Source organism: Rattus norvegicus, chromosome 1 (assembly GCF_021556685.1).
Source record: "Rattus norvegicus strain SHRSP/BbbUtx chromosome 1, alternate assembly SHRSP_T2T, whole genome shotgun sequence".
NCBI classification, from domain to species: Eukaryota; Metazoa; Chordata; class Mammalia; order Rodentia; family Muridae; genus Rattus; species Rattus norvegicus.
This window is the reverse complement of record NC_141534.1, coordinates 55,923,303-55,995,391: the sequence shown is the minus strand read 5'-3', so window position 1 is coordinate 55,995,391 and position 72,089 is coordinate 55,923,303. Positions and strand designations below refer to the sequence as shown.

Genomic DNA, 72,089 nt, shown 5'->3' with positions numbered 1-72,089 from the left:
ACGAAGATCTAATACTTCAGAGACTCACCAGAGATATTAACAAAATTTCATGCATGTTTCTTTCTCACAGAGGAGGTAAGAAAACTGAGGAATGGGTGTATAACCAGACCTGACACTGCTTTATGGCTCACTCTCCAAGTAACCAACTGTACCTGTGTGTACAAAGGAATAAAAAGATTTTTCTATACACTGATGCATGCTGTTTGTGGCATTGTCACTCCTGCAATTTAGCTCCTAGCTTCAGGACTACGTAGAGGGGTCTGTTCTTGTGAAATGTAAAGAAATAAACAATGAGATTCATAAAACTGCATAAAAGGTGAACTTTGTCCTCGGGGATCTGTTTTACAATCTTTAAAAAAGCAATCATGGGGGTTGACACCCCAAAAGGAGCTTTACCATCTCAGGAAGAGGTGATAGACGGGTTTGTATGAGGGGTTATTGGCAAGACAGGAAGGGCTAATATTGGATTATAAAATAAATAAATAAATAAATAAATAAATAAATAAATAAATGGTTTTTTAAAGAATATATTTTAAAAGCCATGATAAAAAATGTAATTTTGACCCTATGCTTTCAATAAAAAAAATCTTAAATTTTCTTATTTACTCATTTACACTAATTCTCATGTTCCCCGATTCATTAATTTATTTGACTAGTGTAATAGAAATAAACTTAAATGACCAAAATTCAGGAATGATAGTTAATGTAATTTGTTGAGAACTGTATCAAAGAAGTCAGATATTTCACAAGTAAGAAAGTGTTCCAGCTCATCTTAGACCTCAGTGCAGAGTTCTCCAGTGAAGACAGATGTTAGCTGCTGTTGTAGTGGTATATGCACACTTCTCTCCAGGGATAGGAGGCTGATCTATTAGAAATAGTGTTAAAAACCCAAGTGTCACATTAAATAACAAGTAAAATAAACATAACAACATTCCTTTAAATGCAGGAGCCATGGCATACCCATCATACACTGAGGGCAGGATGTTTAGCACTGAGCCAGAGACAAAGATGTACCAGAAGTCGGCTTCACGCACCCCTACAAGTCTCCTGACGCCACAGACCAGGAGAAGGACTTTCTCCAGGACCAGATGAGATCTGGGCTAGAGACATGAGAGTAAACACGTGAAGCCTTTTGGAGGTTGAAGCCTTTTGGACGTTGGGGTCTCTATTCAGTATACTCCATCCTCACTACTTTGTTAGCAACTCTTTTAAGTGTAAAAATGATCTCCACTAACTTGGAAACCCGATCCATTTTGAAGACACATTTACAGTGCATTTTGATCTATAAGGTCAAGGGTTTTCCAAATAAAATCCTAATTTTGGACTAATATGAGACCTCTATGAAAACTGTATTCTAGCTGGCCAAGGGACACAAAAAACAATGATCAAAGTATAAACAATGATCTGGGTGACAAGGTGACTTAGAGAATGCCTCTTCTTACTTGTCACATTGGGGCTGAAAGGGTGATCTGCTCTGTTTTTCATCAGACTGTCTTTACCAGGCAGCTTCGTTGGATGACTGTGCTCTGTCCAAGGCTCTTGAGGACTCTCTGGGGAGCCGTTTTGAGCTGAATTATTATAGAGCTCAAAACCTTTACTCTTCCACCTATCAATGTTGGATAATGCCATCCTCTGCTACATAAGTGGCTGGAGCCATGGATCCCTCCTTGTGTTCTCATGAGTTCATGGTTTCCTACCTGGTAGCTGTGGGGTCTGGTTGGTTGATATTGTTGTTCTTCCTATGGGATTGCAGACCCCTTCAGCTCCTTCAGTTCTTTCTCTAACTCCTCCATTGGGGTCCCCATATTCAGTGTAATGTTCAGCTGCAAGCATCTTCATGCCAGGGCACTGAGATGGGAATGGGTGGGTGGGAGCGGGATCATACTCATAGAAGCAGAGGGAGCGGGTTGGGAGAGCATTGGGAGGGGGTAACATTTGAAATGTAAATACATAAAATATCCAAGAAAAATTAAACTTATAAAAACTTCACTCTGTGCTCTGGGTTTACCTGAGCTATAACGATCTGAAACTGAAACCAAAGCCAATTCACTCATTCTCTCTCCCTCATTCTTTCTAAGATAAAGAGCTTCAAAGGATGCATCTAAAATTCTTATATTTAATAACTGCTCTTGGTATAATAGGGTGATCTTTTATATACATTCTTTGACCAGCCTAGAAAAGAAAACAACCAAGCAATCAGAAGAAACCATAGCCCAGGGTCTCACTAAGTATTTGAGGCTGGTCTGGAATTCAGTACACAGGCAGGAGGACCCCAAACTCACAGAAATCTGCCTCTTTCTGCATCCTTAGAGCTGGCATTAAAGGCACATGCCACCACAAATAGCTTTATATGAACATTTTCAAAAGCTTTTACATATATTGTCTAGAAAAGCTTTTCATTTACATAGTATGTATCTATGGGAGAAATTGACCTTTTTTATTTTCTCAAATATGACTTATAATTTGTAAATAACAAAGTAACCATTTTAGAGTATTTTTTAAAAAGCACTCAACTTCTCTTCTCTCACTTGATAACACACATATTATTATCCATCAGAATGACAGCATCACATGGTGCTGTCCCCTGGTGTGATTATCCACACCTGTTCACAGTTTAGTCTTCCTGTCTGCTCACCTGGGACTCATTTGTTACCCACGTCCCTCTTTGAGTTTGTAAATGGTGTTCTGCTTTAACATGCCAACACATGGTCTAGCCAGGATTGGTTCCTGTTCTACGCTTTAGTATACAGGATTCTAGACTGTCAGACACTGATATTGTTGTTGATACTGTAGCTAGAAAGGTCAGGGCTAGGGTGTTCAGGTTCCAAAGCCGAGGCAGGGTCAGAAGAGGGTTCACAATACTGCACTTAACAGACTGTGAATATATCTAGGAAACCGTACCATTAGATCTGATCTGAATCATGATCCAGAAGTATTTCTCAGCATCATTCACTCTGTCTCAACTGACTTCTTCCTTGAAGAGCTGAGCAAGAGCTGTGGTAGGAGCTACTACATGGGAATTTTAGGGGCTCTCTTTATAAAAATAATTTATGTGTATGAGTGTTTGCTCAGCATGTGTGCACACGAATCCAGAGAACTTAGAAGAGTGCTTTAAATCCCATGAAATTAGAGTTTCGGGCAGTTTTGGGCTAACACTGGTGTTGTAAAATACTGAACAATCTTTCCAGCCCCAGATTTTGATAACTTTTAGGAGCAGACATATCTCAGTACAGGATCACTATATGTTGGCTAACCTGGCTTGAGTCACTAGCTCTTACCTCTGTGCACCATGGAGGACAATGGCTGGGTAAGAAAGGTGGACAGGCAGTGAAAGAGGATGCCTTGATTTGCAACTTCCAGTGTAACCATGGGACTGGTACTAGTCATGAGTTCTGCTGCCCTAGGAAGAAAATATAAAGAAACAGCGGTCACTGTCATAGAGGAGTCTATGTTCAGAATACTTGTGCTTAGGTTCCTCAGCCTGGTTGCTGTTTGGGGAAATAAACCAGGCTTTCAGAAGATTATGTCCTGTCCACAGCGCTTATGATAATTAATTATAAAACAGGTAAGTATATTCTATTCTATAACATTAACATTAAGATATTTAAACATTTTACAAGCTCTAAGTATATGTGTACATATTTATATAATTATTTAAGGTAATACTCTATACTAATATACATTCTTAAGAGTGAACACAAAATGAGATTCCTGTGCTCTAAGAACTAGGATTATTGGGGAAGGTGAGTAAACACAAAGATCTTTTACATCACTACTTTTTGAATTCAAATTTCAAAATGCAAAATATCACTTCAGTACATTAAAACTAACCAATCAGTTGAGGCTTTAAAGGAACCAATTAGTCATACCTTTCCTGAGAAAGTCCAACCAGACTAAATCCATCCACAATGAGGAGTTGGTCATGGGCACCTAGTTGTCCAACCTGAGCCACCAGAAGGATGCAGGTGTAGGGAGAAAAGAAAAAAGGCAGCGTCAATGCACAGCAGCATTCCTCACAGCACACAGTCAGTGCACAGCAGCATTCCTCACAGCACACAGTCAGTGCACAGCAGCATTCCTCACACCACACAGTCAGTGCACAGCAGCATTCCTCACACCACACAGCATCCACAGCCATAAGCATCTGCACAGTATTTCACAAAGCTCGAGTGAAGAATGCCTTTCACTGTTTCCTTTAAAACAAATACTGACCACATCTGCAATACCTCCTTGGACAACGACTTAACATAGATTTCCAGTTTATACTGGCCAGCAGCCTATGCAAAAAAATGGTCAGAACAGCACAATTAAATCACACAGCAGGAAATGTGCAAAATCCTGCCCACATACACCCTAGTAGCTTGACTAGTTAGGAAAGTTTCTATTTTATGGTTCCAAACTTGTAAGAAAAATACTCCTGTAAAAATGGACAATTTGGTGAGAAAATGCCCATAGACTTGTAATACTCAAAATGATTATTTATAAAGTCTGAAACAGCTACAAATCCAAAGGAATGAGAAACACCTCAAGTGACCAGCCCTTACCCATATCAGGACAGAAAACCAGCTTGGTACTAAATAATCCAGCATCTGCCTTCTCTAATCTTCTATTTAAACATAAGGTTTAAATTTCAAAACAAGAAATTAACTTCTTGGAGGAAGCAGTTAACAACACTTTGTAAGGAAATATTATCCAGAAAGTGCTCTACTGGAATTCATATCCTGGGACCGAACAGTCAAACACACTTAAATAGCATTTTATGGAGAGAGCTAATGAAGTGTTTTAAAAAAAGTTAGGTATTGTATATAATTTCAGGATCAAAAATATTCTGCTTAGAGATCATAATATGACAACAAAAGAGCTTTGGATCACATAGGGAAGTATTAAACCATACAGTCATGTGCATGAAGCCCTACCCGGATATTACTGGAAGTTGCACAACACTATGTGTATACTTTTGTACCAACAATAAAAATAACTTACCTTAAAAACTATGAGATAGTATTTGATATAGTAATGTATCATAAAAAGTGACTTCAGGAAATGAAGAAAAATTTCTAAAGTAGCAAGCAAGAAGATGTAATTTTATGTGCAAACCATCTGTGTTTCAGCCAATAGTTAACATTTTATTTTACCTTTTTCATTGATGAGAATGGTCCATTTTCTCCCCTGTAGTAGGGAGTAGGGAAAAGACAGCAGTCATCAAGTATGCAGTGTGTTACTGTTTCATAGGCATACAACCTGTGTTTTATTTACATATAAACATAGGGATGAATATAATAATATTATGAATAAAATAATAAATTACATTATCTATCAATAGAAATTATATATTATAAAAGAGAATTGTCTCATACAGGGTTCTTTAGAGACACAGATCTTATGGGAAATCTCTGTACAGTAAGACAATTGGTTGATGACTTGCAGTCTATAGTCCAACTCCCCAACAATGATCAGCAGCAGGTATGAATAGGAGTCCAAGGATCTAGCAGTGGCTCAGTCCTACAAATCAGGCAGGCAGACGAAAGAGAGACTCTTCCTTCTTCCAATGTCCTTATATAAATCTCCAGCAGAAGGTATGTCCCAGATTAAAGGTGTGTACCACCACAGCTGGAACTGGGACTTGCTTTGTCCTAGGTGACCTTGAACTCAGAGATCTCCTTGTCTTAAACTCCTGAGATTCATAGGCACTTTGCCTCATGATCTCCATGCCAAGATTCAGTTCAGAAATTTGTGTCTCCCAGCCTCAAATCAGGATCAAAGGTGAGCTTTCCAATTCTGGATTGAAGTTCATTCCACATATAGTCAAGTTCACAACCAAGAATAGCCATTACAAGTATATACAATGTGTCATTATACATATACAATACATATACATATAAATTTGAAAATACCATAACATTTTATTAGTATATGTTAACCGAGTAAAGTGACAGAGGTGGCTGTGTCATTTGTTTGCACATCGTGCATGGGTGGGAGAAGAACTTATAAGCCCTTGCATCAAATGAGGAGCTGCAGTTAACAACAGCTGATAGAAATTCACTCTTCCTTGGGGACAAGCCACTGGTAGGACTCTGATAATCCAGTGAATGTCTGTACACACAGTATGCATGTATGACTAGCACTAATAGGGCTTACTGGGATACAAAAAATGTGTGTATGTATATTTCCGTACACACACACACACACACACACACACACACACAGAGGAATGGTTTAGTGGTGCTGACTTTTAAGCCCAGGATCAGATTCAGGTGGACCTCTGTGAGTTCTAGACTAATCTGATTTACACAGCAAGTCCCAGACCAACCAGGGCTATAGAGTCAATCGGGGGATTCTCAGAGGGATCTTTTAGAAGTTGGAGGACAGATGTTAGGGTGGATATGACCATATTTTACTGTATACATGTATAGAAATTTAAATAAATGAAAAATACATAAAGTAACTGAGATGAAAAAAGTACACTCAATAATCGCAACTTTTTGAACTGACATTTGTCTAGTTATGTGGCAAAGAAGAAATAAATATGCCTTTTACTGATTTCATCTATGGCAATGCCAGTTTCCTTGAGTCAAAACACTTAACATAGATGATTAGAAATGACCTTGAAATCACAGTTACCTGTGGGGAGCGGGTGTGGCGGTAGTCCCAAGATGGCGCCTGGGACTGCAGCTAAGTCTCGTGACTAGCATCTGACTTCCTCACACACCTGAAACTAGCCACGTCCATTGTGAGAGCTGTGCAGGCGCACCATGATGCAAGATCAGGACATGTGACGTGGACCTATGAACTGAGATTACGCAGTCTGGACTGAGGAGGCGGAGTTGAGGGAGGGTATAAGGGAGTGTGCTCCGGGGGCTGGGCTGGGAGGGAGACAGAAGAAAAGAAGATTCCTGTTTGCATGTTGTAAGGTTCCTGAATAAACCGCTTTGAGAAGAACGCTGTGTAGTCGCTCTTTTCTGCGGGTCGGAAACAGAAGCGACAGTTACCATCAGCATCCATGGGCTAGATTGAAATTTTATAGTTCTGATTAATGAAGCTGGAAGATATTTCATAACTTTATATTATCCACTGCATAGGTTATTTTATAGATCAATAGAATTCCACAACTCAGCTGTTAAATCATTCCATTCTCCCAGTAAACATCCATGATACAATAATGATATTCTAATCTCTTTGAACAGGTGCTCCGGTGCAGAGTTTGCCTGAGATAGCCCAACAGCTGCATCCTGTCTTGTCTCCTTCTAGAGAGCTTCGTGACTTTTCTGAACAGAATACAAGGTGGGTTATTTGTTTGGATTTTAGTTGGGATTTTTGACTTTAGCTTTTTCCCTGATATCTTTTCCATAATTTGTATTCTATTTTCCTAACTTTGACTTTAGTTTATTTCAAGCACTTTTTGTTCCATGTAATTTTAAAATAACCCCACACTAAGTCTGGCTAAACACAGGCATCAGAGTTTCACCCAGTCCCTATGGCTACTTCAATGCACTTGTTACCCTGCATCCTGAGGCTCGATTGCCAAGCCAATTGGGAACCAGTTTAACATAAAATACCTTGACTACTCAAGATGAAATACTGCTCTTTGTTTAAGCATGTGAAAAGATAGTCTTTTTATGAGCCAAATTTAATAATAACTAATCATAAGTCTTCGTTCATGCATTGTGAACAATGGCATAAGGAATCTTTACCTTTCTTGCTTGGTTCTCTTGAATTTTCTAGTTCTTCAGGGGGGCTCACTCTGCCCTTTCTGACCCAGAGAACCCTGGAAGGAGTCCAGTGCCTAATTACTTTTCCTATAAGCAGAAACATAAGGTCTTTCTCCCAAATTAGCATGCGCTTTAGCCAGTAACCAGAAAGATTTTTAGGTTGACATCTTTCCCAGAGGAATAGTAAAATAACCAGAAAATTCAAAATCACATACATTTCGAAAATTAAATACTCATACGAGGGAACTAAACCAAACAAGCAGAGTAGAAACAGTTTTTTCGGGCCTTTTCTAATCTGCCAAGACAGGATATTTAACCCTCTTTTGAGAGAATAGGAGAATCCTGTGATACACTGAGACTTTCCTAGAGGATTTCATCCTTATCCAAATTCTGTTGTCTGCCTTGGAGGCTGTAGTTTTTCTGTTAGCTCAGTTTGTCCCTGCACAGCAGGAGCTCCCAGATAATCTGGGCCCATTTGCCCTGAGTTAGCTCTGAACCTCAGGAGCAATTCCCCAGGTGACTCTGGCCAAAATTGTGTCCTCTTCTATCTTTAAACAAAATTACACCAAATTAGCAACAACTAAACCAAACTTTATTAAAAGTAGGCAGTCTTCAGTCTCCCTCTCTGCCTGGATCCATTTATTATACTGATTCTTTTTACAGGAGGAGAACTCAGAGCCTGATTTGGGTCTGTCTATCACTGTGTTTGATTAAGATTCCCATGTGCTGGAGTCACTTGACTCATCTCTGCTCATTCAGGAATCTAATTCTCTCATCCCTAGGACAAGAATCCTAACTCCCTAGTGGATTGTTGACTACCACACGCAACATCATCTATTGCATGAAGTTTTAAATTAAACCCATGCAAATTCCTGCTATGTTCTGGTATCAGTGGTTATGCTGAACCCACATGGCTAGCTCTATGCAGCCATCTTGTCCTGGTTCCTGCTGGTAGTTTGCTACTCTAAACAAACAACTTTAATCTGAAATGCCTGGACTACTGCTTGCATTTCTCATCCCATCCACCACCTCTGGCTGACCTGCAGAAGGTTGGATAATGCTCCTTTCACAGGACTTGCCTTAGTCTTTTGAAATGAAAACCCAGAAGCTTATACTAGCCAGATTTATAGTGGTAAATCTCAAACTCCAAAAGTCCCAGTCAAAGAACAGAAAACTCAATAATATAAGTACAAGCTGAGTGCTTAGATTAGACAAATCTACCACTACACTACTCTATTGCCCATTTATGAAATCTCTAGCTACTTGTGGCTCCTGCAAGCCACATGGGCCTGCTCCATTTTCCACCTCTTCTCCCCCATCTTCTTCTTCTTGCCCGCATCATCCGTCTCTATTCTTTCTCTCCCTTTGCCAAAACATTCTGCTCTATCTTTTCCTTCCATTGCCCAATGACAGGCTGTAGCCTTTATATGGCTAATTACTATTTCACTTGACATCATCTGAATATGTGATCTATTGCATTACAGGGCCGCCCTCTTGAGAGGAAAAAATTCAAACAGTAATCCACAAGACATTTTGCTCATTTTAGTTAACACATGAAGTGACAATAGCTTCAGTTTCCAAACATCTTTTTCATTATTTTTATTCTACATTTTTAAAGTTATTTCTAGGTATTATTTGTAGTATTTTTAGCTACAATGCTTACACATAGTAAGGAGGATTTCCCACACCCTAGGCCCCAGCAGAGGGAAACTTCCACACTCAGTACAAAGTCTTAAGGACTTAAGGAGCAATGCCAAGGTCCCGATATCACATCATCGCCTCCCTAGCAGTCCCATGGCCATCAAACTGCTTGTAAAGAAGCATTGGTGTAGGCCACACATGGCCAAGGCAGAAACAATGATGATGGTCGACAACCTGAACAGCATCTCACTTCCCCAAGTAAGAGCTTGTTGAAGGACAACAGCTTTACCAAAACACCTGAAAATGGGGCCACCTAGAGGAGGACAAGGGCAGGAAATATTTAGGCAAATAATAGCAACTGTGAGCTAATGCCATGAGCACGGTATAGTACACAGTGAACTGAAACCAGATAAGATTATGTTGGACATAAATGGAAAAGTCAAAATCATTGACTTTTGCCTTAGAACTCAAGTGGAACCAGGGCAATGCTGAACTGGCACTGTGGTGCTTTCTCTTTTGGAGCTCCTGAACTCTTCCTCAGAAAACTTTATGATAGTCCACAGAATGACATATGGACCATAGTTTTACATTTAATGGTAGATAAAAAAGTCAGATTTTACTCTGTCTTCATACTACAGTTTTGAAGACCGGTTGTGGCAAGTATGTATCCTAACCTCTGTGGGGTGTCAGAAGAGATAAATGTAGGACCTCTTGGCCTCTTAATGATAGTCAACACGAAATATAGGTTGACAGTCACAGATGTGATGATGTACCCCTGGTTAAAGGAAGATTGAAAGGCTTTCCCAAATCCCTACAAAGGACTGAGCTCTGTCAGGTAGACCCTGCAATTGTGGAAGAGATAGAACATACTGGGTACAGAGCCTAAGATATCACAACATATAATCAAACCGTGGGATCATGTGGCTTACTGTACAGGCAAGTTCTCCAGGTGCAAGGCTGAACAATGGAGGCTCACACATTGAGTCCAGTTATTCCCTCCCCTTGATGATGATGATGCATTCCTGTTGGGCTGTAGAGGAGTGGTAGCTACCCCGCCCTATATGCACAGGCCTCATCATCATCCAATGGTCTAGTGACTTCCTTTGACCACAATCTGGTCAAAAAGTAGGCAGAAGAGTCACTGGGGCTGCCCTTTGTTTCTTCAGGCCACACCAGATTACACCCACACTGGACAAACATACATCCACGCCAGCAGTGTCGCCTGAATTCACTCAATAATCATCCTCAGAGAGAACACAACAGCAATGAGAACACAGGAATGCAAATTCCTGCTATGCTCTGGTATCAGTGGTAACGCTCAACCCACATGGCCAGCTCTATGCTGCCATCTTGCCTGGTTCCTGCTCCTAGTTTGCTACTCTAACCAAACAACTTTAATCTGAAATGCCTGGACTGCTGCTTGCGTTTCTTATCTCATCCACCCCATCTCCCTGACCTGCAGAAGGCTGGCCAATGCTCCTCTCACAGGATTTGTCTTAGTCTTTTGTAATGAAAACCCAAGAGGCTTATACTAGCCAGATTTATAGGGGTAAATCTCCAATGCCAAAAGGCCCATGCAAGAACAGAAAACTCAATTATATAATTATAAGCTGAGTGCTTAGATTAGACAAATGTACCACTACACTACTCTATTGCCCATTTATAAAATCTCTACCTACTTGTGGCTCCTGCTCCATTTTCAACCTCTTTCTCCCCCATCTTCTTTTTGGCCGATTCTTCCGCCTCTATTCTTCTTTCTCTCCATTCCCCAAAAAGTTCTGCTGTCTTTCCTTCCATTGCCCAAACACAGGCTTTAGCCTTTATGTGGCCAATGACTATTCCACCTGACATCATCTGAATCTGTGATCTATTGCACTACAGGGTTGCCCTCTTGAGAGAGCCAAAAAACAAAGAAACAAACGAAAACAAAAAGTAAAACAGAAACAAATAAAAGAATAAACTGCAATCCCAAAGACATTTTGGTCATTTTTAGTTAACACATGCTGTGATTTTAGCTTCAGTTTCCCTACATCGTTTCCATTATTTTTATTCTATACTTTTAAGTTATTTCTAGGTAATATTTGTAGTATCTTTAGCTACAATGCTTACACATAGTAAAGAGCAGACCCCACACCCTAGCCCTCAGCAGAATTTCTGATGAGGGAAAATTCCACTCTCAATACAAAGTCTTAAGGACCATGGGACACAGGAGCAACACCTTCGACTCAGTGGCAGCCCCAGAGCCATCGAACCGCTTCTAAAGAAGCAATGGTGCCTGACACTCATGACCAAGGCACAGACAATGATGGTCGACCACCTGAACAGCATCTCACTTCTGCAAGTAAGAACTTGTTGAAGGACAACAGCTTTACCAAAGCACCTGAAAATGGGGCCACCTAGGGGAGGACAAAGGCAGGGAAATATTTAGGCAAATAATCATAACTGTGAGCTAATGAAATGACCAGGGTATAGTGCACAGGGAACAGAAACCTGATAAGTTTACCATTGGACATAAATGGAGAAGTCAAAATCATAGACTTTTGCCTTAGAACCCTAGTTGAACCAGGGCAATGCTGAAGTGGCACTGTGGTGCTTTCTCTTTTGGAGCTCCTGAACTCTTCCTCAGCAACTTTATGATAGTCCACAGAACGACAAATGGACCTGAGTTTTACATTTCATGGTAGTTAAAAAAGTCAGATTTTACTCTGTATTCATACTATAATTGAGAAGACCATTGTGGCATGTATGTATCCTAACCCCCGCAGGGTGTCAGAAGAGATGGAGGACCACTTAGCCTCTTCATGATAGTCAGCATGAAATATAGGTTGACAGTCACAGATGGGATGATGTACCCCTGGTTAAAGGAAGACTGAAAGTCTTTCCCAAATCTCCATGAAGGACTGAGCTCTGTCAGGCTAGACCCTGCATTTGTGGAAGAACTGCACCATAATGGATTCTGAGTCTAAGATATTACAATGCATAATCAAACCAGGAGATCATCTTGCTTACTGTGTGCCAAAATATGCCTTCCTAGAGCAAGTCAAGGCTAGGGAAATATTGTGCAAATAATAGCTGTGATGAGCCACTTCTACGGGCAAACAATACTTCACAGGGATGTGAAGCCAAAGAGTGCTGGTTTGTATATCAATTGAAAAGTCAAGATTATGAACTTTGGCCTAGTACCTCATTCTACCCAGGGGAAATGCTGAACCAGCACTGCGATACTTATACTTTTGGTGTCCCTGAACTCTTCGTTGAAAAATTTTCTTATGTTCCAAAGAACAAAATATGGACCTTGGGTGGAATTTTATAATTTTTGGCAGTCAGAAAGTTTCCATTTGATTCTCTCTTAATTTTGGAGCTGAGAAGACACGTTGTAGTAGAGGTATGTGCTGCCTCTGGTGGGGTGTCAGAAGAGCTGGAAGACCTACTTAGCCTCCTAACGATAGTCAACCATAAATATAGGCCAACAGTCATTGTGGTCATGATGCAACCCTAGTTCAACTAAGACTAGAAGCAGTTCCCAAATCCCTATGAGCAACTGATCCCCCTCAGGCCAGACCCTGCTAATGTGAAAAAGCAATGGAATACATTGGATTCCAAGCCCTAGAAACTAAGGACACTTCAACCAGACAATGTGTTAACCAGACCATATCATCCTACTTCCTTCTGCAATGGCAGGAAGTTCAGGGGAAAGGCAACAAAACATAGGCTTGGACAGTCAGTACAGTGGATGTGTTGGGTAAAAGCAGGTGCTAAGACAGTGGATGTTCTGATACAGTGGCCTCCAAGTCCTTGTGAGGAAGAAGCACTTATGCCATCCAGTAATGACCATGGCAATGACAACAATTGTGTTTAACTACCCCAACATCATCTACAAGTAATTGAGACCAAAACAAGTGGATACCTTGTCATGGAGCTGGGTGAGGTTCAACATCTTTACAAATGTATCTCAAAGTATGGCTACATAGTGAAGGACAAGGCCTGGCAAATGTTTATGCAAATATTAACAGCCTAGATCTACTGTCAGGGGCACAGAATAATCACAGGACTTGAAAACAACTAATATGTTGGATAAGAAACAAAAAGCCAAAATCATTGACTTTGACCTTAGTACCCAAGACAATCAGAGCAAATGCTGAACCTGTACAATGGTGCTAACACTTTTGATGCCCATGAACTCTTCCTAGGATAAATTTATGATGGTTCAAAGAACCACATATGAATGCTAGAGTCTTACATTTTAAGGTAGTTGGAAATGTTGCCTCTATTTTCATACACGAGCTGAGAAGACATGTGGCAGGTGTGTATCTTGACCACTGTTGGGTGTCAAGAGAGCTAGATGACCTGCTTAGCAACTTAATGACAGTCAAACCCAGATATATCCATCATAGACATGATAATGCACCCCTGCTTCAAAGAAGAATGGGAGCCATTTCCCAAACCCCTATGAGGAAATGATACCTCTCAAGCCACACCCTGGAATTTTGGAAGTAATGCAATATGTTCCATTCAAAAGACAAGACATAATGTTTCTTTATATCAAAGAAAGTCTAAGCAGATCATGGCATTCAACTGCTTACTGGAAGGACAGGCTATCCAGGTGCCTGGCTTCACAACCAGCCTCAGACAGTTACTCCAGTTATGGCTCCATTCCCTACCCTTGATGAGTATGCTACTTCCGCACTAGGCCTGGACTGCAGAGAAGTGGAAACCAACCCACCATTGGCACATTGGACTTGTCATCTCCCATAACCTTGTTTATGCCTATGTCCATAATTCTAGTCATAGAGGATTCAGAAGAACCACTGAGACTGGCCTTCTCTTCAGGCCACTCCAGAGGACACCTGCACTGGACAAAACATACATGCCAGGGTGTCTTCTGCCTTCAGTCAACAAGCAGCCTTAGGGTGAAAAGAAGCAGCAATGAGAACACAGAAGACAACCTATTATTCCTCTGTGCCTAAGGAGAGGGCAAGACTGTCCCCAGTAGTGGCCATCCAAAAGGCTTTAAGGATGGAACAAGAAATAAAAAAATGTCCTGATGAAAATGTGTTGCTGCTCTCCATCAAGAAAGAAATCTCACCTGAGGCAGAACGCCTTGTCTCTTTTGAGAAATGAAGCACAGGGAGAGCATCCAGAGAACAAGTTGCAGGCCCAACCCAAGTACCTTTGTGCTAGGTCCTACCCAATTTACTCTATGATGGTTCCTCCTGTGTCTCTGATTTCCATTTCTTCAAAATTATTTCCTTTTTAACTTCTGTAAGTACTGAATGATTCTTGGTCCACACCAAGCGCTCTCTCTGTTCTATATTTCTCTACTTCCCAGCAGGCATTCAATATGACCCCACTCATGCCTTCATCTGTACTAGAGCACCCCACAAATACAGCAGCTCCCTCAAGGTCAGGCCTAGAGGCCTATTATAGAGTAATGGAATCTTCCAGCGGCAACTGATCCTAACATATCTGGCAATTAATCACAAGAGCTGAAGAACAAATTCTTAAGTTGTCAGAAGTAACATCACATCCCATTAAGCTTCAAAAGTAATAACCAGCAATTCCTTCAAAACAGTGACAGTGGAGTTAGTGAACAGTGTGGATCCTGTGACAATGTAGGTCCTGCAATACTGGAGGCAATGAGATAGTGCAGGTACTTTTACATTGGAGGTCAGGCAACATTGGAGGACCAGCATGAGTAGAGGTCCTGGGAAAGTGGAGATGGGACTGGTACAGTGGAGGTCCTGACTAAATGCAGGTGCTGCAAGAGTGGAGGTCCTGCAAGAGTGGAGGTCCTGCAAGAGTGGAAGAACGGTGATAGTGGAGGTGCTGGGTCATTACCATACTGGAACAGTGGATGTCCTGCTACAGTGGCTGTCAAAGTGCTGGTAAAGAAGAAGCAAGGGTGACAGCCAGTAATGAAGATGGCACATGTACTGATGATTTTTGACCATTCCAACATCATTTCACTACTCCAAGTAATTGAGTCTGAAACAAGACAATACCTTGTCATGACGCTACTTGAAGGTCACCAGTTTTACAGACACATCTGAACAGCTGGCCAGTTGGTGGAGAACAAAACCAGGGAAACATTTAGGTAAATACTATCAGGCATGAACTACTGCCATAGTCACATAATAGTTCAAAGAAACCTCAAAACACATGATATTTTCTTGGACAAGAAAGGAAAAGTCAAAGTCATGGTCTTTGGCCTTATGAACCAAGTTGATATAGGGCAAATAGAGAACTGACACTATGATGATTACCTTTTGCTGCCGTGGAGCTCTATCTAGGCAAATTTTATGATAGTCCAAAGAATGACACAGGGAAGACATGAGTAGTCTTATATTTCATGGTAGTCAGAGGTTTCATTTGACTAGTCATACAAGGGCTGAGAAGTCAGGTTGTAGCCTGTGTGAATCCTGCCCCCTGTGGGAGATGAGAAGAGCTGGATGACCTGCATAAGTTCTTAATGAGAGTAAACCCCAGATACAGGCTGACAGTCATGGACGCCATCATGCAAATCTAGTTCAAGAGAGACAGAAAAGCATTCCCAAATCCCTATGAGCAACTGATCACACTCAGGACAGAACTTGCAATTGTGGAAGCAATACAATATATTTGGTTCCAAGCCCTAGATACTACAGGTACCAAAAAAAGTATATCAAGACCATGGCATCCTATTGCTTACTGCAAGGGCAGGCTATCAAGGGACATGGCTGCACAACACAGTGTCACCTAGTGAGAACAGTTATGGCACCATTCCCTAACATTGATGCTGATGCTACTTTCCCTCTAGGAATAAAGAAGAGCTTAAGCCAGCACACCATCAGCACATTAGTTTCGTCATCTTCCAATGGTCTAATTTCTGTTTTTATCCAAAATGCTTGTTATAGAGTAGGCAGAAGACCCAGTGGGACTGGCCTTCTCTTCAGGCCACTCCAGATGACACCAACACTGGACAAAAGACACTGTCTCCCACATTTACTGAATGAGCAGCTTCAGGGAGAAGAGCAGCATCAATGAGAACAGAAAAAACAACATATTCTCTGTCTGTGCTTCAGAAGAGTGCAAGATATTCACCAGCTGGTGTCGGAGCAGAGGCTTTAAGAGATGGAGGAAGAAATGGGGGAAGTTCCCTGATGAACCTTTGTCATGGCTTTACATCAAGAAAGAAACTTCACAAGAGGCAGGACAGAGATTCTCCCCAAAAAGAAGGAATAAGGATAGCGTGCAGAGAACAAGGAACAGGTACAGCCCAGGTACCTTGGTGCTTTGTCCTACTCAGTTGGCTCTGTGCTGGTTCTTCCTCTATCATTTCCATTTCCTTAAAATTGGTACCTTCTTACCTTCTGTAAGTACTGTTTGATTCTTCCTCTATGCCAAGGGTTATTCCTGTTCTGGATTTCTCCTCTTCCCATCAGGAACTCAATGTGACTGATGTATACCCCACTCTACAAAGTTATCACTTGCTGATCCTATCCTTTCACCTGAATTGCATTACCCTCTGAAAGGGAACAGCTCCCACAAGGTGAGGAATAGAGGGATATGAGCTCTTGTGATCTTCCAGGGGATAACAGTCCTAGAACATGTGGAAATCAGTCACATGTGCTAAAAAAACAAATTCTTGGGCTTTCAAAAGTAACATCACATTCCAGTAAGGGTCAAATATAATAACTAGCAATGTCAATAAAAATTGAAAGTGAACTTGATGCAGCTGTGCCTATCATGAGTCAGTGTAGGTCCTGGAACAATGTAGGCACAGAGATAGTGGAATTACTGTAACAATGGAAGTCCACCATTATTGGCAATCATAAAATATTGGAGATAATGAGAGAGTGGAGATTAGGCTGGAACAGTGGGTGTCCTATAACAATGGAGGCACTGTATAAGTGGATGTCCTGCAACCAGAGATGTCCTTCAATAATGGAGCTACTTGGACTGAGGAAGTCCGTAATACTGGAGGTCCTGGGACAGTGGAGGTTCTGCAAGAATGGTATTCCTTTCAATGTAAAAGTAATGAAACTGTGGAGAACCCTCAACAATGGAGGTCATGTGCCAGCAGAAATCCTGTAAAAGTCTAAAAGAGTTGATATCCTGTGACAGTGGAGGCCCTGTGACAATGGAGGTCCTGCCCCTGAGGCAGTACAGTTGCTCCAACATTGGAGGTCCTGAAACAGTGAAGGTCCTGAGACAGTGGAGGTTCTTTGATAGTTAAGGTGATTGGAGAGTGAAGGTCCAGTATCAGTTGAGGTCCTGCGACATTGGAGGTCCTAGAGATATAGAAGTCCTGAGACAGTGGAGATGAGCCTGGAAGAGTGGAAGTCCTGTGACAGAGGAGGTCCTGTGACAGTGGTGGACATGCAACAGTGGACATCCTTCTACACTGGAGGTCCTACAAAGGTAGAGGTCCTGAGACAGTAGATTTTCAGTGAGAATGGTGGTCATGCAACAGTGGACTTTCTGTGCCAGTTGACATCCTATAAATTCTAGTTGGTGAGATAATCAATGTGCTTCAACAGTGGAGGTCCTACAATAGTGAAGGTCCTTCAAGAGTGGCGGGGCTGAGACACTGGAAAACCTGCAACAGTGGGCATCCCTTAAGAGTTGAGTTGCTGCAACAGTGAAAGTCCAGCAAATGTGTACATCCTGTGCTAGTAGATGTCCTCAAATTTGGAGTCCTTAGAAAGTGGAGTTGCCTAGACAGCAGAGTATCTATCACAGTGGAGTTGCTGCATAGTGGACATCAAAGTCCTGCTAATGTAGAAGCATTGATGCCAGCCAGTAATGACCATGGCATTGATGATGATGGGTGACCACCTCACCATGATCTCACTTCTTCAAGTCATTGTGAGCAAAACAAAATTATGTCTCATCATGGAGCTTGTTGAAGGTCAACAGCTTTCCAAATTCATCCAAAAGTATGGCTACCTAGAACAGGACAAGGTCAGGAAAATATTTTGCAAAGAACAGCAGTGATGATCTACTGCCATAGGCACACAATGTTTCACAGCTACCTGAAGCCATATAATATAATGTTGGATTTCAATGGAAAAGCCACAATCAGCAACTTTATCCATAGTACCCCAATTGAACAGGGCAAATGCTAAACCGGCACTATGGTGCTTACAATTTTGGTGCCCTTGAACTCTTCTTTGTCAATGTTTATGGTCAACCATCATAATTTTCTATTACTAACAGTAAACCCCAGATGTAAGCTGACAATCACAGATGTAATAACGCAATCCTGCTTCAAAGAATGGGAGGAAAGTAATAAAATATATTCAGTTCTAAGCCCGAGATATAAAGAATCTTTATATTAAAGATAGTATAACCAGACCATGGCCCCCAATTGCTTACTGGAAGGGCAGGCTATCCAAGTGCCTGGCTTCACAACCAGTCTCAGACTGGCTCCATTCCCTACCCTTATGATTATGCTGCTTTCCCACTAGGACTTTAGAGTGGAAACCAACCCACCATTGGCACATTGGACTTGTCATCCCCCCTGGCCTCGTTTCTGCCTATGTCCATAATGCTAGTCATAGAGGATTAAGAACCACTGAGACTGGCCTTCTCCTCCAGGCATTCCAGATGACACCCACGCTAGACAAAGCATACATGCTAGAGTGTCTGCTGCCTTCAGTCAACAAACAATCTCAGGTAGAACAGAAGCAGCAATGAGAACACAGAAGACAATACATGATATTTTCTTGGACAACAAAGGAAAAGTCAAAGTCATGGTCTTTGGCCTTATGAACCAAGTTGATATAGGGCAAATACAGAACCAACACTATGATGATTACCCTTTGCTTTTATCTCTCTGTGCCTCTGGAGTAGGCAAGTCTGTCCCCAGCATGGCCTGGCCCAGAGGATTTCAGAGATGGTCTAAGAAATTAGGAATATCCAAATGAAGCAGTGTTCTTTTGTTCGATCATGCAAGAAAACTCCCCTGGGACAGGACAGTGTCTGTCCTGAGAAATGAGGGATAGACACAGCATCCAAAGAACAAGCAGCAGGCAGGCACAGCCCAGGTACCTTTGTGCCTTGTCCTGCCCAGTTTGCTCTGTGCTGATTCCTCCTGTGTCTCTGGTTTCCATTTCTGCAAATAGTTTCCATTTAACTTCTGTAAGTACTGTCTTTTTCTTCCTCCTCCCCACGCCTTCTCCCTCTTCTGGATTTCTCCTTTTCCCAGCAAGGACTCAATGTGACTGATGTGTACCCCGGACTACAGAGTTGTCCTGCTGACCCCATGCCTTCTGGACTGGAACACCACCGAAACAAAACAGCTGCCACAAGGTGAGGTCTAGAGGGCTGTGGGCTCGTGCACACCTCTAGGGGCAACTGATCCTAGCACATCTGGTAATTAATCACAAGATGTGCAGGAAAAATTGTTATTTTTTCAAAAATACCATCACATTCCATTAAGCCTCAAAACTAATAACCAGCAATGCTTTCAAAAAAGGGACAGGGGAATTAATGAAACAGTGCAGATCCTGTGACAGTTTGGGGCCTGCAACTGTGGAGGCACTGGGATAGTGCAGTTTTGTATTTGAGGTTGTGAACATTGGAGGTCCTGTAAGAGTGGAGGTCCTGAGACATTGGAGATGGGACTGGTACAGTGGAAGTCCAGAGACAATGCAGGTGCTGCAAGAGTGGATGTCCTGGAACAGCGGAATTCCTTAGACAGTGGAGGTCCTGCAATAGTGGATGTGTTTAGACAGGGGAGGTCCTCCAACAGTGGAGGTCTGTTACGGTGGAGGTTCTACAACAGTGGCACTCCTGTGATAGTGGAGGGTTTGAGACAATGTAAGGCTGGCAACAATGGAGATGCTATGCCAGGAGAGGTTCTACAAAAGTCTAGTCGGTGTTAGAGTGGATGCTCTGAGACAGTGGAGATCTGGTGACAGTGGAGGTCCTGCACCATTGGAGGTTCTGGAACAATCGAGGTCCTGAGACAGTGTAGTTGCTCAGGCATTGGAGTTTAGGCAACATTGTAGGCCATGTGAGAGTGGAGGTGCTGGGAGAAATAAAAGTGATGGGACAGTGGAGGACCTGTGACTATTGTGGTCCTGCAACATTGGAAGTCCTCCATCAATTGGGGTCCTGGGATTTTTGAAGACCTGCAATATTGGATGTCCTGCAATATTGGAGGTGCTGATTCAGCAGAGATGAGCCTGGTACAGTTGAGACCTGGCTAAAATGGAGGTGCAACCACACTGCAGGTCCTGCAAGAGTAAATGTCCTATTACAATGCAGTTGCACCAAGTTTATAATTCCTGCAATACTTGGTTTTCTAGGACAGTGAAAATCCTACAAAAGCAGAGGTTGTGTGTCAGTTGAGGTTCTTTGACAGGGAATGTCCTAAAACAATGGACATCCTTCAACATCGGAGGTCTTGCAACAGTGGAGGTCCTAGACAGTGCATTTGCACTCAGTGGAGGTCCAGAACAGAGGAATTTTTTGGGCCAGTAGAGGTCCTGCAAAAGTCTAGCTGCTGAAAATGTGGATGTCCTACCACATCGGAGGTCCTGCAACAACTGAGGTAATGCAACAGTGTAAGTATACCTACTGTGGACATCCTGTGCTAGTAAAGGTCCTGCAAGTTGGCGTTGCTGAGACTGTGAAGGTGCAGGGACACTGAAGGTTCTGCAACAATGGAGGTCCTTATAATAGTTGAGGAACTGCAACTGTGGATGACCTGTGCTAGTAGAGTTCCTGCAATTTGAAAGTCCTGAGTCAGTGGAGGGGCTGAGACACTGGAGGTCTTTTGACAATGCAGGTCCTTGTCACCGTGGAGGTGCTGTGATATAGGAGGTCTTACAACAGTAGAGGTCCTTGTAACAGTTGAAGTGCTGTGACAGTGGAAGTCCAGGGGCAGTACAATTCCTGTGCCAGTAGAGATCTTGCAGTTTGGAGGTAATGAGACTGTGGAGTTTTCTGACAGCTGCGGTACTACCACAGTGGAGGTCCTGTGACAAGGGAGGTCTTAGGATAGTGCAGTGACTGGGACAGTGGAAGTCCTGCTACTGTGGTTATCAAAGTGCATGCAAAGAAGCAGCAAGGGTGCCAGTCAGACAAGAGCATGGCCAATATAATGAAGATATACATCCACCCCAATATCATATTGCTTCACCAAGTAATTGAGTCTGAGACACATCTATACCTTCTCATGGAGCTAGTTGAGATTCTATAGCTTTACAAATTCATCTGAATGTCTTGCCACCTCAAGGAAGACAAGGTCAGGGAAATATTTAGGCAAATATTAGCAGACTCGATATACTGGGATGGGCACAGTGTAGTTCACGGAGACTTGAAATCGAGTGATATTTTGTTACACAAGAACGGAAAAGTCAAAATCATCAACTTTGGCCTTTCCTAGCAAAGTTGAACCTGAGCAAATGATGAGCTGGCACTACGGTGTTTACAATTTTGATGCCTGTTATTACATCCTAGGCAAACATTGTAATGGAACAAAGAACAATATTTGAGTTAAGGAGTAGGCTTATAATTCACTGTTGTAGGATTTGACTCAGTTGTTATAAAAAGGTGAGAAGACATGTTGTGGCCGGTGTGTATCCTGCCCACTGTTGGGTGTCCGAAGAGCTGGAGATCTGTGTAGCATCTTAATGGCAGTCAACCCCAGATATGGGCTGATAGTCATAGAAGTAGTGATGTACCCCTGGTCAATGAAGAGTGGAAGTGGTTCCCAAATCCTTGGAGGAACTGATCCCCCTCACGCCAGACACTGCTAATGTGGAAGCAATTGGATATTTTGGGTTTTGAGCCTAAGATATTATAGATACATCAAAGAAAATTTTACCAGACCGTGGTATCCCATTGCATACTGTAAGGGCAGGCTCTCTATGGGCATTGCTGCAGATCCCAAGGTCAGCAAGTTTGTCCAGTTATGGCAAACATTCCCTACCCCTGGTGATGGCACTGATTTCCCTTTAGGACTAAAGAGAAGTAGAAGTGAGAACACCATAGACACATTGGTCTCCTCATCTTCCAAGGGTCTAATGTCTGCCTATAATAATGAGGCTAGTCAAAAGGAAGCAGAAGAGTCACTGGACTGCCCTTCTCTCCAGGACACTTCCGATGACAGCCACACTGGACAAAGCATACATGCATGACAGAGGTTTGCCCTGCATTTACTCAGCAAGCAGACACACTTACAAGAGCAGCACCAATTAGAACATAAAGGACAACCTATTCTCCAGGTGTTTGTCAGCTGAGAGCAGGCCTTTCCCCAGCTGGGGGCTTCCCAGAGGACTTAAAGGATGTACCAAGAAGATGAGAGAATCCCTGAAGTTGTGTTGCTCCTTTCCATCAAGAAAGAAACCTTACATAAGGCAGAACTGTGTTCTCTCATAAATGAGGCACAGGGAGAGCATCCCGAGAACAAGCAGAAGGCACAACCAAGGTACCTTTGTGCTTTACCCTTCCCACTTTGCTCTGTGGTCATTCTTCCTCTGGCTCTGTTTTCCATTTCCTCACAATTCTTACCTCCTTATATTCTCTAAGTACTTTACGGTTCTTCCTCCACAACAAGCCTTCTCCATCTTGTGGATTTCTCCTTTTCCCAGCTGGGACTCAATACGACTTAATTGTACTCCACTCCACAGAGTTGTCTTGCTGATCCAATCCCTTCACCTGAACTGTATGACCCTCTAAGGACAACAGCTTCAACAAGATGAGGGCTACAGAGCTATCAGATCAGGGAATCTTCCATAGGTTACTGGTCCTAGCACATGTGGCCATTAATCACAAGTGATACAGGACAAATTCTTATGTTTTCAAAAGTAACATTACATTCCATTCATCCTCAAATCTAATAACTGGTAATGCCTTTGAAAAAGTGTAATTAGAGTTGCTGCAACAGTGCAGATCCTGTGAAGAGGTAGGTCCTGTAACAGTGGAGGCACTGAAATAGTGCAGGTTCTGTGACAGTGAAGGTCCTTTGAAAGTGGAGGCACTGCGATAGGGGAGGTCATTCTACCTACAGTGGAGATGCTGCACCATTGAAGGTTTGGCTACAGCGGTGGTCCTGTGACAACTGAGGTCCTGCAAAATTGTAATTGCTGACACAGTGGTATTCCTGTAAATGTAGAGATCCTGTGACAGTGAAGCTGCAGCATCATTAGAGGTCCTGCTTCAGTTGATGTCCTGAAACACTGTAGTTGCTTTGACCCTGGTAGTGCTACAACAGTGGAAGTTCTGGGACAGTGGAGGTTATAGGCTAGTGGAGGGCCTGCCAACAGTGCATATCCTGTGCCAATGCTGGTCCTACAAAAGTGTAGTTGCTGAGTCATTGGAGGTCCTGTGACAGTGGAGGTCCTGCAGCAATGGAGGTCCTGTGACAGTGGAGATTCTTCAACATCTCAGGCTCTGGGACAGTGGAGCTGGTTGATGTATGGACAGTGGAGGTTCTGCAATAGTGGAGGTGTTTAGACAATGGAGGTCCTGTAATAGCATTTTCTCAGTTCTGGATTTCTACTCATCCCAGAGGGGACTCACTATGACTGATATGTAGCCCACTCTACAGAACTGTGTCCTGCTGATCCCATCCCTTAACCTGGATTCAACTTCTCCCAAAACACAACACCTCCGACCAGGTGAAGACTGGTGGACTATGGGCTCATGGAATCTTCCAGGGGATATCAGTCCTAGAATATGTGGTCATCAATCACATGTGATGCAGAAAACATTCCTGTGTTTTCAAAAGTAATATCCCATTCCATTAAGACTCAAATCTAATAACCAGCAATGTCAACAAAATGTGAAAGTAGAATTGGTGCAACAGTGCAGATCCTGCTACGGTGTAGGTCCTGCAACACTGGAGGTACTGCAACAGTAGAAGTCCAGCAACATTGGAGATCCTGCAATAATGTAGGTCCTGAGACAGTGGAGATGAGGTTGGAACAGTGGAGGTGCTACAACAATGGAGGCACTCTAAGAGTGGAGGTCCTGCACCCATGGAGGTCCTTCAAAAATGGAGGTACTTAAGACTGACGTTGTCTGCAATAGTGGACATCCTAGGACAGTGGAGGTGCTTCAACAGTGGAGGTTCTGTGTTAGTTAAGGTACTGAGACAGTGGAGGATCATCAGCAATGGAGGTCCTGGGCCAATATAGGTCCTGCAAATTCTACTAGCTATCCTGCAACTGTGGATATCTTTTAACAGTGGAGGTCATGCAACATTGGAGGTCCCTGAGACAGGAAATTGGTCCGATATTGGAGGTCCTGCAACAGTGTAGGTCCTGCGACAGTGAAGGAGTTGGGACAGTTAATGTGATTGGACAGTGGAGATCCAGTGTCATTTGAGATCCTGTGACATTAGAGGTCCAACAGTTATAGTGTAGGTCCTGAGACAGTTGAGATGAGTCTGCGAGAGTGGAGGTCCTGCAAAAATAAGTGTGCTAAGACATGGGAGATCCTGCAACAGTGAATGTCCCGAGACACTGGAGTTTCTGAGACAGTGGATGTACTTGACCAGTGGAGGTTCTCCAAGAGTGGAGGTCCAAAGCAATGGAGGTCCTGTGATTGCATAAGTGCTGAGAGAGTGGCGATCCTGTGACAGAGAAGTCCTGTGACAGTGGTGGCCCTGAAACAGTGTATGTGATTCAACACTGGAGGTCCTGCAACAGTGAAGGTCCTGATACGGTGGATTTATCATGAAATTGAAGAACCAGCAACTGTGGACTTTCTATGCCAGTTGACATTCTGCAAAATTCTAGATGCTGCGAGAATGGATGTGCTGCAACAGTGGAGGTCCTACAATAGTGGAGGTCCTTCAAGAAGGGCAGTGCTAAGACACTGGAAATCTTGCTAAAGTGGATGTCTTTTAAGAGTTGAGTTGCTACAAGAGTGAAAGTCCTGCAAAAATGTACATTCTATGCCAGGGGAGGTCCTGCAATTTGGAGGTCCTGAGAAAGTGGAGTTGCCCTGAGAGTGGAGGTTCTACCACAGATTAGGTCCTTTGACAGTGGCTGTCAAAGTCCTTGTAATGGAGAAATAATAATGCCAGCCAGTAATGACCATGGCAGTGATGATGATGGGTGACAATCCCAACATCACGTGGTTTCTTCAAATAATTGAGACCAAAACAATATTATATCTTGTCTTGGAGCTTGTTGAAGCTCAACAGTTTTACAAATACATCCAAAAGTATGGCTACCTAAAGCAGGAGAAGTCAGTAAAATATATTGCAAATATTAGCATTGATGAACTACTGCCCTGGGCACACAATATTTCACAGGGACCTGAAACCAAATAGCAATTATCTTGGTTATTAATGGAAAAAAACAAAATCATCGAATTTTGCCTTAGTACCCGAGTTGAACCAGGGCAAATGCTGAAGCACCACTGTGGTGCTTACACTTCTGTTGCCCCTGAACTCCTCTTTGTCAACGTTTATGATGGTCAACCATCATCATTATCTCTTAATCACAGTAAACCCCAGATATAGGCTGACAGTCACAAACCTCATAATGCAACCTCGCTTCAAAGAATGGGAGGGTTTCCCAAATCCCTATGAGGAAATGGTACCTCAGGCCACACCCTACAACTGTGGAAGTAATGCAATATATTCAGTTCTAAGCCCAAGAAATAAAGATTCTTTAAATCAAAAAAAAATTATTAACGGATAATGGCGTCCAATGGCTTACTGAAAGGGCAGGCTATCCAGGTGCCTGGCTTCACAACCAGGCTCCCTCACTGAGTCCAGTTAGGGCTCCATTCCCTACCCTTAAAGATTATGCTGCTTTCCATCTAGGACTTCAGAGGAGTGGAAACCAACCCACCATTGGCACATTGAACTTGTCATTCCCCATGGCCTCGTTTATGCCTATGTCCATAACTCTAGTCATAGAAGATTCAGAAGAATCACTGGGACTGGCCTTTTCTTCAGGCCATTCCAGGTGACACCACACTGGACAAAACATACATGCCAGGGAGTCTTCTGCCTTCAGTCAACAAGCAGCCTCAGGGAGAACGAAAGCAGCAATGAAACCACAGAAGACAACCTATTATCCCTCTGGGCTTCAGGAGAGGGCAAGACTGTCCCAAGCAGGAGCATGCTCAGATGCTTTACAGGGTGGACCAAGAAATTAGGAATATCCAAATCAAGCAGTATTCCTGTGCTCAATCAAGGAAGAAAACTCTCCTTGTACAGCACAGTGTCTCTCCTGAGAAATAAAGGCTAGAGTACATCCAAAGAACAAGCAGCAGGCAGGCTCAGCGCAGGTACCTTTGTGCTTTGTCCTACGCAGTTTGATCTGTGCTGGTTCCTCCTGTGTCTCTGGTTTCCATTTCTGCAAAATTGTTTCTGTTTTACCTATTCTAAGCATTGTATGATTCTTGCTCCACCATAAGCCTTCTTTCAGTTCTGGATTTCTACCCTTCCTAGCAGGAACTCAACACAACTCATGTGTACCCCACACTAGAGTTATCCTTCTGACCGCATGCCTTCACCTGGACTTTAGCATTCCCAAAAGACAACAGAACACCACAAAGTGAGGCTTCGAAGGCTATCGGCTCATTGAGTCTTCCAGGCGCTACTGATCTAGCACATCTGGACATTAATCATAGGAGCTGAAGAAGAAATTCTTAACTTTTCAGACGTAGCATCACACTCCTTGAAGCCTCAACACTAACAACAAGCAATGCTTTCAAAAATGTGACAGTGGAGCTGGTGCCGTAGTGCAGATCCTCTGACAGTGTAGGTCCTGTAACAGTGGAGGCACTGAGATAGTGGAGTTACTTTCACATTGGAGGTCATGCAACATTGGAAGACCTGCACGAGTGGAAGTCATGATACAGTGGAGATTTGACTGATGTAGTGGAGGTCCTGAGACAAGGCACATGCTGCAAGAGTGGATGCCCTGCAACAGTGGAGTTCTTGGACAGTGGAGGCCCTGGGACAGTGAAGGTTCTACAACAGTGGAATTTCTGCGATAGTAGAGGTCTTTAGACAATGTAAGACCAGCAACAATAGAGATCCTGGGCCAGTAGAGGTCCTGCAAAAGTCTAGGTGGTGATAGAGTGGATGTCCTGAAACAGTGGAGGTCCATGACAGTGGAGGTCCTGCATCATTGGAGGTCTGGATCATTGAGGTCCTGAGACAGTGCAGTTGCATAGACATTGGAGTTCCTGCCAACAGTGTAGGTCCTGTGAGAGTGGAGGTGCTAAGAGAGTGAAGGTGATGGACAGTGTAACTATTGTGTTCCTATAATGATGGAGGTCCTGCAACAGTTGAGGTCTTGATACAGTGCAGTTCTTCCAACTTTGGAGGCCCTGCAACAGAACAGTTCCTGGGAAAGTGGAGGTTCTGGGACAGTAAAGGTGATGGGAAAAAGGAGGTGCTGCATCACTTGAGGTCCTGGGACATTTGAGGTCCTGCAATATTGGAGTTCCTTAGAAAAGTAGAGGTCCTGAATCAGTGCATTTGCACTGACAGTGGAGGTCCAGCAACAGTGGACTTTCTCTGCCAATAGAGGTCCTGCCAAAGTGTAGCTGTTGAGAAAGTGGATAATATCCTACAACGTTGGAGGACTGGCATTAGTGAATGCCCTGAGACACTGGAGATCCTGAAATAGTTGGTTTGCTTGGACAGTGAAGCTGCTACAAAAGTGGAGATCCTGCATCAGTGGAGGGGTTTTGAAAAAATGGAGGTGCTGCTACACTATTGGTCCAGCAACAGTGAATATCATGAGACAACGCATTTTCAATGACAGTGGAGCTCCAGCAACAGTGGAATTTCTGTGCCAGTAGAGGTCCTGCAAATTCTAGAAGCTGAGAGGGTCCATGTCCTGCAACATTGGAGGTCCTGCAACAGTTGAGGTACTGCAACAGTGTACGTCCAGCTACAGTGGATATCCTGTCCTAGTAGAGGTCGTGCAAATTGGCCTTGCTGAGACAGTGGATTATCCTGTGAGAGTGGAGGTCCTATGACACTGGAGGGGATGGGACAGTGGAGGTCATGCCAAAATTGCGGTCCTTGTAATGGTTGAGTGGTTATAACAGTGGAAGTCTAGCAACAGTGGACATCTTGTGTCAGCAGAGGTCCTATAACATAAAGGTCCTAGGACAGTGGAGTTACTGAGACATTGGCGGTCCTGTGAGTATGGAAATTCTTTTAACAGTTGAGGTGCTGTGACACTAGAAGTACAGCAAATGTAGATATCCTCTGATAGGAGAGCTCCTGCAAATTGGAGTTGCTGAGAGAGGGGAGGTCCTGCAACAGTAGTGATCCTGAGACAGTAGAGATCCTGCAACAGTGGAGGGGCTGAGACACCGGATGTCCTTTGACAGTGGACTTCTTTGTAATTGTAGAGGTGCTATGACAAGGGGGTTCTGCAATGGTAGGGGTCCTTGTTATAGCTGAGGTATTCCAACAGTGGAAGTTTAGGGACAGTAACTTCCAGTGTCCGTAAAGGTCTTGCAATTTGGAGGGTCTGAGACAGTGGAGTTGCCTGACCGCAGAAGTCCTACTGCAATATTGGTCCGGTGAGAGTGGAGGTCTTGGGATAGTGCAGGTACTGGGACAGTGGAAGTTCTGCTACGGGGGTTATCAAAGTGCATGCAAAGAAGAAGCAATGGTGCCAGCCAAACATGACCATGGCAAATATAATGAAGATTTTCATCAACCCCAACATCATCTTGCTTCTCCAATTGAGTCTGAGACAAGTCTAATAACTTATCATGAAACTGGTTGAAATTTTACAGCTTTACAAATACATTTGAAGGTCTTTCCCCTTAGAGGAGTACAGGGTCAAGGAAATATTTGGGTAAATATTAGCAGGCTTGATCTACGGCTATGGGCACTGTAAAAGTACACAGTGACTTGAAACCAGATTATATTCTGTTAGAGAAGAAAGGAAAAGTCAAAATCATCAACTTTGGCCTTCAAGGCAAGTCAAACTTGGGCAAATGCTGAACTGGCAGCATGGTGCTTATCCTAATGGTGTACCTGATCTCTTCCTAGGAAAACGTTAGGATGTTCCAAAAACAAAACAAAACAAAACAAAAAAAAAACAACCCCCCCAACATATGGACTTAGGAGTAGGGTTACATTTTGTCATACAAGAGCTGAGGAGACAGGTTGTGAGTGGTATTTATCCGGCCCACTGTGGGGTATCAGAAGAGGCAGCTTAGCCTCCTAATGACAGTGAATCACAGATATGGGCTAACAGTCACATAGGTGATGACACATCCATGCTCAATGAAGACTGTAAGTGGTTCCCAAATCCCTATGAGGAAATGATCCCTCTCATGCCAGATACTCCACTTGTGAAAGCAATGTAATATATTGGGTTTTGAGGCCAAGAGATTATAGATTCACTGTATCAGGGAAGGTACAACCAGAGCATGGCATCTTATTACTTAATGTAAGGGGAAGCTATTCACCGGCATGGCTGCATAACCCAGGCTCAGTAAGTTTGTCCAGTTAGGGCCCCATTCCCTACCCTCACTGACGGCACTTATTTCCCTCTAGGACTAAAGAGGAATAGAAGTGAGTACACCGTAGACACATTGGTCTCATCTTCCAATGGTCGAGTGTCTGACTTAGATCATACTCCTAGTCAAAGAGGCAGAGGCGCCTACCCTTCTTTTCAGGATACTCCCAATGCCACCCACACTGAATAAAGCATACATACATGCTAGAAGTGCCCTGTGTCTTCAATCAACAATCAACCACACTTAGAAGAGCAGTCGCAATGAGAACACAGAGGACAACCTACTTTCCTGCTGTTTCTCAGCAGAGAGGACTTTCCCCAGCTAGGGCCTTCCCAGAGGCTTTGAAAGAATGAACAAATTTCAATGGGGAAATTCACTGATGAAGTTGTGTTGCTGCTTTCTTTCAAGAAAGAAACTTTATATGGGGAGAAGAGAGTGTTCTCCCAGAAATGAGGCACAAGGCGATCGTCCAGAGAACATGCAGAAGGCACAACCCAGGTACATTTGTGCTTTGTCCATCCCAGTTTGCTCTGTGCTCATTCTTCCTCTGGCTCTGTTTTCCAGTTCCCCATAATTCTTACCTTCTTATATTCTCTAAATATTTTATGATTCTTCCTCTAACCTAAGCCTCCTCCCTCTTCTGGATTTCTTTTCTTCCCAGCAAGGACTCAATATGACTGCTGTGTATCCCACTCTAGAGCGTGGTCTTGCTGACTGCATCCCTTCACCTGAAGTTTATCACACTCTAAAAACACCAGTTTCCACAAGGTGAGGTGGAGAGTGCTATGACCTCATGGAATCTTTCCATAAGTTACTGGTCCTAGCACAAGTGGCCATTAATCACAAGACGCACAGAACAAATTCTTATGTTTACGAATGTAACATCACATTCCATTCAGCCTCAAATCTAATAACCAGTAATGCCTTTGTAAAAGTGCAATTAGAGTTGTTGCAACAGTGCAGATCCTGTGAAAAGGTAGGTCCTGCAACAGCGGAGGCACTGAAATTGTGCAGGTTCTGTGACAGTGAAGGTCCTTTGAAAGTGGAGGCACTGTGATAGGGGAGGTCATTCTACCTCTAGTGGAGGTGCTGCAAAATTGAAGGTTCGGCTACAGTGGAGGTCATGTGACAACTGAGGTCCAGCAATTGGAATTGCTGATACAGGAGTATTCCTGTAACTGTAGAGATCCTGTGACAGAGAAGTTGGAGCATCATTGGAGGTCCAGCTTCACTTGATGTCCTGAAACAGTGTAGTTGCTGTGACCATGGTAATGCTACAACAGTGGAAGTCCTGGGATAGAGCAGGTTATAAGACACTGGAGATCCTGCGACAGTTGTAGTGCTCCTACAGTGGAGGTCCTGTGACAGTGGAGGTCTGCAGTAATGGGGGATCTGCGACAGTGGAGTTGATGTATGGACAGTGGAGGCCCTGCAATAGTGGAGGTGTTTCCACAGTGAATGTCCTGCAATCATAGTGTTGTTTGGACTGTGCAGTTCCTTGGACAGAGGAGTTCTTGTGACATTGATGGTCCTATGACATTGGACGTTGTAAGACACTTGAGCTCCTGCACAGTAGAAATCCTGTGATAGTTGAGATGCTGAGAAACTTGAAGTCCTGTAACAGTGGAGTTGACACACAGACAGTGGACTTCCTGAGGTAGTGGTGGTGCTTAAACAGTGGATGTCCTGTGACAGAGGAGGTCCTGCAATATAGGAAGAACAACATATGCTGGCTGGACCACACAGTGCTTCCAGTAAATAGACCACCAACCAAGGGGTGTACAGGGATGTGATATATATCTATATCTATATCTATATCTATATATCTCTCTATATCTATATCTCAGAGGATGGCATTATCTGAAACCAATAGGATGAAAATCCCTTGGTCCTGTGGAGATGTGATGCCCCAATATAGGAGGATGCTGGAATGGTGGGTTTGGAAATGGTGGTGGGTTTAGGAGCACCATCATAGTGGCAAGATGGACTGATGAGATTGAAGATGTAGGAGTGGGAGTTTGTGGAGTGGCACCTGGAAAGTGGGCTATCATTTGAGATGTTAAAAAAAGTGAAAATGATAAGGTTTACATTGTCTGACCAAAACCCAAGGGACACTACATAAGGAACACAAAAACCCACAGGTGCTCACCAACAATCAGATAAAATTTGGCCTTCGGTGGTCTACTCCAAAGAAACTATTCCAAGAATACTGTTTAATTTTTTCAAACACAGTTTAAAACTCTTAAGTGTGCTCTCAAATCTGCCCCAATTCACATAAATCAATCAAAACTGTTGGCTTTGTAAATAGTTCTCTCGTGTCCCAATGTTTATATGCTGGTCACACCAACAACATTATACTTGTCTTCATGTGAGTCAAACAATGTGGGATCCTTGTCCCAAGTGGGCCATGCAGACCCTGAGCTCACCTTCAGGTTCTCACATACACATAAAAGCACACACACACACACACACACACACACACACACACACACACACACAGAGAGAGAAAGAGAGAGAGAGAGAGAGAGAGAGAGAGAGAGAGAGTGCTTATCATCTATTTCTAAGGCATAATGTGTGCTCTTGGAGTTGGGCACTAGGACTTGCACATGTAAACAAGTGCTGTACACCTAGGAACACTTTCTGATCTGTATTTTCTCTTTTATATGCAGTTCCTTGGATATCTTCAAAAGCAAGTAGGGCATTGACATATCATGAATTCTTGGGCCTAAAGGTAAATTTTAATACAAAGCTCACATGTCACTCACAGATGACTCTAATAGGAAGTACATTAAGTTCAGTATCATTCAATCTGAAACCCTCAATGTGTATACACCACTCTCACTGCCCTCACGAAATCTCATGTTTGGACCACTCTTCCTAGCTGGAGATACCTGTTTATCTCCCAGAATAAAAGGGAGGCTCCAGGCTCAAGTGGAACAGCAGATTCAAGGTGGGACTATTGGGTGACATTACAGTGAACACCAGGGACTTCCCCTGAGAGGCAGGAAGTGGTCCTTTCATTCCTGCTGGGGAAACAGTATCTAGATTGTCCTGCATGGGACAGAATCCTCTCATTCTAGCAGATATCCTGGGTGACAGAAGGAATGTAGGTAGATTATGAAATCAAACTACCACATTTCTTTCTGAGGCAGAGACATTTGAGAACCTTGGCCCAGGAGTTAACAGCTCCAGATAGCAAGGTGATGTCAGTGTGGGCCCTGTATTGACCTATGTATAGTTATTTATGTTAATCACCAAATATTTAAAATTTACAGCAATTAAGAGCAAAGTCTCCCAGGAGACTCAGCTAAAACTAATCAGTGAGTTTTTAAGGGTGGCAATGGGGGGAGGATGGGGAGGGGAACACCCATAAAGAAGGGGAGGGGGAGGGATTAGGGGGATGTTTGCACGGAAACCAGGAAAGGGAATAACCCTTGAAATGTATATAAGAAATACTCAAGTTAAAAAAAAAAGAAAGAAAGAACACAAACAAGTAGGAAATTTAAATTCATGTGACTGCTAGAAGTAAAGCAAGATGCTCTTGGTAGATAAGGTGATAACCTTTGTGTAAGACCCCTAAAATCATACCAACTTAAGATATGAAGTGCTCAGCTAGCATGCTTAGTGCCATGAACCCAAGACAGAGCTTCTCTATGTCTCATCATCTCTGAAGCACAGTCCACAAACAGTTGCAACAAACCTTCTCTTTCTCCAAGTTCGAAGTTACCTTTATTCTTATTGTTTCCACAGTTAACTGAGCTCTCCTGGATACACAGGTTTGACTAACCTTCTCTGAACTTCTCCCAACCATGTACAGATGGACCTCCCCCTGCACATGAGGCCTGTTCCTCTCAGGCCTGCTGTTCTCCTTCCCAGATTAGAATTGGACACCTTTCAAACCTACATTCTTAAGTCATCTATCAACATTGGGTACATGATAGGCACAAGTTGACATTGAGTGCAAAATGACACTTTCCTACCGGACAATGAATAGGGTCCAGGGGTTCCAAACATGAAAACTGTCCAGGTAAGGTCAGGTAAACCTCATACTGTCTCTATGTAGAGATAAAAATTGACACACCTTCCCAAAGCAGACTTGCTCAGCTGTCTCAGTCCACACAGCAGTCCTTTCTTGAGCTTCCTTACTTCCAGTGACTGATGAGAGTACATGAGAAGATGCTTGATTTCTACAAAGACCTGGGCCCCATGAACCACAGTAGCAGCAGCTTCTGATCAAAAGTTATACCAGGAACTGAAAATACCTAATGTTCATGCGGTGATTTAAATATGCTCAGCCCAGGGAGTGGGGCTATTTAAAGATGTGCCCTCATTGGATAGGTGTAGCCTTGATGGAAGAAGTGTGTCACTGTAGATGTGACCCTTATGTTTCTTGTCCTAGCTGCATGAAAATCAGTTTTCTAGTAGCAACCTTCAGATGATGATGTAGAACTCCCAGATCCTCCTGCAACATGTCTGCCTAGATGCTACCATGCCCCTACCTTGATGATAATGAACCAAACTGCTGAACTTGAAGGCAAACCCAAATAAATGTTCTTCTTATAAGAGTTGCTTTGGTCATGGTGTCTGTTAATAGCAGGAAAACTCTAAGTAAGTCATTTTCTACCACAGATTACTAAGTTAGTTGAGTGATGTCTTCAACTGAGGAGACATGGCCTCTTATTAAGGTGCTAATCTCCAAGCAATTTCAGGCTCTCTTCTGGTATAGGCATTGGCTATAATATTAATCTTCCCAGTGTCTTTTTCTTTCCAAACTCTACATTTTGTATTTCTTTTTGCCCCATTTGTTCTTTTTCATTGAAGACTTATAACCACAGTAAGACCGAGGCCATACTGGGCCCTCTTCAAATTTTCATCAAAGAAATTTGTTTATTACTTTTAAATTTAGCCTCAGATAAGTTTTTAGGATGTGGGCAGAAAGGAAGCCACATTTTTGTAAAAGCTTTGTAGGAATTATCCTAGACCAGTTACAAACATTTTTTCCTCCTGAATCCCCTTCTCCTGGGCTTCCACAGTCTGAATACCTCTTGGCACTCCTGACTCCCAAGTGCCTGCCAGTATAGCCCATTAAACTCTTCTTAGAGCACTGGAATTCTTACATATTTCCCAAAACAAGAAACAACCTGGCATCGTGAGGTGTCACACAGCAAGAGTCCACTCCATTATGTCACCTTCTGCATTTGTTACCTTTGTATTTCTGTGACAGAAATGCCATGAGCACAGCAAACTATAAAACAAGTAGGACATTAGTGATTCTATTTCAGAGAACATGTGTTAGCAGAGGTTAAGTTCCATGACTACAGGGCATGGCGGAAGGAGGAGGAGGCTGAGGTATGACATCTAGAATCACAAGTACAAAGCAGAGAGTGCACAGGGAGTGGTGCACAGCACTGAAACCTCGAAGCCCAGCCCCGCTGACATTCTTTCTCCAGCAAGGGCACACCTCCTGGATCTTCCCAAACAGAGTCACCAAGTGGGAAAGGAGTACTCAAATGCCCGAGACAGTGGAGGATAGCTCATGCAAAATGTTATGGTGATTCAGGAATTCGAATCAGTAACAGAGAGAACCTTCACTCTGGGTCACTGTGTGCTGATGCAGAGCCAGCAAGCTGCTCTCCCTCCTCTTGCACATAAGATGTGGATTAAGTAAAAATGTAAACAAGCATCTCCATGGAAAATCAACAGCCCTGTTAATCTGGTCACACTTACAGTATAGGTCTAGAGGTATTGGACACTGAAATCGCAGAAGGAGCCAACACAAACTAAAACCCTTTAGTCTATAGGAATAAAAATACCACAGAAGGCAAAAGGGGCAAGGACATGAAGCAAACACTCACTCACTCAGCAGATAAAATTACAGCTAATCCTAACCCACAGACCTACTTCTTAAACAGCGTACATTCTGCTGGTACCTATTCAACATGATCCTAAATACTGCAGTCAGAACAAATGGTTTCTTACTTTGTTGAGTATGACTTAAAAACAGTAAAGTCGTCTGAAGGAAGCGAATGGAATCTTCTCAGGGCCTAGGGAGGTCGGCTAAGGGAGTACAGAATAACAAAACAACACCACCCAATTTCCCCACCAGGAAGCAGAAACTGGTCTGCTGTCAGTTGCCAATTGGTGCAGGTTTAACAGAAGCCTCCACACTGGAAGGACTGAGGAAGTTGAGGTTAAAATACAATTACACTGAAAGGTCACTTTAGGAATGAGAAGGGTAGCAACTGGACAGTGCTCTCTCTGTCTCTCTCTCTCTCTTTCTCTCTCTCTCTCTCTCTCTGTGTGTGTGTGTGTGTGTGTGTGTGTGTGTTCCATGCATGTGTTTGTGTGTGAGTGTGGTTGGGTTGTTGTTGTTTGGTTAATTTGAGACAGAGTGTCACCACAAACTGAAGCTGTCCTAAAACTCACCCTGTAGACAAGGGAAGTTTGGACAGTATAGAGACCTTCTCTCTCCTGAAAGGTGGGATTAATGATGTGTAGCACAAGCTATGAGTGAATGTAAATTTCAAATTCTGAAGGTTTTATAAATCTCTTTTTGCTTGCCTTAACAATGCTGGTGCTTACAGCAATACATGGTACACTGAGGACAGAAAAGAATATACTGTGTGAGTTTGTGAGATGGATAGAAGTGAAAGGAACTAGCTGATTGAGTTTAGTTCCAGAGGCACTGTCAATATTCAAAAACAAATATAGTCAATTTTTATCATTTGTAAAAATCATTAAGGGCATCCAGTAAGAGATTAAACTATTTTTGGTGTTGTGATGCTACACAATCATAAGACTGGTTCCTGTGGAACAGGCTGGTGGAGCAGACAGTAATCAACAGGACATCAGAAAATCTTCAGAGCAAGAACTAGAGAAATCGCTCAGGGTTTGAGAGCACTGGTTGCCTTTGCAGAGGACTTTCACTTGTTTTCCAACAACTCTAAGTCAGCTCACAGTCATCTGCAACTCAACATCTAGAATATCTTACCCTCTTCCGGTTTTGTGGGCACATACTGCAGAGACAAGACAAGTCAGCCTCAGCAAGGCCTGGCCGGCTAATCACACACCCCATGGCTCTGAGCCCATCAGCACCAGACCTGAGGACTACCAGGGGTGCAAGCTTTACACTCTGGACTCTTTAACCTTTGGTCAGGAAGGTACCATGGAAAGTAGCTGGGAAGCAGAGTTTACAGAGAAAGCCATAGAAACAGTTCAGCCTTAAAAAACATAATCTGATCCCTTCAAAGCCAGGTGTATGTGTCTGTGTGTGTGTGTGTGTGTGTGTGTGTGTGTGTGTGTGTGTGTGTGTGTAGGTGATTATAAGACATAGGTGGTTTGGAAAATCAAGGAGAGGAAGGATTTATTGAGAAGCTGAGATGGTGGGGAATGAAGGGTGGATGTTGGAAGGAAGCTAGAGCATGGTGGGATTTTAATAGCCAAAGAAGTGAAATTCGTATTTAATTCCCTTAGACAACTGGTCCAGGTGCAGTGTTCCTGGTGGTGGCTCAGTGTTCCAGCTGTGGATTCAGGGAACTCAGAACATCATGATGAAAATAATCTCTCAGACTATAGAGTCAAATTCCTGCTGGTGCTCCAGTCTCATCAGAGAAGAAATTAAGTCCCTCCTCCTATGGATCCTCTCATTTTTGTCATTCTCGCCTGCAGGAGATTCAGTCCTTCCTCTGAGGGGGCTACTCATACCTGCAGGTGATTTAGACCCTCTTGAAGGGAATTCTGTCTCCAGATTGGGATGCGGACCCTCCTGTTAGGGAATTAACTCTCTAAATCTTCTCACAGAGTATGTGTGACGACCTGGAGACAGCATTATCTGCACTTCTAAACTCTGATTGGTAAAGAGAATCCACGATATGAGTTTGAAAACCTCTGAGTTATATACTGAGTAATGAAAACCTATGAGTTATAAACTGTTAATTTCTAAATGTATTCTGTTGAGTATGAAAATCTCTGTAATGTTTTGATGAAATTTACTTACTTCCTAGATTTCAAACAATAATAGAAGCTATAGTTAAATTTTAGTATATGCTTGCTCAAAGTAATTTGAAAATATTTTTGATTTTTATTAAAGATGGTGTATGACATAGAAATTTTCCCAACTATTGTTTTGTTTACTGCTAAGATATAGAAATGCTTTATTTCTGCTGACAGAGCTCATATTCATTGGTCTGGTATAACTCACTGTTCAATGCTAAACTTTAGCAGATTCCTTAGGGTCTCTGCCATTTATAATAGGATTCCATCTACAAGTTGACTGCCTTGTTCTTCCTTTCTCATGGGATGCCTTTTGTGCAATTTCTCCCCATAAATGACAAAGTCATATCATGAGAACAATGCTGGATAGCAGTGCCAAAAAGACCTGGGACACATTTACAAAGTCTGGTCCAATTAGAATGGGGCTCTGTGAGAAATTTCTGTCAGGTTTGCCCTGACCCTACGATTCTCTCTTGAGTGCCTTAGCTTGGACAAGATACACCCCACTTCATATGGTGAAGGATGAAGTCCCTGACACTCAGCAGGTGACACTTAAAGACAGTGCCTTCAAGGTGATTGATTCAAGGAAGCCTGAAAGGTGGGCTCTGTTGTAATGTCTTTGGGGTCCTATGAAGGGAACCCTAGAGCCACAGACACTTAAAGGGTGCAGGGAGAAAGCACAGAACACCAAGAGGAATCAGCTACCTACAAACTGAGGAGAACTGGAACCAACTCTTGGACCTAAGACTTCCAATCTCAAGCCCACAGAAACCTCTGCTCAGTTCTGCAGGCAGCCCAAAAATATTACAGTGTGCGTTCTTGGTGTGTCCTGGAGCCTGAAATTCACTGCTGTAAGCTCAGGTCGATCTTGGGGTAGATGGGACTAAGTATTAAGTCCTAAGATTTGTCTCTCGAGGTGAGATAAAGTGGTCCTGAGTTGGGTGCTAAGGTACAGTCCCAGGGTGAAGCTTCTGGATAGCTGGGTTGGGTCTTGAAACAGACAGAGCTGTGCGGTCCCCAGGGAACTTAACACTTGTTGCTGGAACAAAGGTTTCTTCTTTCAATGTCCACTTAGGCAAATTTGCAAAGATCAAAAATGCTGATTGTGGCTCTCACCACTTTCCCTTGGGGCATGCCCACAGAGTGCCTTGTTTTCTACTGGGAAGTCAAGCCTTCTCTTATAAGGAGCTGCTCATGCAGTCATCTCACCTCTCTGGTCAGGAAGAAAACCTGCTACAAACTCACCTTTAAGAGGCAGAACAGATCGTCTTCTCTCAGGTTAAGGTCACAGCATAGTCTTTAGATATTGGCTAGGACGGTGGGGCTTGAGCTCCCATTCCCTCAGCCTCTGTCATGTTTCCAGTATACCACAAGCCCTGGCTGGTCACATATCACTTTCCACAGAGACCTCTGTCTTCTAATCCCTCAGTCTCCCCTGTTGAACAGGAGCTTTCTGTCCCTGCAGCCCAGACATGGACTCTAATTTTAGGGTGGGGCTGAGTTTAGATCATGTAATGTTCAGACTCTCTGCTTGGCAGCCATTATCAGGCATAGTGTTTATATTTTTGTTCACTTTATCGGTCTATTTTTTCTACTGTGTGCTCTAAGAAGGGAACGCGTAGGGTTACATAATTTTTGGTGTTAGTAGCTGTACTCCCAAATCCTGCTCAGTATGTAGTCTGTGGATGTTCAGCATAGCTGAGGGAGGTGCCAAGTCAGGAGACCTTGATGTGCTGATGCAGCAAATGAGAGGTCAGAGAGGACCCAAGTGGCAGTTGGAGAAAGGAGCCATAAAGACAGTGGGGAGTAAACAGGTCAACTTCCCTAAGATTCCTGAAAAGAAGCAGACCTAATTGGGCTCCATCCCAAGGGAACTCAAGATAAGACTCACAAAAGAGCGCTACCAAGCCAATCCCAATTCTCTTATTTTTCCCACATTCCTGAGAGCAGATATGGGCGGTTTCAAACTCCCTGGGCTCCCTTCATACTCACAGGTATTTGATGCTGAAACTGCCACAACCTCTGTTCCGAAAATCCCCACAGTAACGAATGAAGGGCGTGGCTAAATCCGAGAGAGGGGGGCGGGTATTGTTCATTGGCCACTCATGCACATGCGCACTATGCCTACCCACAGAAATTTTCCAGTCTAGCTTACTGGTTCATTGAACACAGGATTTTGCTCCTGTCCTCTCAAGAAATACAAGGTCGCCACAGTACTTGAGAAATACAAATCAATTTACTGTGGCATTGTGTACCCATCTCACCTGGAGGCATCTCTTTCCCAGCCCACTCGCGATCCTGCCTCAGACTTCCCAGAGAGCAGGCCCTTCCCATTCCCCTCTACCATCTTGCGAGCATACCTTACAGATAATGTTTTGTAGGGTCCTTCAGTCAACCACACAGGTTCTATGTTCATTTCTCACACCGTTAATTAAATTAAAATTAAATAACTGTTAGGCTGAGAAAGAGATGCAGACTCAACTGCGACAAGTGTTCTTATAGCACTTAAGTCACAGGAGGCACAGCAACACGCTTCTTCCTTTCCTGACAGTGTATCTACATCTCCTTATTAAATGTTCAATGTCTGAGATAGCTGTGTTTGCCTGCCACCCACGAGCTCCCATTCTTCTCAGATGCCTTTGCTCCTACCAGCAAGAAAGCTCTGTAATGCTTTGAGAGCTCTAGATCCTTTGGAGCCTCTGAAATATTAGTTAACTTTAGAACAGAACTGTCATCTTTAATTTCCACCAGTGATTAGTCTAATGATGATTTGTATTTTTAAAATTAAATCCCTAGGATCAAATCCAAAATCTTTCTTTAGAATTTTTGAAATTAAATTATGAATTAGATATTCAATCTCAAATATTTACAATAGATAGGGAGGCTCACATTTTTGAAGAATGATGTGTTGTGCACCTTACATAAAAACCTCCTTCTAGCCACTTCATGCAAATTAAAGCACATACAGGCAACATTTCACCTGCACTGAGAGACTTTCTCCTGCAGACAGGGTCCACTATAACACAGTAGTTGTCTGAAATTCTCGGATATCAATCTCCGGTAGGCAAATGGAGTTTGGAGAAAGAAGGGAAAGATAATTTCTAGGCCTACTGTCCTTGGAATGACAATGGAGAAGAGAGGGTAGAGGAAACACCCTGTCATCTTTACAGCCCTTCATTCTGCCCTCTGAGTCCAAGAACCCCACAGCTAACAAGAACAGGAAACTTCACCTTAGTCAGATCACTAAGAACTAGGCAGGATTTTTCTTGGTAAAGTAAAACAAAGTTTCTTGGATTTGGAACATCTCTCAATTGCAACCATTTCAGAAAAAGAAATTAAACATCACTTAGAAGTACATTTGTTCCTTCTTCTTCAGGCCCACTCCCACAAATCCACTGCCTAGGTCAGACCTGCTTGAGTACAGGTGACCTCTCTCTTCTCACTTACTGTTCAGTTCATTCTCAAGCTCTGTTAACTTAGGAGAGGCTTTCATTTTGTCAGACACATCAGGACCTTGTGAAAAGTGGGGCAGATGCTCTTTAAATATCAGGTTTTCAGGGGCTCCAGAACTCCCAGGTAAGTCTGCATCTTGGCTGGACAAGAAGAAAACAACATCATGCATAAAAATACAACTAACTTGCCTAACTAAATTTTCATCAGAATTTTCATGTTTCAGTGAAACTTATTCTTTGTTGCATATTATTTCAGTAATTTTCTGTATTGCTGCTGAGACAAGCTACACCTACGCTGTGGTCTGAGCAGAACTTTAAAACCCAATCTGTGCTCATCAACTAAATGTAAGTTCAAGGAAAAGGGCAGGGTTTGTGACATAGGCCTATAACCAGTCTCCCAAAAAGTTATGAGTAGAACTTAAAATATAACAAAAGTCTAATAAACCAAGAAACAATTCCATGTAGAAAAGGGACAATATATTCTCTTGACAGTAACTTTCAAAAATAAATATGCACACTACAGATGGCCCAGTGGCCAACTGAAGATTACATAAATGCTAGAAAGACAAGGCAAACAGCTTAGCCATTGAGAGACCCTCTCTCAATGAGTAACAGACAGTAATCTGAGGATAATTTCTGTCAACCTCAGGGCAAGCCTCCACATGCACCTACGTACACAGATATATATGGTAATGCAACAAACCCACACTAAAAATGGAGAAAGAAAATAACAAAGACAGTGTGCTCAATTTCAGTAAGCAGGCAATTTGCGCCACCTAAGCAAGCATAACTACGGGGGTAGTTTAAAAGTACAGCGTTTCCACAAACTTTCCCCAATCTAATATGGAGAGTCAGACCAGCCCTGATTAATGTAATTCAGTGTTACAAAGGCAGAGGACATCTAATCTGAATGGATGTTTAACTATATACATATATACTTATGTAGATATATAACCTTATACAACAAACAGACAATATCAAACAAAATGGAGAGAAATTTGAAGCAATCCTACTAAAATCAGGGACAAGGCAAGCCTTCTCATTCTCCCAGTATCTATTCAGTATTTTATGGGAGGTTCTAGCCAGAACAATTACATAACAAAAATAGATCAAAGGAATACAAATTGGGAAGGAGGAAGTTAAGATATCACTATTGGTGGATGATATGATAGTATCAACCGGTGACCACAAAATATTCTACCATAGAACTCCTTCAGCTGATAAACAATGTAAGCAAAGTGGCTAGTTAGAAAAATTCACTCTATCAAATCAGCAATCTTCCCCTACTCAAAGGAAAAATGGGCTGAAAAAAATTAGGGAAACAGCACCCTTAAAATTAGTCGCATATAATATAAAATACCTCAGGGTGACTCTAACAAAGCAAGTGAAAGATCTGAACAATAAGAACAAGACTCTGATAAAAGAAATTGCGGAAGACCTCAGAAGATGGAAAGATCTCCCATGTTCTTGGATCAGCAGGATAAACATAGTAAATTGGCCATCTTACCTAAACCAATCTATAGAGTCAAAGCAATCCCCATGAAAATTCCAACTCAATTCTTCATAGAGTTAGAGCAATTCTCAAATTCATCTAGAATGACAAAAAACACAGGATAAAGAAAAATATTCTCAACAATAAAAGAAACTCTGGGAGAATCAGTATTCCTGACCTCAACCTGTACTACAGAGAAATAATTAAAAAAAAACACAGTTATTGATACAGGGACAGGCAGGTAGATCAAGGTAATACAATGTACAACCCAGAAAATAACCCCACACACCTATGCACACTTAACCTGTGACAAAGTAACCAAATCTATCCAGTGTAAAATAGACAGCAGTTTCAACAAAAGGTTCAGGTTCAAATGTCAGTGAGCATGTAGAAGAATTCACATGATCCCTTATGTTTATACAAGTCTTATTTATAATACCCAGAACTTGTAACCAATCCAGATGTCCTAAAATGGAAGAATGGATATAGAAATCGTGATACATTTGCACAATGGAGTACTACCTAGCTATTATAAACAGTGACTTCATGACTTCATCAAATTTGGAAGGAAATGGATAGAACTAGAATATATTAACCCGACTGAGTAAACAAGACGCAAAAGGACACACATGCTATGTACTCACTTATAAGTTGATATCAGCCCAAAAGCTCAAAATGCCCACAATAACCCTCAAAAACCATGTGGAGCTTAAGAACAAGGAAGACCAAAGTGTGGATGCTTCAGTCCCACATAGTAGGGGGAACAAAATAATAACAGGTGGTAGAGCAAGGCAGGGACCAGGGAGCGAGAGAGGAGGGGAAGAGAAATATGCAAGGGTTGGGGAGGACAGAATCAGATTTTAGAAGGGAAATGGGCAAATTAGATTTTCAGGAAATTGATTAAAACCTGGGTGTAGCCACTACAAAGTCCCAGGTGTTAGGGCAGTGAGAGTCTCCCAGGACGCAAAAAGGATGAATTTATCTGAAGTATGCAACAAAGGGGACATACAACCTGTAGAGACCACCTCAACTAGATAGACACGGCCCCAAGTTGACGGATTGGGACACACGACCATCTCAAAAAATTTTACTTAGATATGTTCCTGTCCAAAGTAAACACAAAATAAAAACTGGAACAGACACTGAAGGAAAGGCCATACAGAAACTACCCCACCTAGGATTCCATCCCATCAGCAGATACCAATTCTATACACTATTCCTAATGCCAAGATGTGTTTACTGACAGTAGCTTGGTATTGCTGATCCCTGTTATATCAGCACCTGACCAATACAGCTGCAGATACTCACAGCCAACCATCAACCTGAGCCTGGGGACCCCAAAGGAAGAGCTAGGTGAAAAACTGAAGTAGCTGAGGGAATTGAACCCCATAGGAAGAACATTATCAGCTAACTGGACCACCCAGAGCTCTGATAGACAAAACAGAAACTAAAGAGTATACATGGAAGAAACCATGATTCCAGATACATGGCCTTCGCTGACATCAGTGGGAGAGGAGGACCCTGGTCCTGTGGAGGTTTGATGTGCCAGCATAGGGGGATGTTAGAGTGGTCAGGTGGGAGTAGGGGAGAGAATGGAGGAGCTCCCTCATAGACGCCAAGCTGAGGGGCATGGGGAGGATGGAATGGGTGGTTGTGGAGGGGCAACAAGGAAAGGGGATATAATTTGAAATTAAATGAATAAATTGATTAATTTAAAAAAATCTCATGATCATCTCAGTAGACTCTGAAAAGGCCTTTGACCAAATGTGACAGTCCCTCATGTTAAAAGTCATGGAGAGAGAGGGTTACAGAAGAATACATGAACACAATTAAGGTAACATGTCGTGCCCACCTCGGCCGGCAAGGAAGCACAACACGGTTGGATTCTTCTCAACAGCCTTTACTGCAGGACACCTTCATTGTTGACACGGGGACTCAAGCATCAAAGGTGCTCGCCTTATATACACAACAGTATGCTAATATTCTTTCAGGGATTGGGGGCACGAGTCACCCCACTGTCATCCCAGCCAGGGCAGTTGTCTTCAAAGATATTCCTAGCATGGACCACATCTTCACCTCACCAGACATTAAGCACAATAAACACCAGGGGGGCAGAGAACCCTCAGGGGCTGGAACTGGCATGTTCATACACTCTGGCTTGACCTTGGCCAACACAGGTTCAGAGAACAGCCTCTATGTAGAAAGATCTCCTTCCTCCTCTCAGAGTTTACAACATGTAGACTTAAACTAAGGTGGTGGCACACATGTGAGCAGAGGCACCAGCCTAGGCTTGTTCAATATCAAAGCCTACCTGCCACCCCTGTATCACAGTCACAGCAGCCCATCTCATGAGAATTCTAGGGGTGGTGATATTCTGGGTGAATAGTCTGTGTTCTGCTGCCAGTTTCTTTGCTTCCACATGTCCAACTGTGAGAAGGGATTGAGAAAGGGAAGGTGATGAAGCCCTGCTAATATCTACTTGGTGCCACCAAAGACAATGGGGTCTGACTGGCAAGATCTTTGAGTTAGATTTTATAAAACACAACCTCAGGACAGTTAGTAGGTACTCTCAGGAAAGTGTAGAATGGTAGGTACAATCGGACAGTATCCCTGAGGCTGGTGCAGTGGGCCAGGAACCCTGAGGCAGGTAAAACTGGGTAGGGAGACTGGAACAGGTATAACAGTGCAGGGACCCTGGTGCAGGTGCAGTGGAGCAGAGACCCTGGGGGAGGTGCAATGGGGAAGTTGTCCTGGGGAGGGGACCTTGTATTAGTGATCCTGTGGCATGTATAACTGGCATGGACCCTGGGGCAGGTGCACTGTGACGTGCTCCCAAGCTAGAATGTTCAGACAGGTGTGTGTTTGCTTCACGCAGCTGCTGTCTGAAGTAGAGAACACTGGCAACAGCCCCAGAGGGGATTTTGGGAGCTCCTTTCAAGAACGCCATAGCTCCTAACTGAGAAACTATACATTGCACAGATGGGCCTTTATTGAGATGAGCAGATTCTAAGGGGGCTGCCTTGAATAAACAGCCAAAGAAAGCAGAAATGAATAAGAAGCAATTGCACCAGCCATGTCCAAGGTGTTTTTGCTCAGATAATAGCCCCTGATGAAATCGGTTAAGTCAAATCGTCTGTCTGTCTGACTGTCTGTCTGTCATCTATCTATCTCTATCTATCTATCTATCTATCTATCTATCTATCTATCTATCTATCTATCTATCTATCTATCTATCTATCATCTATCTATCTATCTATCTATCTATCTATCTATCTATCTATCTATCTATCTAATCTCCCTGAGGGAAGTCAGCTTTTATTTGTAGGAAGAAGGTCACATCCGCACCCTCTTGTGGTGAAAACGAAGATCGCATGTCGTGAGATGGGTTATTTCTTCCTTTGTATCTTTGTATCTTTCTTTGTTTCTCTCTCTCTCTCTCTCTCTCTCTCTCTCTCTCTCTCTCTCCTTCCTTCTTTCCTTCTTTTTTTCTTTCTGTACTTCTTTATTGCTTGATGTCCCTATCAGTATTGGCTGTACCACAGACCCAGTCACAGTGTGACCCAGAAGAAGCCTACCAGGAAAGTTTGTCCTATCTCTAAGATACACTGTATAATACCATAATCTGGACTGCCGGTCAGACAAGACCTGTGTTTAGGAGACTTGTGGACAGAATGAATGTCTGTGAGTCTGGATGTAGACTCTGTGGAAGGCTCAAGTCTCCTGACTGTCCTGAAGCTTCCCACTGTGATTTATTTCCCTCCTACAGAGACAGCCACCTCAGCAACTTCATTTCCTGGTTATCCCCTAATCCTCTTACACTGTGTAGAGTGTTCAATCTCAGGGAGGGCCTGGGAATCTGAGAGACACCACTGAGACCCCTGGGCCTGGCTGACTCAACTTGAGGTTGATGTGGGCTTCCTCATTTTGCTCACCCACTGAGGACCTCAAAAGTCAGCAGTAAAGTTGCTGAGAGGCCAGGAACCTCCATATTGTCCCAAGAGCAATTGTCCTCTTTTACAGGTTCATCCACAGAGCACGTAATTCTGATTGGTGCAACAGACTGGAAGAGTGAAAGACGTCATCTCCCAAGGGCAAGTGCTGTGCTAGTGGACACTGAGGAGCTGCAGGGATCAGACCCCTCCGCATCCTTCTCCAGCCTCTTTTGTTCTTCCTTGATATGTTTCCTGCAGATCTGAAAGATCCATGCAATTCATGACATGGGTTTGAACTTAATCTCAGGACATTTTATTCATTGCCATAAAACTAAGACCAGGTAATTCATTTGTTTGTTTGTTTGTTATATATAAATACACCGTAGCTGTCTTCAGAAACACCAGAGAGGGCATCAGATGTCATTAGAGATTTTGTGAGCCACCATGTGGTTGCTGGGATTTGAACTCAGTACCTCTGGAAGTACATTCAGTGCTCTTAACCACTGAGCAATCTTTCTAATTTCCAAGCTAACTTTATTAATTCCAATAATGGTTTCTTTATTCAGGTTACATCCTGATCCCAGCCACTTCCCGTCTTCCTTTCTCAGTCCCACCTTACAAATCCTTTCCACCGTAATGCTCTCCCTTCTCTTTGGTACTCCCTTGGGTACCACCCCATCCTGGGGCATCTAGTCCCAGCAGGATCAGGCACCTCCTGTCCCACAGATTTACAATCAGGTAGTCCAGAATGCATAGGGTTCTAGTGGCAGCAACAGAGACTGAGACAGCCCTAAATCTACTTGTCAAATGACCCACATGGAGACCAGCTCCAGATAGCTACAGCAGGCTCTGGGGTTGGTTGCCCAGGCTCTAGCATTCTCCATGGTCCAAGGCTAATTGACTCTGCGGGTCTTCTTGTAGGGTCTTTGACCCCTCTGATTTGCTTATCCCCCACTCTTCCTCAAGACTTACTGAGCTCCACCTGACATTTGGCTGTGGGTTTCAGCTGCTGGATGAAGCCTCTCCAGAGACAGGTGTGCTACTTTTCTCTCTGCAAGTAAATCAGAGTAACATAAATACTGTCAGAGGTTGTGTCTGTCACATGAGATGGATCTCATTTTGGGGCAGTCACTGTTTGGTTCTTCCCTCAATCTCTGCTCTGTCTTTATCCCTGCACATTTATTGGCAAGACAGATTTTGAGTTGAACATTTCGCGAGTGTATTGATGTTGCCTTCCTTTTCTAGAAATTCTTTCTTGCTACAGGAGGTGGCCATTTCACTCTCTTGCTCTGGTTGTAATCTAAGGTAGAGTCACCCTCATAGACTCCCCCTATCCTCTACTTTACCAGGCATCTGGCAATTCACCATAGATCCCTGCCCCTTCCTGCCAAGACAGTTTGCATTATCAATTCCTTTCCTCTCCCAACTCCTTCTCCCTAGACCTAATCACCGTTTCCATCTCCTTTCCTGTCTCTTCTCTTGTCCTGTTCCATCACTTCATCCTTCTGAGGACTGGGACTATTTTTTTTCACTTTCTGAGTAAGATTCACAACTCCTTACATAGGACTTCCTTCTTCCTTCATTCCTATCAATCTGTTATCTTCAACTTTAATGGTAATGTCCACTTACAAGTGAGTACACACCATAAATTTCTCTGTGGTTCTGGGTTACCTCCCTAAGGATGACATTGTCAACTTCATCCATTTGCCTACAAAATTCATAATGTATTTATTTTTAATAGCTGAAGAATATTCCCTTGTGTAGATATTCCATATTTTCTGTATCTTATATTCAGTTGAGGGACATCTAGGTTGCTTTTAGTTCTTGGCTATTGCAGATAAAACCACTATGAACATAGTTCATCAAGCGTCTTTGTGGGATGGTGGGGCATCTTTGGGTTTATGTCCAGGGATTATTTAGCTAAGTCCTGATGTAAAACGATTCCCAGTTTTCTGAGGAACTGCCAAATGACTTAGAAAGTGGATGCACAATTTGCAATCCAAGCAGCAATGGAGGAGTGTTCCCTTTTTTCCACATCCTCATCAGCACGTGCTGGATGTCACTTGAGATTTTTATTTTAGCCATTCTGATGCACATAAGTTGGAATCTCAGGTTGCTTTTGATTTGGATATACCTGATGACCATGGATGGTGAACAGTTCTTTAAGTGGCTCCTGGCACTTGGAAGTTCCTCTGAAGAATTTAGCTCTGAACCCCTTGTGTCACCATAGGCCCAGAGGAAAGACAGAAATAGAATCTTTATGGGACCCACGTGGCTTCTCAGGGTCAGTCAAAGGTCTTGGCTCCTTTATTCTCTGTAGACACAGGGCACAGGTCCTGACCTCCATGCACATGCTGCACACACTAAGGATGAGTTATGCTGGCCTCTGCTGCTTCTGGGAGTACTGAAAAACATAATCCCTGGGCCAGGGGAATAATGGGGGACAAGTGAGCTCAAGGCTCCTGCCACCTGCCTGAGGATAGAAGCCCCAGCAGGGTTCTCACTGCTGTGTTCCCCAAGATAATGACAAGCAGCTGTTACAGCAGGCCATGCTCTGGTTGAAAGGGCAGACAGGCACATCCAGGCCCAGAGGTGTGTACTGTTGCCGTGCTGGTTCTGTCTGCTCTTTACCGGCATACTCAACCATGCCACCCAGGATTTCCCAAGTTCTGTCTGCAGTGCTTTGGTTCCACAGAAGCTCTGTGGTCATGGAGAGACTGACAAACCAAGGACCAAGACCCTGCCAAGTACCTGTCCACACTTGACTCCTGCTAGAAGCCAGCAGTATGGGCAACCATGTAAAAGTGGAGATATGGACTACTTTTTTCCTCGGGAGCACTTGTGAACCCCAGGGTCAGGTGAAAAGCTTGATGCCAGGCAAGGACAAGAAGGAGCAGAGTGACCTCACCTGACCTTGAGGGATAGGGAACCCTTTGACTCACAAACTTCAGGGACATATGTGGTGTAAGGCGAGGCAGGCTGTACACACCCCCATGGTAGCAGGTGGTGTGTGTGTGTGTGTGTGTGTCTGTGTGTGTGTGTGTGTGTGTGTGTGTACCTCTATGTGTGTCCATGTATGTGTGTCGGTGGGCCTGTCTTGACACTTGTCCTGACTGATGCCAGATACCCACAGTTGGCACAGACTCCACTTAACACTAGGGTTTTTGTTCCCAAAGGTTTTCTAATGGAAGGTAATATGCTTCTTGTCAGGGCTAGTTCACCACATTTTGTATGAATGGGGGACACTTATCTATTGGGATTGCATCCTGAGCTAGCCTTGTGGGCCCTCCTCTTCCCACTGTTCCCAGTCTGTTCGGTGTCACAATGTCCAGGGAATAGAACCCTCAGATCTGTCAGCACCTCTGTGTGGGTCATTGCATCAGCTGACATGCTCAATGGTTGTGCCAAAATCACATGTTCTGGATGAGCCAAGATGCGCACAAGAAGGCCTAGATGAGGAGGTGCCGTACTACCCAGCCAGTCAGACTTAAGTTCCACTCTGACAAACGTTAGGAAGAGGTGCAGATGTGACTCACAAAAATGCATCCACTATTGGGCTCAACTAGCAAGAACCTGTGAGCAGCAGTGACATTCAGTTTCCTCTTATCCAAGTAAAGGGACATCAAATACTTCTTTGGACCTTGGGCAGTCAAGAAATCTTGAAGACTCCATGGGTAAATAATGGACCATGCCCCATCCCAGAACCCCAGGACTGAACCTGCTTGATGCCCCTGGACCTCCTTGGCTAAGGTGAGGAGAGGAGACGCCAAACAGCCCTTTACCAGTGCGTCAGCAACACTGTCACACCAGATGGAGCAGACTCCATAGCCTGAGGTGTGCAGTGAGGGCTTTTTTCCATTTCATGCAGTGGTGTCTTGTATGTATGATCTCGTGTGGAACTGAGACATACTGCAAGGGAGGCTTTGTTTTGGGTACAGTTAAAAGCAAGACATGAGAAGAGGAACTGCAGAGTTGTGATCTAGGAGACCCTGCAGTAACCAGCTCTGGGTCCTTGGAGCCTAGGCAGGCTTTGCAGTCACAGAGCTCCATCTACTGCCCAAGTCCCATTCTGACACCTTCTCTAGCAGATAAGACAAGAGCCCAAGCTGCTTCAGGGCTAACAAGACACTTGTTTCTCTCAGACATTTTTGCTCCAGAGAATCCTAGGAGCTTGGAGACAGAACCAAGAAAAATAGGGTCAATCCCAAGCCCTAGGCTCATGTCAGAGCAGGGTCCTCTCCCGCCCCCGCCGTCTCCTACAAGTGGGCAGGGAAAGGACTGAAGTGGTGGGCAGAAGTGCTGAGGGCCAACAACTGACTTGCATGGAAATGGCTGGAGGCTGATCATGCTGGAATGCTCCCAAACCACCTTCAAGGCTGGCTGGCACAGACAGGGCTGCTATATGGCTCTTGCCCAGACCACAATGTCCTCAAGGGTAGGGTCTTCCCCAGGCAAGTATAGTTCCTGAACTTCATGCCATTGAGAGAGCTAACCTCTTGAGGACCCAGCTGGTCCACCAGTGTGCAGGCTCAGGTTGCTTTGGGCGAGAGAGTCGTGAGCCATCTGTATGATTGAGCAGACACTTGTTGTCCAGGCTGAGGACATACTGGTCACCTCTGCGGTCATTCTCTGCCTCTTCCACCTGCAGAGAGATACAACAATATGGTGGTAGTCTTCACCCTGACTTTTGGTTCTTTCTATGCTTCTACAATTTCAGGATACCAGGTCTACACAGACCACCTCATTCTGGCTATTCGATCTGTCCTGGGCCCGATAGGCCATCCTGTTGGTTGCTCTGTCTCACAACACATTTCCCTCTATGTTGCCTCGGGCTGTCTCCTCTAAGCATCCCAGCATGCATCAGCTCCATATCCTGCCCAACCTACCTTCGGGTCCCTGAGAATTCCAGATACTTTAATGTTCTCCCAGGATGGACTGTGGGCTCTTGTCTTTGTCACATTGATCTTAGAAGTTCTTGGGAGCCTCCATGCCATGGCATAGGATGTCTTTGTGTCCTCAATGGGCCGAGTGATTCCCTGCAGTGCAGGACTCTCTCCTTATTGTTGAATTTTGGCACTTATGTTTTTCAGGAATGGCTCTAGATGTGTTCACCACACACTACCCTGGAAGACTGGAGAGTTCAAGGACGGCCAACTTTCACTTAATCAAACTTTTCCATAGACTGTGTGGGTCCCATCAGCTGAGAGTAGCCTCCACTTTGCAATGATGTGCAAACTTCTGCCTTTCAGCCATGATGGACTTTAGGATCTGCCCTGAGGATCCTACACAAGCCACAGGTAGGAGATGTGTAAATGGCACATGTTACTGGGTCAGGTTAACAGTACAGTGAGGCTGTTCCAGACGCTGCCAGTTATCTTCCCACGCAATCATGCAGTCACTGTGGGCTCATCCACAGACACCTCCCACTCTCCCTGCTGGGAGTTAGGCTGGATGCCTACTATGTGGGAGCTGCCTTGGCTTGTGGAGCAGAGTCAGAAGCAGTGGAGGAGATGTTGTCTGCTGCTTTTATGGTCCTCAGTGCCCAGGGCATCCCTGTGGTCTGGGTTCAGGTCCAGCTCCAGTGAATCATTGATGTAATTTCAGGCCATAGATGCTCCGGACACGATGAGGTACAGGGTAGACCAGGAATGAGGGGGAACCAAGCAATCCAGGACCCTGTGGGGACCAGTGAAGCCATTATTCCATGTCATGTCTCAGGCATGATGCAAGGCTAGGAGCTCTGTGTGCCCTGACAGAGGGGGATGGGACCCTGACTCCCACAAAATGCTCTTCAGACCTATTACACCATCAGGTTTGAGGAGGTCTTCCTCATTAAGAACATTCCACACATCTTGCCTCTGCCATCAGACTCTATCTTCCATGGGTGAACCCCCTCAGGAATATTGACATGTCTTCTATGAATGGTTAATATTCTGTTAAGTAGTTTTCATAAACAGTGCTCAGCAGAGTATGTGTATCCACAAGAAGTCATTTTCAATTCTCTCAGGGAAAAGGAAGCAAAATCCTCCTCCTCCTCCTCCTCCTCCTCCTCTTCTTCCTCCTCTTCCTTCTCCTCCTCCTCTTCCTCCTCCTCTTCCTCCTCTTCCTTCTCCTCCTCCTCTTCCTCCTCCTCTTCCTCCTCCTCCTCCTCCTCCTCCTCTTCCTTCTCCTCCTCCTCCTCCTCTTCCTCCTCCTCCTCCTCCTCTTCCTTCTCCTCCTCCTCCTCCTCCTCCTCTTCCTCCTCCTCTTCCTCCTCCTCCTCCTCCTCCTCCTCTTCCTTCTCCTCTTCTTCCTCCTCTTCCTTCTCCTCCTCCTCTTCCTCCTCCTCTTCCTTCTCCTCGTCCTCCTTCTCCTTCTCCTCCTCCTTCTCCTCCACATTTTTCTCCTTTTCCTCCTCCTCTTCCTTCTCCTCCTCCTCCTCTTCCTTCTCCTCTTCCTCCTCCTCCTCCTCTTCCTTCTCCTCATCCTTCTCCTCCTCCTCTTCCTTCTCCTCTTTTTTCTCCCCCTCCTCTTCCTCCTCCTCTTCCTCTTCGTCCTCCTCTTCCTTCTCCTCCTCCTCCTCTTCTTCCTCCTCTTCCTCCTCCTCCTCCTCTTCCTCCTCCTCCTTCTCCTCCACATTTTTCTCCTTTTCCTCCTCCTCTTCCTTCTCCTCCTCCTCCTTCTCCTCCACATTTTTCTCCTTTTCCTCCTCCTCTTCCTTCTCCTCCTCCTCCTTCTCCTCCTCCTCTTCCTCCCTCTCTTCCTTCTCCTCCTCCTCCTCTTCCTTCTCCTCTTCCTTCTCCTCCTCCTCTTCCTTCTCCTCTTCCTTCTCCCCCTCCTCTTCCTCCTCCTCTTCCTTCTCCTCCTCCTCTTCCTTCTCCTCTTCCTTCTCCCCCTCCTCTTCCTCCTCCTCTTCCTCTTCCTCCTCCTCTTCCTTCTCCTCCTCCTCTTCTCTTCCTCCTCCTCTTCCTCCTCCTCCTCTTCCTTCTCCTCATCCTCCTTCTCCTTCTCCTCCTCCTCCTCCTCCTTCTCCTCCACATTTTTCTCCTCCTCCTCCTTCTCCTCCTCCTCTTCTCTTCCTCCTCCTCTTCTCCTCCTCCTCCTCCTCCACTTCCCCCCTCTTCTCCTCCTCATCTTCCTCCTACTCTTCCTCCTTCTGCTACTGCTACTGCTGCTGGTGCTATTGCTTCTACTCCTGTTGCTGCTGTAGCTTCAGCTGGTGTCTTTTCCTTGGCCATGTCTCTGATGTCATCTCCTGTTTATACTCCGGACATGACAGAATTTCCAGATGGCACTGTGAAAGCGACAAGACAATTTATTCCAATCCAAAAAATAAAAAAATAATGAGTTAGAATTCTTAGATTACTATTTGGGGCTTTGATTGCCTTACTATTTTATTATTTCTTCTTTTCTACTTCCCAGTTGAGATCTTTGAAAGAAATTATTTAGAAATGTTACCTATAAAATCCTATATATCACTAGGTCTTAGGAACAAAAAATCAGTATGCAAAAAACTATGCATGCATGCACGATTCTGACCATCAACAATAACCAGCAAACTAGACTGTTGATACTTATTCAATGACAAACTTTGTTATTAGTTTTGAGACTTACTGAAATGTGATGTTACTTTTGAAAAGATAAGAATCTGTTCTGAGGCACTTGTAATTAATGACCACATGTGCTAGGACCAGTAGCCCAAGGATGAGGCTATGAGCCCATGACCCTCTAGTCATCACCCTGTGGGAGTTATTGTCCTAAGGGGGAGATAGAGTCCATGTAAAGGGATTGGGCAGCAAGACAATTCTGTAGAGTGGCATACACATCATTCATATTGAGTCCCTGCTTGGGAAGAGGAGAAATCAAGAAGAGAGAGAAGGCTTTTTGTTAGGGAAACATCATAAAGAACTTAGAGAAGGTACAAGGTAAGAATTGTGGGGAAAATGGAAACCAGAGACAGAGGAAGGACCAGCATAAAGCAAACTGGAAAGGACAAAGCACAAAGGTACCTGGGCTGTGCCTGCTGCTTGTACTCTGGACTCTCCTGTGGCTCATTTCCAGGGCTAGTTGCTGTTCTCCCCCAGGCAAGGTTTCTTTCTCCTTGACAAGCAGCAACACAGCTTCCTCGGGGCATTTCCTTTATTCCTGGTCCACCCCTTAAATCCTCTGGGCCAGACGTGCTCAGGATGGGCTCATCTTCTGCTGGGGCTCTGTGGGAGAGTAGATTGTCCTATTTTCTTACTGCTACTTTTCTCAGTGAAGATGCTTGTTGGTTGAAGGCATGGGATACTCATGGCACATTTGTGATAGTGGTCCTGTGTAGGTGTCTTAGGAGTGGCCTGAGAAGACCAGGGACATTGGATCTTCTGCCTCCTCTTGGACTAGCCTTCTGGCCATAGCCAGACCTTGACCATGGGAGGATGACAGTAGCAAGGTGACAAGAACTAGCGCCCTTCCACTCCTCTTTAGTTGTAATCTGAAAGCAGCAGCAGGATCAAGGCTAGGGAATGGGGCTGCAACGGGACTCACTTGCTGTGCCTGGGCTATGCAGCCATCCCCCTGGAGGTCCTGTTCTTGTAGGAAGCAATAAGTTGCCATTGCCTCATTATATTTTCTTTTCATTAAAGAGTATTTTATTACAGAGGCTTGGAATCTAATACATTCCATCGCATCCAAAATTGCAGGGTCTGGTGTGAGGGGGAGTAGTTCTCCATAAGGACTTGGGAACCCCTTCCAGTGTTCTTTCAATCAGGAGTGTTTCATCACCTCTGTGGCTGTTGATCTATAGCTGGGATTTACTGTCAGTAACAGAATAAGGAGGTCCTACAGGTTTTCTGAAACCCCACAGGAGGAAGGATACACCCTTGCCACAGCTTGTCTTTGAAGCTCTTGGATGATCAGTGAATCTAATTTGAACTTTCCCACCACCATATAACACAAGACCACTCCTATGGTCCACATGTCATTCTTTGGCCTGTCTTATAGATGGCCAAGGAAGAGTTCAGGGGCACAAAAAGAGTATGCACCGCAGTGCTGGGTTAGCATTTGTCCTGGTTGAAATTGGGTGCTAAGACCAAAGTCGAGGACTTTGACCTTTTTGTTTTTATCGATCATAATATCATCCGGTTTGAGGTCCCTGTGAACTATACCAGGCCCATGGCAGTAGCTCACTGCTGATAATACCTGTTCAAATATTTCCCGGGCCTGGTCCTGCTCTATGTGCCCTGACTCTCTGTTGGCCTTCCACCAACTCCATTATGAGGTATATTCTAGGTTTGCTCTCAATGATTTGGAGGAGCGAGATGATGTTCGGGTGGTTGGTCTTTATATGTTTGCTTCCGTCATAGCTTGCTGGAACCACTGCTTGTACTTTAGGAGAACTTTGACAGCCACTGGGGTGCCTGAAGCCAGTGGTGGGCCAGGAGGACCTGGGCGTGGCTCCCTTGCCCAATTGTCCCCAATACTTTGTATTGGGAGTGAACGTTTCCCTCCTCAGAGATATTGGGCTTGGGGATGGAGTGGTAACTCCTCCTCACTCTGTGTAGACATTTTATCAGTACTGATGCTGTCTAAAAATAACATTAAAAAGTAGGAATCAAATAGTGAAAAAGATGTGGCAATACAGGAGCTAAAATTACACATGTAAATAATCAAAACAATAACATACCACGTAAGAACATAAAAACTACCACAATAAATAAAACCAGACATCCTAATAAAGCATAAAAAAATCAAAACCTCAGTAAGGAAATAGCCAGTGGTCTTGCAAATATATGGCCTAAATCTATCTCTTGTATTCATACAAAAATCAGTCAATCTATAAATAAGAAGCCAGCCATCTACATAGGCCTTTAATCTGATATTATGGGGTTGGCATATCAAATGCCTGGGAGCCACTGGTCATCCAGCCCAGATACTTGGACAGCTGCAGGCCAGTGAGAGAGCCTGTCTTGAAAATAAGATTGATGACCTACCTCAGGAACAGCAGCCAGGCTGACTTCTGGCCTCTACATGCTCTTACACTGAGGTGCAGACAATATAGATACAAAGGGCAAAAGGGGATGGACACACACACACACACACACACACACACACACACACACACAAACACACATCTCCCTGACATACAGGCCACCACGTAGATGGAAGAGGATACTGCACTGCACCCAAACACTTTCCATATAAAGTCAATCCTCATGCTCAGGTACTAATCCGTTGTATTTAAACCTTTCACCGTTTTTGCTATTCCCTGTATTGTGAAGTGTGAATTTTTATTTTATTTTTCTTCTGCAAAAAGAAGAGACAGAATTTAGCCCTGGAGACTCCCTAGGACCTGGCTGGAAGTGAGGCCTGGAGAGTCATGTGTGCTTCTGGAAACAAATCTCATTCATATGATGCTTCCCTGAGTCAAAGGATGTATGGAGGGCTCTATGCCCTATCTAGGATTGACCTCAGTATATTAATGGGAGCTGAGACTTCTGTCTGATAGAACAGTGCCACCCTCCTGCAAGATGTCTGTGATGGTTTGTATATGCTTAGCTCAGGGAGTGGCACTATTAGGAGGCATGGCCTTGTTAAAGTAGGTAAGTCACATTGGTCATGGGCTTTAAGACCCTTTTCCTATCCACATGCAAGCCAATCTCCCCCAACCAGCCTTCAGATGAAGATGTAGAACTCTGAGTTCCTCTGGCACCATGCCTGCCTGGTTGCTGCCATGCTACCAGCTTGATGATACTGGACTGAGTCTCTGAACCTGCAATCCTGTGTTCATTAATGTTGTCCTCATAAGAGCTGCATTGGTTGTGTTGTGTCCCTTCACAGTAGTAAACCCCTAAGTGAGACAATGTCCATCTTCCCTTCCCCAGCTTCCAGACTTTAGAAGCTTCACACATGAGCGGCATTCTCTTGGAACTATGAGGCTAAGAGGCTGTAGGTTGTCTGCTTGATCTGAGAGTGCTAGGATATCCTGCTCCTAAGGGAATTGTTACTGCTCCATTGCAATACTGTGAATAGCATCAGCTGGCTTCTACTTTGTACTCCCTGAAACAATACTGTCTTCTCCAGGAGTGGATCCAACAGCTCTCAGAACCTCCTCCGGAACTATGTGTTTCCCAAGGATTACCTGCACTTGCTTACACACCCATATTCTGAGTTCTGAAAACTTTTCAAAGTCCATTCATCTGAGACTGGTGAGTTCAGAACAGTAGTCCCAAGTGTCTTGTCCTAACCTGACATTTCACTCTCATGAGGCATCACCTGCCCTTGACAGATGATTTTCCCACAGGACGTTGGATGTATGGGGAATTGTGTGTACTGACTCCTGTCAGATCTGCACAAGATGGCATCAAGGCCCCATTTGCTCTTCTTTATGGAATTCACATTCCTGGCACTGTTCTTGGTATTTAGGTCCATGTCAGTCCATAGTTATATGTTAGCATGGAAACCCAGGGCAGTTCCCTTCAAAGATATTCCTAGTATGGGCCACATCTTCACCGTGCCTGACGTAAAGCACAGCAAAACACCAGGCAGGCAGAGAACCCTCAGGGGCTGGAACTGGCATGTTCAAACACTCTGGCTTGACCTTGGCCAGCACAGATTCAGAGGACAGCCTCTATGTAGGAAGATCTCCTTTCTCCTCTCAGAGTTTAGGACATCTAGAGTTAGGCTAAGGTGCTGGCACACATGTGAGCAGAGGCGGCAGCCTGGGCTTCTTCAATGTCAAAGCCTACCTGCCACCCCTGTATCACATGTCAGAGAAGCCCATCTCATGAAAATTCTAGGGGTGCTGATATCCTGGGTCAATAGTTCATGTTCTGCTGCCATTTTCTTTGCTTCCATGTGTCCAACTGGAGAAGGGATTGAGAAAGGGAAGGTGATGAATCCTTCCAAGTATCTACTTTGTGCCACCAAAGACAATGGGTTCTGAGTGGCAAGATCTTTGAGTTAGATTTTATAAAAAGGCACCTCAGGACAGTTAGTAGGTTCTCTCAGGAAGGTGCAGTAGGGTGGGTACAATGGGGGAGGATCCCTGAGGCTGGTACAGTGAGCCAGGGACCCTGAGGCAGGGAAAACTGAGTAGGAACCCTGGGCCAGATACAACAGGGCAGGGACCCTGGTGTAGGTGCAGTGGAGCAGAGACCTTGGGGGAGATGCAATGGGGAAGGAGTCCTGGGGAAGGGATCTTGTAGTAGTGACCCTGTGGCATGTGCAACTGTCAGAGACCCTGGGGGAAGAGCACTGAGTCATGCACTCAAGGTAGAATGTTCGGACAAGTGTGTGTTTGATTCATGCAGCTGCTTTCAGAAGTAGAGGACACTGGCAACTGCCCCAAAGCGGAGGTGGGAGCTCCTTGCAAGAACGCCACAGCTCCTAAGTGAGAAGCTTTACATTCCACGGATGGGCCTTTATTGAGATGAGCAGATTCTAAGGGGGCTGCCTTGAATGAACAGCCAAAGAAATCAGAAATGAAGAACAAGCAATTGCATCAGCTGTGTCCAAGGTGTTTTGCTCAGTAAAATAGGACTGGAAGAAACTGATTGAGTCAAATCACTTCTCTCTCTCTCTCTCTCTCTCTCTCTCTCTCTCTCTCTCTCTCTCTCTCTCCCCCTCCCCCTCTCCCTCTCCCTCTCCCTCTCCCTCTCCCTCTCCCTCTCCCTCTCCCTCTCCCTCTCCCTCTCCCTCTCCCTCTCCCTCCTCCTCTCCCTGAAGGAAGCCAGCTTTTATGTTTAAGAAAAACGTGTGGGTTTGGTCCCCAGCTCCGAAAAAAAGAAAAAAAAAAAAAAAAGAAAAGAAGAAAGAAAAAAGAAAAAGGTGACAGCAGCACTGCCTTGTGGTGACAATGAGGATTGCAGGGAGGGAGATAGATGGGTCGTTTATTTATTTACTGCATGGGGTGGGATAGAATGCCACTTTTGGCCAGTCCCCATCAGCATCCACTATACTACAGACCCAGTCTCAGTGTGAAACAGAAGAGGCCTAACTGGAAAGTTTGTCCTATCTCTAAGGGACACTGTATAATACAATACTCTGGATTGCAGATCTTTCGAGGCCTGTGTTTAGGAGACTTGTGGATAGAATGAATGTCTGTGAGTCTGGACTTAGACTCTGTGGAGGGCTCAGGTCACCTGACTGTCCTGAAGCTTCCCACTGTGATTTATTTCCCTCCTACAGAGCCAGCCACCTCAGCAACTGCATTTCCTGGTTATCCCCTAATCCTCTTACACTGTCTAGAGTGTTCAATCTCAGGGAGGGCCTGGGAATCTGAGAGACACCACTGAGCCCCCTGGGCCTGGCTGACTTAACTTGAGGTTGATGTGAGTCTCCTCTTTTGCTCACTCACCAGACACCTCAAAAGTCAGCAGTCAGCTTGCTGAGAGGTCAGGAAACTCCATATTGGCCAAAGAGCAACTGTCCTCTTTTACAGGTTCATCCACAGAGCATGTAATTCTGATTGGTGCAACAGTCTGGAAGAGTGAAAGACGTCATCTCCCAAGGGCAAGTGGTGTGCTGCTGGACACTGAGGAGCTGCAGGGATCAGATCGCTCCCTGTCCTCCTCCAGCCTATTTTATTCTTCCTTGTGATGTTTCCTGCAGATCTGAAAGATCCAGGCAGTCCATGTAATGGGTTTGAATTTAATCTCAAGACATTTTATTCATTGCTCTAAAACTAAGACCAGGTAAAATTTCTTCCTTCCTTCCTTCCTTCCTTCCTTCCTTCCTTCCTTCCTTCCTTCCTTCCTTTTTCTTTCTTTCTTTCTTTCTTTTTTTCTTTTTTTCTTTCTTTCTTCCTTCCTTCCTTTCTTTCTTTCTTTCTTTCTTTCTTTCTTTCTTTCTTTCTTTCTTTCTTTCTTTCTTTATTTCTTTCTTATTTGTTATATATAGGTACACTGTACCTGTCTTCAGAAACTCCAGAGTGGGCATCAGAACACATTAGAGATATTTGTGAGCCACCATGTGGTTGCTGGGACTTGAACTCAGGACCTGTGGAAGAGCATTCAGTGCCCGTAACCACTGAGCAATCTTTCCAATTTCCAGTCTCCTTAAGGAGAGCACAGCTCTGCTTAGCTATCCAGAAACTTTACCCTGGGACTGTACCTTAGCACCTCACTCAGGACCACTTTATCTCACCTTTAGAGACTAATCTTAGGAATTAATATTTAGTCCCATCCACCGCAAGATAGAGCTGGGCTTACATCAGAGTGTTCCAGGCTCCAGGGCACACCACGAATGCGCAGTTTAATCTTTGTGGGCTGCCCCCAGAACTGAGCAGAGGTTTCTGTGGGCTTGTGTCCAAGTCTTGAATCCAAAAATTGACTCCAATTCTCCTCAGTTTGTAGGTAGCTGCTTCCTTTTGGTATCCTGTGGTCTCTGTTTGCACCCTTCAAGTGTCTGTGACTCTAGGGTTCCCTTCACAAGGACACCAATGACATTACATCAGAGCCCACCTTTCAGGCTTCCTTGAATCGATCACCTTGAAGGCACTGTCTTTAAGTGTCACCTACTGAGTGTCAGGGATTTCATCCTTCACCATATGAATTGGGTTATATCTTGTCCAAGCTAAGGCACTCAAGAGAGACTCATAGGGTCAGAGCAAACATGACTAAATTTCTCACAGAGCCCCATTCTAACTGGTTCAGACTTTGTAAATGTTTCTGTCCCAGGCCTTTCTGGCACTGCTATCCAGCACTGTTCTCATGGTATAAATCCATCATTTAAGGGGAAAACTGAACAAAAGGCATCCCATCAGAAAGGCAGTTGACTTGTAGATGGAATCCTATTATAAATAGTAGAGACCCTACAGAATCTGCTAAAGTTTAGCACTGAAGAGTTAGTTATACAAGACCAATGAATATAACCTCTGTCAGCAGAAATAAAGCATTTCTATATCCTAGCAGTAAACAAAACAAAAGTAGGAGAAAATTTCTATGTCATACGCCATCTTTAATTAAAATCAAAAATATTTTGTCCTTAATTTGACCAAACACATACTAAACTTTTAACTATAGCTTCCATTATTGTTTGAAATCTAGGAACTAAGTAAATCTCATCAAAATATTAGAAGTTTTGATAATCAATTGAATACATTTAGAAATTAACAGTATATAACTCATAGGTTTCCATTACTTAATATATATCTCAGAGGTTTTCAAATTCATATCATGGGTTCTCTTTACCAATTAGAGTTTAAAAGTGCAGATAATGCTGTCTCCAGGTGATCACAGATACTCTGTTAGAAGATTTAGAGAGTAAATTCCCTAAGAGGAGGGTCCACATCCCAATGTGGAGACAGAATTTCCTTCAAGAGCATCTAAATCACTTGCAGGTATGAGTAGCCCCCTAAAAGGAAGGACTGAATCTCCTGCAGGAGAGATGACAAAAATTAGAGGAACCCTAGAAGGACGGACTTAATTTTTTCTTGTTTCTTATTTACTTGTTTACACTAATTCTCATTTTCCCAGATTCATTAATTTAGTATTAATTTATTTGACTAGTATAATAAAAATATAACTTAATTGAACAAAATTCAGGAATGATAGTTAATGTAATTTGTTGGGAACTTTATCTGACAACTCAGATATTTCACAAGTAAGAAAGTGTTCCAGCTCATCTCAGACCTCAGTGCAGAGGTTTCCAGTGGAGAGAGATGTTATTTTAGCTGCTGTTCCAGAGGTATATGGACTTGTCCCTCCAGTACTAGGAAGCTGATCTATTAGAAATAGTGTTAAAAACCCAAGTGTCACATTAAATAACAAGTAAAATAAACATAACATTCCTTTGAATGCAGGAGCCATGGCACACCCATCATACACTGATGGCAGGATGTTTAGCACTGAGCCAGAGACAAAGATGTACCAGAAGTCGGCTTCACGCACCTCTACAAGTCTCCTGACACCACAGCCCAGGAGAAGGACTTTCTCCAGGACCAGATGAGATCTGTGCTAGAGACATGGGAGTAAATGCGTGAAGCCTTTTGGAGGTTGAAGCCTTTTGGAGGTTGCGGTCTCTATTCAGTAAACTCCATCCTCACTACTTTGTTAGCCAGCCTTTTAAGTGTAAAAATGATCTCCACTACCTTGGAAACCTGACACTTTTTTGAAGACACATTTACAGTGCATTTTGATCTATAAGGTCAAGGGTTTTCCTAATAAAGTCCTAATTTTGGACTAATTTGAGACCTCTCTGAAAATGGTACTCTAGCAGGCCAAGATCACAAACAACACAAACAACAATGATCAAAGTGCAAAGTGCCTTACTGGCTTCTGGGTGACAAGGTGACTTAGAGAGTGCCTGCTCTTGTCACATTGGGGCTGAAAAGGTGATCTGCTCTGTTTTTCATCAGCCTGTCTTTACCAGGCAGCTTCGTTGGATCACTGTGCTCTGTCCAAGGCTTTTGAGGACTCTCTGGGGAGCCGTTTTGAGCTGAATTATTATAGAGCTCAAAACCTTTACTCTTCCAACCTATCGATGCTGGACAATGCCATCCTCTGCTACATATTGGGCTGGAGCCATTGATCCCTCCATGTGTACTTATTGGTTATTGGTTTACTATCTGGTATCTCTGGTGGGGTCTGGTTGGTTGATATTGTTGCTCTTCCTTTGGGGTTGCAAACCCCTTCAGCACCTTCAGTCCTTTCTCTAACTCCTCCATTGGGGTCCCCATGTCCACTGCAATGGTCAGCTGCAAGCATCCTTATGCCAGGGCACTGAGATGGGAATGGGTGGGTGGGAGTGGGAACGTCCTAACAGAAGCAGTGGGAGGAAGTTGGAGGAGCATGAGAAGGGAATAACATTTGAAAGGAAAATACATAAAATATCCAAGAAAAATAAATTTTACAAAAAGTTTGCTTTTTGCTCTGGGTTTTCCTGAGCCATAATGATCTGAAACTGAAACCAAAGCCAATTCATTCATTCTCTCCCTCTCACTGGTTCTAAGAGTTGAAGAGCAACCAAAACTTCTTATATTTACTAATTGCTCTTAGCATAATAGGGTGATCTTTTATATACATTTCTTTGCCTATCCTTAAAAAAGAAAAACCAACCAAGCAATCAGAACAAAACAGAGCCCAGGGTCTCACAATATAGTTGAGGCTGGTCTGGAATTCACTACACAGGCAGGGGGACTACAAACTCACAGAAATCTGACTTCTTCTGCATCCTTAGGGCTGGCATTAAAGGCACATGCCACCACAAATAGCTTTATAAGAACATTTTCACAAGCTTTTACATATATTGTGTCTAGAAAAACATTTCATTCACTTCGTATGTATCTATGGGGGAAATTGACCTTATTTATTTTCTCAACACCTGAATTGTAATTTGTAAATAACAAAGTAACCTTTTTTAGAGTAATTTTTAAAAAGCACTCAACTACTCTTCTCTCACTTGATAACACACATATTATTATCCATCAGAATGACAGCATCACATGGTGCTGTCACCTGGTGTGATTATCCACACCTGTTCACAGTTTAGTCTTCCTGTCTGCTCACCTGGGACTCATTTGTTACCCACTTCCCTCTTTGAGTTTGTAAATGGTGTTCTGCTTTAACATGCCAACACATGGCCTAGCCAGGGTTGTTCCTATTCTACGCTTTAGTAAACAGGATTCTAGGCTGTCAGACACTGATATTGCTGTTGATACTCTAGCTACAAAGGTCAGGCACTAGGGTGTGCAGGTTCCAAAGCCGAGGCAGGGTCAGAAGAGGATTTGCAATACTGCACTTAGAGACTGTGACTATATCTAGGAAACTGTACCATTAGATCTGATCTGAATCATGACCCAGAAGTATTTCTCAGCATCATGCACTCATTCTCAACTAACTTCTTCCTTGAAGAGCTGAGCAAGAGCTGTGGTAGGAGCTACTACATGGGACTTTTAGAGCCTCTCTTTATAAAAATAATTTATGTGTATGAGTGTTTGCTCAGCATGTGTGCACATGAATGCAAAGAACTTAGAAGAAGGCTTCAAATCCCCTGAAATTAGAGTTTTAGGCAGTTTTGGGCTAACACTGGTGTTGTAAAATACTGAACCATCTTTCCAGCCCCAGATTTTGATAACTTTTAGGAGCAGACATATCTCAATACAGGATCACTATATGTTGGCTAACCTGCTTGAGTCACTAGCTCTAACCTCTCTGCACCATGGAGGACTATGGCTGGGTAAGAAATGTGGACAGGCATCCCTGGCCTAAGAGGAAACTGTATAAGGCCTCTGGGCTCCCGTGGGGGAGGGCCCAGGAGCGGCAGGACCCCTGCCTGAGACACCGCCGAAACCTGAAAGAAACAGACCGGATAAACAGTTCTCTGCACCCAAATCCCGTGGGAGGGAGAGCTAAACCTTCAGAGAGGCAGACAAGCCTGGGAAACCAGAAGAGACTGCTCCCTGCACACACATCTCGGACGCCAGAGGAAAAAGCCAAAGACCATCTGGAACCCTGGTGCACTGAAGCTCCCAGAAGGGGCGGCACAGGTCTTCCTGGTTGCTGCCGCTGCAGAGAGCCCCTGGGCAGCACCCCACGAGCGAACCTGAGCCTCGGGACCACAGGTAAGAACAAATTTTCTGCTGCAAGAAAGCTGCCTGGTGAACTCAAGACACAGGCCCACAGGAACAGCTGAAGACCTGTAGAGAGGAAAAACTACACGCCCGAAAGCAGAACACTCTGTCCCCATAACTGACTGAAAGAGAGGAAAACAGGTCTACAGCACTCCTGACACACAGGCTTATAGGACAGTCTAGCCACTGTCAGAAATAGCAGAACAAAGTAACACTAGAGATAATCTGATGGCGAGAGGCAAGCGCAGGAACACAAGCAACAGAAACCAAGACTACATGGCATCATCGGAGCCCAATTCTCCCACCAAAGCAAACACGGAATATCCAAACACACCAGAAAAGCAAGATCTAGTTTCAAAATCATATTTGATCATGATGCTGGAGGACTTCAAGAAAGACATGAAGAACTCCCTTAGAGAACAAGTAGAAGCCTACAGAGAGGAATTGCAAAAATGCCTGAAAGAATCGCAAAAATCCCTGAAAGAATTCCAGGAAAACATAAATAAACAAGTAGAAGCCCATAGAGAGGAGACACAAAAATCCCTGAAAGAATTCCAGGAAAACACAATCAAACAGTTGAAGGAATTAAAAATGGAAATAGAAGCAATCAAGAAAGAACACATGGAAACAACCCTGGATATAGAAAACCAAAAGAAGAGACAAGGAGCTATAGATACAAGCTTCACCAACAGAATACAAGAGATGGACGAGAGAATCTCAGGAGCAGAAGATTCCATAGAAATCATTGACTCAACTGTCAAAGATAATGTAAAGCGGAAAAAGCTACTGGTCCAAAACATACAGGAAATCCAGGACTCAATGAGAAGATCAAACCTAAGGATAATAGGTATAGAAGAGAGTGAAGACTCCCAGCTCAAAGGACCAGTAAATATCTTCAACAAAATCATAGAAGAAAACTTTCCTAACCTAAAAAAAGAAATACCCATAGACATACAAGAAGCCTACAGAACTCCAAATAGATTGGACCAGAAAAGAAACACCTCCCGTCACATAATTGTCAAAACACCAAACGCACAAAATAAAGAAAGAATATTAAAAGCAGTAAGGGAAAAAGGTCAAGTAACATATAAAGGCAGACCTATCAGAATCACACCAGACTTCTCGCCAGAAACTATGAAGGCCAGAAGATCCTGGACTGATGTCATACAGACCCTAAGAGAACACAAATGCCAGCCCAGGTTACTGTATCCAGCAAAACTCTCAATTAACATTGATGGAGAAACCAAGATATTCCATGACAAAAGCAAATTTACACAATATCTTTCCACAAATCCAGCACTACAAAGGATAATAAATGGTAAAGCCCAACATAAGGAGGCAAGCTATACCCTAGAAGAAGCAAGAAACTAATCGTCTTGGCAACAAAACAAAGAGAATGAAAGCACACAAACATAACCTCACATCCAAATATGAATATAAAGGGAAACAATAATCACTATTCCTTAATATCTCTCAATATCAATGGCCTCAACTCCCCAATAAAAAGACATAGATTAACAAACTGGATACGCAACGAGGACCCTGCATTCTGCTGCCTACAGGAAACACACCTCAGAGACAAAGACAGACACTACCTCAGAGTGAAAGGCTGGAAAACAACTTTCCAAGCAAATGGTCAGAAGAAGCAAGCTGGAGTAGCCATTCTAATATCAAATAAAATCAATTTCCAACTAAAAGTCATCAAAAAAGATAAGGAAGGACACTTCATATTCATCAAATGAAAAATCCACCAAGATGAACTCTCAATCCTAAATATCTATGCCCCAAATACAAGGGCACCTACATACGTAAAAGAAACCTTACTAAAGCTCAAAACACACATTGCACCTCACACAATAATAGTGGGAGATTTCAACACCCCACTCTCATCAATGGACAGACAGATCATGGAAACAGAAATTAAACAGTCATGTCGACAGACTAAGAGAAGTCATGAGCCAAATGGACTTAACGGATATTTATAGAACATTCTATCCTAAAGCAAAAGGATATACCTTCTTCTCAGCTCCTCATGGTACTTTCTCCAAAATTGACCATATAATTGGTCAAAACACGGGCCTCAACATGTACAGAAAGATAGAAATAATCCCATGCGTGCTATCGGACCACCACGGCCTAAAACTGGTCTTCAATAACAATAAGGGAAGAATGCCCACATATACGTGGAAATTGAACAATGCTCTACTCAATGATAACCTGGTCAAGGAAGAAATAAAGAAAGAAATTAAAAACTTTTTAGAATTTAATGAAAATGAAGATACAGCATACTCAAACTTATGGGACACAATGAAAGCTGTGCTAAGAGGAAAACTCATAGCGCTGAGTGCCTGCAGAAAGAAACAGGAAAGAGCATATGTCAGCAGCTTGACAGCACACCTAAAAGCTCTAGAACAAAAAGAAGCAAATACACCCAGGAGCAGTAGAAGGCAGGAAATAATCAAACTCAGAGCTGAAATCAACCAAGTAGAAACAAAAAGGACCATAGAAAGAATCAACAGAACCAAAAGTTGGTTCTTTGAGAAAATCAACAAGATAGATAAACCCTTAGCCAGACTAACGAGAGGACACAGAGAGTGCGTCCAAATTAACAAAATCAGAAATGAAAAGGGAGACATAACTACAGATTCAGAGGAAATTCAAAAAATCATCAGATCTTACTATAAAAACCTATATTCAACAAAACTTGAAAATCTTCAGGAAATGGACAATTTCCTAGACATATACCAGGTATCGAAGTTAAATCAGGAACAGATAAACCAGTTAAACAACCCCATAACTCCTAAGGAAATAGAAGCAGTCATTAAAGGTCTCCCAACCAAAAAGAGCCCAGGTCCAGACGGGTTTAGTGCAGAATTCTATCAAACCTTCATAGAAGACCTCATACCAATATTATCCAAACTATTCCACAAAATTGAAACAGATGGAGCACTACCGAATTCCTTCTACGAAGCCACAATTACTCTTATACCTAAACCACACAAAGACACAACAAAGAAAGAGAACTTCAGACCAATTTCCCTTATGAATATCGACGCAAAAATACTCAATAAAATTCTGGCAAACCGAATTCAAGAGCACATCAAAACAATCATCCACCATGATCAAGTAGGCTTCATCCCAGGCATGCACGGATGGTTTAATATACGGAAAACCATCAATGTGATCCATTATATAAACAAACTGAAAGAACAGAACCACATGATCATTTCATTAGATGCTGAGAAAGCATTTGAGAAAATTCAACACCCCTTCATGATAAAAGTCCTGGAAAGAATAGGAATTCAATGTCCATACCTAAACATAGTAAAAGCCATATACAGCAAACCAGTTGCTAACATTAAACTAAATGGAGAGAAACTTGAAGCAATCCCACTAAAATCAGGGACTAGACAAGGCTGCCCACTCTCTCCCTACTTATTCAATATAGTTCTTGAAGTTCTAGCCAGAGCAATCAGACAACAAAAGGAGATCAAGGGGATACAGATCGGAAAAGAAGAGGTCAAAATATCACTATTTGCAGATGACATGATAGTATATTTAAGTGATCCCAAAAGTTCCACCAGAGAACTACTAAAGCTGATAAACAACTTCAGCAACGTGGCTGGGTATAAAATTAACTCAAATAAATCAGTTGCCTTCCTCTATACAAAAGAGAAACAAGCCGAGAAAGAAATTAGGGAAACGACACCCTTCATAATAGACCCAAATAATATAAAGTACCTCGGTGTGACTTTAACCAAGCAAGTAAAAGATCTGTACAATAAGAACTTCAAGACTCTGAAGAAAGAAATTGAAGAAGACCTCAGAAGATGGAAACATCTCCTATGCTCATGGATTGGCAGGATTAATATAGTAAAAATGGCCATTTTACCAAAAGCAATCTACAGATTCAATGCAATCCCCATCAAAATACCAATCCAATTCTTCAAAGAGTTAGACAGAACAATTTGCAAATTCATCTGGAATAACAAAAAACCCAGGATAGCTAAAGCTATCCTCAACAATAAAAGGACTTCAGGGGGAATCACTATCCCTGAACTCAAGCAGTATTACAGAGCAATAGTGATAAAAACTGCATGGTATTGGTACAGAGACAGACAGATAGACCAATGGAATAGAATTGAAGACCCAGAAATGAACCCACACACCTATCGTCACTTTATTTTTGACAAAGGAGCCAAAACCATCCAATGGAAAAAAGATAGCATTTTCAGCAAATGGTGCTGGTTCAACTGGAGGGCAACATGTAGAAGAATGCAGATCGATCCATGCTTATCACCCTGTACAAAGCTTAAGTCCAAGTGGATCAAGGACCTCCACATCAAACCAGACACACTCAAACTAATAGAAGAAAAACTAGGGAAGCATCTGGAACACATGGGCACTGGAAAAAATTTCTTGAACAAAACACCAATGGCTTATGCTCTAAGATCAAGAATCGACAAATGGGATCTCATAAAACTGCAAAGCTTCTGTAAGGCAAAGGACACTGTGGTTAGGACAAAACGGCAACCAACAGATTGGGAAAAGATCTTTACCAATCCTACAACAGATAGAGGCCTTATATCCAAAATATACAAAGAACTCAAGAAGTTAGACCGCAGGGAAACAAATAACCCTATTAAAAAATGGGGTTCAGAGCTAAACAAAGAATTCACAGCTGAGGAATGCCGAATGGCTGAGAAACACCTAAAGAAATGTTCAACATCTTTAGTCATAAGGGAAATGCAAATCAAAACAACCCTGAGATTTCACCTCACACCAGTGCGATTGGCTAAGATCAAAAACTCAGGTGACAGCAGATGCTGGCGAGGATGTGGAGAAAGAGGAACACTCCTCCATTGTTGGTGGGATTGCAGACTGGTAAAACCATTCTGGAAATCAGACTGGAGGTTCCTCAGAAAATCGGACATTGAACTGCCTGAGGATCCAGCTATACCTCTCTTGGGCATTTACCCAAAAGATGCCTCAACATATAAAAGAGACACGTGCTCCACTATGTTCATCGCAGCCTTATTTATAATAGCCAGAAACTGGAAAGAACCCAGATGCCCTTCAACAGAGGAATGGATACAGAAAATGTGGTACATCTACACAATGGAATATTACTCAGCTATCAAAAACAACGAGTTTATGAAATTCGTAGGCAAATGGTTGGAACTGGAAAATATCATCCTGAGTGAGCTAACCCAATCACAGAAAGACATACATGGTATGCACTCATTGATAAGTGGCTATTAGCCCAAATGCTTGAATTACCCTAGATCCCTAGAACAAACGAAACTCAAGACGGATGATCAAAATGTGAATGCTTCACTCCTTCTTTAAATGAGGAAAAAGAATACCCTTGGCAGGGAAGGGAGAGGCAAAGATTAAAACAGAGACTGAAGGAACACCCATTCAGAGCCTGCCCCACATGTGGCCCATACACATACAGCCACCCAATTAGACAAGATGGATGAAGCAAAGAAGTGCAGACCGACAGGAGCCGGATGTAGATCGCTCCTGAGAGACACAGCCAGAATACAGCAAATACAGAGGCGAATGCCAGCAGCAAACCACTGAACTGAGAATAGGTCCCCTATTGAAGGAATCAGAGAAAGAACTGAAAGAGCTTGAAGGGGCTCGAGACCCCAAAAGTACAACAATGCCAAGCAACCAGAGCTTCCAGGGACTAAGCCACTACCTAAAGACTATACATGGACTGACCCTGGACTCTGACCCCATAGGTAGCAATGAATATCCTAGTGAGAGCACCAGTGGTAGGGGAAGCCCTGGGTCCTGCTAAGACTGAACCCCCAGTGAACTAGTCTATGGGGGGAGGGCGGCAATGGGGGGAAGGTTAGGAGGGGAACACCCATAAGGAAGGGGAAAGGGGGAGGGGGATGTTTGCCCGGAAACCGGGAAAGGGAATAACACTCGAAATGTATATAAGAAATACTCAAGTTAATAAAAAAAAAAGTTTATCGAGTCCCATGGAGGAGATAGAGGGAGCCAATGTTCCAGCGGAGTAAAATAAATATTCATTTCTTAGCCATGCTTCTTGGTAGAAGCCAGATGTATTTGAAATGGGAGTGGGAACTGCCTCTGCAGGTCAGAACAGGGCTCCTGTGACCACAGTAGACACTGAGCTATGGGGTGGATGCCACCCAAACAAGGATAATTACCTCAACAAGAATACCACTTGGCTGGCTGCTTTTGCAGTAGGCTTAGGGGCAACACTTTCTGATGCCTGTCCTTCCTGATGTCCTCTGTTGGCTCCCTGACAGCTAAATAGGAACATAGCAAGTGCTCTATGCAGCAGTAGGCATTCTTCTTCATCCCAAAGGCATGTAGCTTTTCTCAGGGTATTTCATCACAACAAAAGTACAACTGGAACAAGGTGCTGCTGGGAGGGTAAAGTCGAGTGGTAAGGGGCATGCACAGTCCTTACACAGAGGATGGAGGCACTGGTGTCAAGACAAGACATCATCACTGGAAAAGAACCAGCTATGTCACAGATAGCTACACAGAGCCTCCAGGAGACATGTTGTGCTAGGCTCTGGCGTGGGAGTTGTTAGAATTAAGGGCAGGCCTCACAGGTCTGAGTTCCCTGCCCTGTGGTTCTTATTTATAGTTAGTTGCTGGGTAACAAGCTGTAAGACACTGAAAGGCAAAACTCCAAGCAGGCTGACTGGTGTTACTATCTCCAGAAGAATGCTTACTTTAAAGGGATTAAGTTCACTACAGTAGCATCTATCCATCTACTCTCTCTCTCTCTCTCTCTCTCTCTCTGTATCTCTCTGTCTCTCTGTCTCTCTCTGTCTCTCTCTCTGTGTCTCTCTCTGTATCTCTCTGTCCGTCTCTCTGTCTCTCTCTCTCTGT

The 72,089-nt window shown here is 43.6% G+C and overlaps 1 protein-coding gene, 1 long non-coding RNA gene and 1 pseudogene across 3 annotated transcripts in view; all 3 read right to left on the bottom strand.

Annotated features, from left to right (window-relative positions):
* Positions 1 to 1,629, bottom strand: part of LOC148006991 (afadin pseudogene) — a 3,050-nt pseudogene extending 1,421 nt beyond the window's left edge. The window contains exons 1-2 of the transcript XR_015648452.1: positions 1,443 to 1,629; positions 1 to 23 (exon numbers count right to left, since the gene is read on the bottom strand). The exon at positions 1 to 23 is cut by the window's left edge and continues 1,421 nt beyond it. The product of XR_015648452.1 is annotated as an afadin pseudogene (transcript). The remainder of the gene's footprint in view (positions 24 to 1,442) is intronic.
* Positions 1,630 to 29,629: 28,000 nt separating this feature from the next.
* Positions 29,630 to 39,871, bottom strand: LOC148006990 (uncharacterized). The gene is made up of 2 exons (XR_015645786.1): positions 39,789 to 39,871; positions 29,630 to 31,507 (listed from the first exon to the last, which is right to left on the bottom strand). It is a non-coding gene; the product is annotated as an uncharacterized LOC148006990 (long non-coding RNA).
* A 1,364-nt stretch (positions 39,872 to 41,235) lies between these two features.
* On the bottom strand, positions 41,236 to 52,882 carry LOC148006989 (uncharacterized). Its single transcript, XM_087602260.1, has 3 exons — positions 51,559 to 52,882; positions 51,166 to 51,314; positions 41,236 to 41,389 (listed from the first exon to the last, which is right to left on the bottom strand). The coding sequence occupies exons 1-3, from the start codon at positions 51,664 to 51,666 to the stop codon at positions 41,236 to 41,238; spliced, it is 411 nt and encodes a 136-aa protein (XP_087458386.1). The 5' UTR covers positions 51,667 to 52,882.
* Positions 52,883 to 72,089: the final 19,207 nt, after the last annotated feature.

What these genes read in the sequence shown, in the direction of transcription:
- LOC148006989 (XM_087602260.1), bottom strand. Translation starts at nt 51,666, where the DNA reads ATGGCATGGAGGCTCCCAAGAACTTCTAAGATCAATGTGACAAAGACA. An exon ending in GAATTCTCAGGGACCCGAAG is followed by an intron (nt 51,315 to 51,558) that starts GTAGGTTGGGCA and finishes ATCTCTCTGCAG; the next exon opens with GTGGAAGAGGCAGAGAATGA. An exon ending in ACCAGCTGGGTCCTCAAGAG is followed by an intron (nt 41,390 to 51,165) that starts GTTAGCTCTCTC and finishes CTTCTTGTCCAG; the next exon opens with CCAAGATGCAGACTTACCTG.